General features: G+C 39.3%; 1 protein-coding gene across 4 annotated transcripts; it reads right to left on the minus strand.

The window, feature by feature from the left end:
* Nucleotides 1–518: 518 nt before the first annotated feature.
* Nucleotides 519–51,497, minus strand: FNIP2 (folliculin interacting protein 2). 4 transcript variants are annotated; one of them, XM_051790715.1, is made up of 18 exons: nucleotides 51,027–51,497; nucleotides 29,510–29,636; nucleotides 27,382–27,516; nucleotides 26,245–26,345; nucleotides 26,091–26,162; nucleotides 25,371–25,471; nucleotides 25,089–25,178; nucleotides 23,862–23,933; nucleotides 23,116–23,245; nucleotides 18,780–18,981; nucleotides 18,117–18,205; nucleotides 17,126–17,272; nucleotides 16,827–16,996; nucleotides 12,318–13,626; nucleotides 11,365–11,521; nucleotides 9,393–9,593; nucleotides 5,583–5,698; nucleotides 519–4,341 (listed from the first exon to the last, which is right to left on the minus strand). In XM_051790715.1, the coding sequence occupies exons 1-18, from the start codon at nucleotides 51,119–51,121 to the stop codon at nucleotides 4,263–4,265; spliced, it is 3,393 nt and encodes a 1,130-aa protein (XP_051646675.1). In that variant the 5' UTR covers nucleotides 51,122–51,497; the 3' UTR covers nucleotides 519–4,262. The 4 variants fall into 4 exon arrangements, with proteins under 4 accessions (XP_051646675.1, XP_051646678.1, XP_051646677.1 ...); XM_051790718.1 differs by lacking the exon at nucleotides 51,027–51,497 and adding an exon at nucleotides 49,268–49,390; XM_051790717.1 differs by lacking the exon at nucleotides 51,027–51,497 and adding an exon at nucleotides 34,591–36,515.
* Nucleotides 51,498–59,508: the final 8,011 nt, after the last annotated feature.

The raw sequence follows: 59,508 nt of genomic DNA on the forward strand, positions 1-59,508 counted from the left end.
GAATTTTCCAATAAGCTGACAATACTAAATAGAAAGTCAGGTCTTGGAGACTTTGAGAGAAATTGATGATCTCTTTATTTTAAACTAAACTTCATAATCTAGCAGACATGAGGTGTCACTCATTCCCATTTGGTTGAGCAATTTTAAAAACTGGATATATTATCTAATAGTGACACATTTTTCAGGTAGCTCTAATACATATGAAAAGAGCTAAATGCCAGCCACACAAGAGTGTGGCAATTCCACAGGACCTATTCCAACAGTCATTGTCTTAATTTTCCATTAATTTTTGCCATTATTTTTCACACTATAAGAGCTCTTGTGGAGTAAAGTTTCCAAAGATGCTAAAAGTGTTAAATCAGGTTCCAAATTTTGTGGAGTCTTCCTGTCAGACATTTCTTGCAAGTTGCATACTCTGCTACTGGGTTATTGAATGCTCATGTGCTTTTAGATCTCAGCTACAACAATAACAGCCATTTCAGAAGTTTTAAAAAGGAAGATACCAAATATCACTTAAGTTGATTTCAGAAAGTTTATTGCACCAAATGCCGCAAAGAAATAGACCAAAATGATAGCATACATGAACAACTATAAGAAAAAAAACCATGTAGTTTGACATTGGTATTCAGTCATTCCTAAAAAAGCCTATGTTCTCCAAACATGCAATAGCAACACACATTTTTTTCTACTATGAAAAACCTGCTGTGTATGTCAAATTAGCTCATTCGACCTCCAAAAAAAAAAAAAAAGGAAAATGTCTATACTATATTCAGTAGTTCAGACTTGATTTTTATTTGGATCCTTTTAATTGAAGTTAGACTTGGGGGTAAGTGATCGTTTTGCATAAAACTTATTTACAAGAATTTGGTGCATCTGAAAAGAGTTTTTTACTTGAAGAGTAAAGATGCATATAGTAGTAGGGAGTGGGGAAGATCAATCTAGAATTCTGGAGGATGCTATTAGAAAAGTGAATTACAGAATCAGTGTCTATTAGTTTTTTGGGGGCAGAAGAAAATATTATACGTTAGTTCAGAGAGTACCTACTGAAATTAAAATGTTTAATTCTTGGTATCGTCTGGGGTTAAAGAATTCATTTAGATTAAATACTACAATTTAGCAGTTCACTTCTCCCCTCTGCTTAGTCTTGCCTGAAAAAAAAGCATACATTCTTTAAATTTCACTGTGTAAACTGCAATTATGTGGGATTTTGGAAAGACTGTGCACTCCCACTTAACCAAGAAAGTATGTATTTAAGTTTACAAAAACCTACATAATACTGATAAAAACAACTTTGGAATAGTTGAAAATTAAGCTACATTATCAATTTTCAACACATCTGTACATTCATATCACTTTGCATCCTATTAAAATAAAACCAGAAACATGCCCTAAAAATGTCTAAAAACCACATCTGTAAATACTTACTGCCCTGTCATGCCACACCAATTTACATAAACATCAAGATGCTACCAAAAACAAGTTAAAAGACTTTGAGTCAAAAAAAAAAAGCCCTAGAAAGTGGAATCCTGTCAACTGAGGTAGTACGTTTGGTGGAGGGGGAAATATATAATTAGCTTTCATTAGTGTAAAGCCTTTTAAAGGTAATAAAGAGCTTTTGTTTTGAATTTTCTTTCCCCCAAAACTAAAACTGTAAGAATAAGATAGTTCAACATGTCATTTCTGAAGAGCAGCAAAATGTTAGAGAAAGCAGCAAGAACTATAAAGTTTTAGCCTGGGCTGAAGAAAATCCAAGTTTTTTTGACCATCGGCTCACATGCCCCCATAAGGTTAATTGATGTCTTGCCAAAGGGCAGATTTTTTAATTTTTCTTTTATAAATAGTTGATGTAGTAAAATCAGGTATTACTGACTATGGTATTAATATTGAAATCATTGAATGTCTGCTGATCTCTGACTTCTTTAGTACACTCTGTGATAACAAAAGCACATTTTATGTTAGCATCTATTTCTTTGAAGACTTGTCAGTGTTTGGTCAGATAAAAACCCAACTTACACTTTAAAGGAACTGGAATTGACTTTTAATGATCTCAGCTACTATTTAAGTGATATGAAATAGAGAAAATACATGAGGATTCCTATATACACTCAGGGAAGCAGTTTCATAGTCTTACACATGCACACGTTCTCCATCAATAGGGTAGTTTAGGAATATGTGACTTGCTCTATGGTTCTTACTTTGTCTTAACCTTGTGAAATAGAAAGCAGTATCTGCTAAAAGTTATATGCAGAGGTAAGTTTACTTTCCAGCAGATATCCAGAGACAAGAAAAGTTTCCTTAACTACAAGCAGGAGAAAACCTGAACCACAGAAATATTTTAACCTTTTTAGGCAAAATACTAGGGAGAAGTATGAAAATGCAATAAAAGTAACATTTGGAATGTCAGGTCAGAAAACCAGCATAGAAGGAACAGCTTTAGAAGTGTTACCAGAATATTAAGTATCCCTCCACATGGAAACAAACTCTTTTCACAGTAGGTCAGTCTACCTATTTCCCTCAAAAAGCAACACAAGGTTAATCAAGACCCCCATCACATTTAAACAATTCACAATATGCACATTTCATTATTTCAAATCATTGAAAGTTTACTGTAGAAAAGTCCAAACATCAAGGTAGTAGGAAATAAAAACACTTGCAGTAAAAGTGTGTCCCTTCAGTGTTAAAAATCTGTAATCATCAACAAGGAGAACTCACAACTGGTGACCAAGAGTTTCTTATAAGAATTCACTATTTTCAAGCAATTGTGTTGCCAGCAATCTGCTTGCAAGATGACAATTTCAGACACTGCATTTGCAGTGGCTCAAAACAAAACAGTCCAACATTGAGTTTTTTGTTTAAGAATGTTTTGATCCTTTGTTCTCTCCTCAGTCTGGTCCGTAGTTTCATATCCAGCTTAACAGTGCTTGATGCAAAAAAAGTATTTTTTTACATTCATTTTAATCAACCACATGAAAACAGTGAAATACAAAATTTTATTTTGCTTTCTAGAAACACCAGAGGCCAGTATCAACTAGTGGAGAAGTAGTTTCTGGTGTCAGAGTACTTAACCTATTAAGGAAAGGCACCTGGATGATAGTTCAAGATTTCTGCAGAATCAAAAAGAGTAATTGCAAACATTCATAGTAATATCAAATATTGGGGTTTGCCCCCTACATTTCATTTTACTTCAAACAGTGTTCCTCTTTTATTCCTACTGAGTGTGACAACTTGTAGCTGGAAAAAAGTAATACTTTTGACTAAAGGTTTGGTGGGGGGTTTTGTTGTCTTTTATTTCCCCAATAGGATTGTCTTCAGTTTGTGCCAACGGCTTGGTGTATGTGTGCACAGACACGTGCTGACAGCACTGGCATCATTCAGAAGGTTTTCAGATTCATACTCCTTGGAGATGGTAATACTTGATGACACCAAGACACAGGTTTAGTTCCCAGGACTACAGTCATACAGCAACTCAAGAGTTATTAAAGTTGCATCAGCAACAAATGTAAACTTGTAGCAGAAGTTCCATAAGGCTTTCCCACAAAATCCCTATCTCGGAAGTTCATTCCATTCCATCTCTAGCCATGGGCCCATTTGAATGCCTCCTCATTAAAACAGAAGCAGCCACAGCTCTCAACCTCTTGTCCTTAAAGGGAAAAGTAACATCAACCTCACACACACCTCCATTTCCACATAACATTTGGCTGCTGAATCCAGGTTCCTTGTTCCAAGCCCATCACTTCTACTACACAAAATCATGTGTATGCTCCGCAAGAAAATCATGTCCCACCTAATACACTTGTGTATAGGAATGCTATATACAGAGTCTACAGCTCCTCCTCCTCCCCAGCAAAGAAACATACACCACACCACACTCACAAGCATAGTATTACAAAATCCATTTTAACCCACTTGTTCTTTTGACTGGTACTTCATGGTTTTGAGCAGCGTTTTGGATGGCAGCTCCTGGTCTGCCACATAGCGTTAACTTTTGTCCTCTGAATAAAAATAAAATACAAGGATGCAGTCTCTTTCTTAAGTCAGAAGTGAGATTGTAAGAAAAACCTGAATGCCTTTGACATTATGTAAACTGAAGTCCTCCGATAAAACATCCGGTTGAGATCAGAATCGGAAGGTGGTAGAATGTACAGTCATCACCGCCTTTCCTCAGTGCTCCCCTTTACCAGTGTTTGGCACCTCTGTTCTTCATTCAACATTCCCATTTTCTTAACTTTACTTTAAGGGAATGACTATCCTGAGAGTTTAATTTATAAGAGTATTTGAGCAACATATGGGGAATGAGTACTTGCTATAGCAGCCAACAGAGGCAAGTCATTGGATTCAATCCTAGAAATTAAAAAAAAAAAAAAAAAAGAGACAGACTTTAAAATATACAGTCACCTTCACAAGAAAAACAAAAGAAGATATTTTTCATTCACTTTAAAGAAACTGGAAGTGTCTTGCTATAACTAAGTTCACTGTTTAATTATTATTTATTGCCATTACTCATAACATACCAGTAAAGGTAGGTAATAATGTTTAAAATCAAGAAGTATGCTACCATTTAAGTCAAAAGACAGTATTATATTCTGTGCTATACAATCTTTTGTAGTTTAAATAAAAAACCTTTTATTTATCTGCTAAGCTATGAGCCTTAGCTTGTAGTCTTCCCAGTCAGTAGGCACCAGTAAGCACAGTTTAAGCAAGTACTAAGTATCAGCTTATGGAAGACTATGCATTTCAGGTTTTGAATATAACTCTGTTCACTACATAGTAGCACTTTCTTACCAAAAATGACTAAAAACTGAAATTATTAACTATTACACAATAACAGTTCCAGGAATGTCTCTCAAATGCATTGGTCAGCTTCCAACCATTTCCAAATGTGAAGCTGCTCAGAGGCCAGGATGTACATGTATATTTATATATATTTAGCATATATACGCACACTGAGAAGAGTGCTTATTTCAGGTTTTCACTATTTACAGCTACATTTCTGAATATGATATCTTGAACAGTCTGGAAAAAGATGAATTAGATTTAATTTACAGTGCTAAAAAGCATCTTGAGAACATGTTTTCACTTCTTCCCCCTTTTCTGCTGTCAGCAGGCACATCACTCAAGGTTATGCCAATCAAGTACTATTATTAGGAGACAGGTGCCCAACAGGACACCTGTTTGTTTTTCTACATCTGCTTTTTAAGACCCTCTCTTCCCTCGAGATACAAATATACTACCTAATCTTCCAAAAATTCCAAAGTATTTGTTGGGATGAAGTTTTCATTAAGGAGATCACAACAGATGATCTTGTGTATGAATGCATGCTTAACTTCCTAAGGACCAAAATTCAAACTTTCTTTATTCTGAAGATTAAAGAGTAACAAGTAATTTGTTCTTGCTGTATAAATGTCTCCTCCCGATTTCCAGATAGCTCCGCAGAACCCATTTGCACACCTTATTAGGTATATGAGAGAGTGTTAAATATGAAGCAAGTCCTTGTGAGAACAAGATGTCAAAATTCAGATGAAAAGGAAAAATAACTGCCCCAGATTTTGCCAGTGGTTAAGACTGATACCTGCAATACTCACCCCAATACAATTCCTAGTTCTTTTACATGCACTCTTGTATGTCCTCGCAGATATTCTGAAAGCATTTTGCTTTTGAGATACATCTCTTGTAGTCTATCCTCAAGATGCATTATGCACTGTAAACAAAGATCAAAAACCTCAGAATGGCTTTAGCAATTGCACGCAAACATTACAGATATGTAAGCATATCACTTTACCTTCTATCTTTGCCAGAAGATAAACTAAATCTATACTCCGACATTTAGAAGAGGTAATTGGTTTTGTTACAACTGGGTTACAAACATTAAAACAGTTACAGTATCCCACAAAGAAGAAACCCCTGATAGAACTGGGACAGTCCAGCTTTCCTGGCCAGCCAGTTTACTACACTAACTCCATTCTCCACTAAAGTAAGCCACTGTGCTTCTGTTGACTTCAGTAGTTTTAACTGAGTTCAAAACCACTCTGAACATCTTATTAAGAATCAAACCAGAATCCTTAGATCAAGATGTCTTTGTTATAAGTCAATACCATTTTTCTGAAAGACAGTTCAGACAACAGTTTGGACAACAGTTCCTAAAATCATCATTCTAGCTCTAAGGCTCTAGTGCCATTCAAGAAACTAACACTCAGGAAGTAGAAGACATCAGTACCTTATTCATCAAAAAATTATAACTCTTTTGCTGACAGCTTTACCATAGCAGATAAGATACAAATCAATTTTAGGCATTTGTCTTCATTATTTCTAGGTACTTCTAGTTTAAAATTGCTTAAACATTCGATGCTGATTGCCAAAAGGTAACAGTTCAAGTTGAAACATCAGTTTAATCACACCCCTTTTCTTTCAGCAGTGGAATGCTAGAAATGCATATTATTTTTAAATACAGTCATGTGATGCATGGTATTTTCTTACATCAACTACAGGAGAGCAGATGAACTTCAGCTTCAAAGAGAAAGAGGGGTTATTTTGGTAAGACAAGGTCAGTAGTTAGCATGTCTTCACAAGGCAAGTAGGTAGGATGTCTTATCAGGTATTTTGTTCTAGGACAAAAGGCACATTCACTTTGATATATTCCTTCTTTTCATAAGGATGACCACTTCAAAAAAGTTAAATTAGTTCAGTTCTCCAAACTCCAGGAGATGAAAGCAGGAAGTGCATGCAGCACCTCACATTATCAAATGTATAATTATCCAGCAGGCATACACAGCAATTAGAAACAGTAGCAGCAAACAGCTTCGGGCCATTGTCTCATGTACTTCGAGTTGAATGAAAGCCTAAGTATTAGAAAGGAGATCTGGTAAAACCTGTTTTGTTAATTAACAAAATAATGATGAAAAAAATAGACTCAGGCTTGTAGGTAGCCTACCATGCATTTTTTCTGATTGTCTGGAGCAAGATGAAGATTTGTAATGATTTTTTAATAGGTAATACCAAGTCTTAATCATGGAAGATGAAGAGGCATTTTAAAAAATGTGCTACATGGTAGTAGAGTAAAATAATTGACACCAGTGGAGGAAAGGTAAAAGTTTTTTGGCAGTAGTTTGATCTATTTGTTTCAAGCAAATTTTCACTCAAATCATTTTAATCATACCACTTCTGATTCTGGCCAAAAGGGAAGCATTCTTATCTTTTCCATTACATGTAACTCTAATGCAAAAAGCCTATGAGCACTGCCTCAGTGGTTCAGGGGAGCATGCAGCTGATTCACAAAGCAGCAGTTCAATATATTTCAATTCCAGTATTTGTATAAAGGAATACGGATTATTTATATTTTCAAGTCATGAGGCAGCATGTAAGAAAGAATGACACATGATTTTAAAAGAGGGATTGTTTACATAATATTATCTGCTCCTCATTAATATCAGCCAAGAATCAAAAGACATTTCTCCCCACAAGCTTGGTACATGAACCTCTTTTGTTGAAAACTTCCACAAGTCTTTTGTTTTTAATGTTAGCTTCCTCTGCAGTTTTTCCTCATTGACTAAATGGAAAAAAAAAAAAAGTCAAGTTACTTTTAAAAATAGAAGAGTAGCTTAAAATGAGTTTAAAGGTGTAGGTAAAACTTTTGGCATATTGCTGAAATGCAGCAGTTGCAATCATCACTTTCCTCTCATCAGGGCATACTGCAAAGCTCTCTGCAGCACTGTCACCAGTCAGAAGTGCCAGAAGGAAGATATCACCACTTGCCTTTCTCATCTGGTCTCAAATTGTGTTTTGTTTTCTGTTGTACCAAAAAAAAACCCAAAAATACTTATTCATCTGAACATCTAAAGAATCATGCATTCCTAAAGGAAACTTCAAACATACTGCATTATGCTCATCTCTGACTGGTATTAGTACATCAGTACATATGGTTTCTGTCCAAATTAAAATCAATAGAAACACTACAATTAAAAAGTCACACTTCTCCCCCTAGAGTTTAGTAGAACACTTAACTGCCATGCACCAGTGTTCTGTTCTAGCAGAGTTGTACAAACCACCAGAAGGATCAAAGTGTCTCTAACATGGATTATAGAAAATTTATCAACTACTAGCACTGTCACTTCACTGTTCCTTTTTGTAAGAAAAAGTAAATAAAAACCTGAAAATCATTCCACCTCCAGACCCTTCCCAAACCATACAAGCCATAAAGAAATTGCATACACAAATCCCAAGGCAATTTCGTAAAGAACACTTCGGTTGCAGAATCAACTATTCAGTTTAAAAATGCCAGAATTTAAGGTGTGACTGGGATAGTGTTAGGTTATAATTTCAACCGAAGTTGCATATTTTTTGACACCCAGAAGAATCCAAAGACAACACTGAAAAACATGCCCACACATTTTGCCTAGCATTTGACTTCAAGAACTCAGTGTAATCAATACTACTAATTTTATCCAAAACAGTGCCAAGTAATACTACTTACAGCTGTTAGTATTTAGCTCTATCTTTCTCTTCCATCTGCTGGCACAGTCATTACACAGGATTCCTACAAAGTTTCTCAAGGCTATCTGCTGAAGGACAGATCAATTCTGCTAACTGCAAAAGTGGTGAGCACTGAAAAAAACCGACTCCATCTCCCCTCACCTACAGACGTGCATTAAAAACTGTATTACAATTACTGCTGTCAGACTTCTGAGTAATTTTGTTGTAATAGCAGAGCCAGCGTTACTGATGAACTCCACAACAAATGAGGACAGAAAAGGATGCTGTGGGACAGGGAGCACGCAATATGACGAAATAACATCCTCTGCTGCGACCCACCCGTTCTCCGAGGTGTCTCATCCCATTAATCCTATGGAGACATCAGCAAGTCTACCCAAGACAGCACTTGCTGACAGGGGTGGCTAAAATATGCACAAAATAGAAGGGTCAGATAAGCACACAGAGGAACAATTTTTTGGAGAGCAGAGAGAAGAGGCATCCACTGCATGGGATTGAATAGAAAGCGCAAGAATAGAAAGTTGTATGCCAGAACCAGGCTTAGGTAAATAGACACTTCAACAACTTAAAGAAGTGTGGAAATCATACAAACAAAAAAATAAGAACCAAATTTAAGAGTCCTAAACATAAACACATGAGGACCATGCTAAAATTGCCTAAAAAATTTGAGTTTTGGCACATGTATTTTCAAGTAGTTAACTTCAATTTGTTCTATTAAATGTAAATTACAGCTAAACCAGCATCCGTTATTGAACTGTAGCATGGATTCTTTTCAATATGTTGTAACGACTCTGCATTATTTCAGGCATCAGTTCATTGATATAGCAACACGGTATACAAAACTCTGCATCTGCTATCTGAGCTAAACCATTTTCATTAGCTTCAGTTTGCAGTAAGGAAATACTTACGAAGTCAGCTGGGACGTTGAGTTTGTAAAGCTGTAAAATAGACTGCAATAAACTGGATACTTGACTTGAAACCAAAACATCCTTGCCTAACTTCATACTGTCCATCATCTTTCTCTGGCTTGTAGCTACTTGTACGTTCCATTTATCTGTGTCTGCAATAATGCAGACAGCTTCTGCTATGGGCTCATCTAGCACTGGATGCTGCAACAGAAACAAAATACAATTATGTGACACTTCCATATACATTTCCACAGCTCAGTTTGAAGTTCTATTTTCATTCACACTGAAGTAGGGACTAAGAAAGTGATTCAATGTCCAATAGGGAACAAAAGGCATCTTGAAAAACAAGGAATACCAACTTCAGTGACGGGATTTATATTCAGCAACTTTGGATCAGGTCTTAACTGCCAATTTGATCGAGGCATTTAGTTTTAATTAACACTTCAAAATCACTACTCCATTTTATTTTTCTTCACATATTCCACCTACCCTGAAAACAAATTTCTTTCAAAATTAAGAGAGTAATAATTACACTAATCCAGTGATGTTGAAAGTATGTTCAATGTTTCAGAGATATGTGAGAGATTTTACTATGCAGAATCAAGGGCAGGTTATCACAGAATAGTTAGGGTTCGAAGGAACCTCTGGAGACCACCTAGGCCAACTCCCCGACCAAGGCAGGGTCACCTAGAGCAGGTGACACAGGAACATGTGGGTTTTGATTGCCTTCAGAGAGGGAGAATCCAGAACATCCCCGGGCAGCCTGTTCCAGTGCTCTGCCACCATCAATGTAAAGAAGTTCTTCCTCATGCTGAGGTGGACCTTCTTGCATTTTAGTTTATGGCCATTACTCCTTGTCCTGTCACTGGGCACCACCGAAAAGAGTCTGGCACCACTCTTGACCCACCTTTGAGATATTTACATGCATTAATGAGATTCCCTGTCTTCTCCTCTCTAGACTAAACAGACCCAGCTACTGCAGTTTCTCCTCATAAGAGAGATGTTCCAGACCCCTAATCATCTCTGAGGGCCTTCACTGGATCCTCTCCTGTAGCTCCTTGTCTTTTTTGAACTGTGGAGAACTGAACACAATACCTGAGATGTGGCCTCACTAGGACCGAGTAGAGGGGCAGGATCATCTCCCTTGACCTGCTGGCCACACTCTTTGATGCATACCAGGATACCATTGGCCCTCCTGGCTGCAAGGGCATACTGCTGGCTCATAGTCAACTTGTCATCCACCAGTGAAGAGACACAGCATCATATAAGACCAATCTGATGTTGTTTCAAGAAGTTAGTTACATACACACACATCACTGTTTTGGATATTACATGCAGTCATGCCAGCAGGATGATTCTTAATTGCTATAGAGAAGCTGCAGACTACTACTAGATAAGTATTTTAAATTGCATATTGAGGTCAGACAGTTATTTCAGTGAAAGGTTAGTTATAAATTCTATAGTTTAGGAGTATCTACAGTAGAGTAAGAACATGGCAAAGTTCTTATCCACAGACAATTACTTTCTATAGTCAGTCATTTCTATTACAGCCTAGTATCATACAAGCCTCAACAAGACTTTATCTCCCTTGCAACACATGCCACTAAAGTGGCAGAATATGATGTTTCAACTTGCGTATCATTTTTCTGAAATACAGATAATTCTGTCTGCTATTGTGATTGAAAAGAGAAGCAGCTTGAGAGTTTGTTTCTTGTCACTTCAAGTTGCAAACAATCTTCCTTGTGTTTATCTTTGAAGAGAAGCCTTAAGAGAGTATAAAGGAAAGCACACAATTCTTGTGTGAACAGGCTTTGCATATAAGAAGGAAGGCTTTCCTTCAAGAAGGAAGACGTGGCAGGTGTGGTTGTTCAGAACAGGTAAGTAAAAAAGAAACCTATTGAAATAATCTGCTTCTGTTGATCTCAGTAATATCACAACTCCTGCTATGACTCAGAACAGTACTTTAACTCACGTGCATCGCATGAAGTAGATCTGCTAGTAGACACTGCTTGAGTTTTTCATCATTATTTATTCCGTGCAGCACTAGATCAGGTATATATGTATGACAGTAACCACCCAGAAGTGATCTTCCAAAGTTTTTCACACATTGACTGCTGATGGTATTTGACCTGAAATACAGAAATGCAAAGCAGGTAAGATTCTTGCTCCACAAAGTGCATTCAGATTTTACAGGAACATGAAGTTAGGTTTATCAACCTGCTTCTACTGCAAATATTAATCAACAACTGTACTCAAAGTACATGTAAGTGTTCACACCAGTAAACATTTACTGGTGTTCTTCGAAACAAGAATTTTAAAAGTTTAAATTTAACAATGTACTGATTCCTTCAAATTCAAAAATAAGCAAATTTACATGCATTAGAGCTTGTGGTATGTATGAGCTCCCTGTTCTGCACCTAAAAAATTTGCTTAATTTGAATTTTCTCCAATTCTCATGCTTAAGGTCTAGAAACCTACCTTAAGCATCAAGTTCCACGCACACTTATAATGCTCAAAAGTTTTCAAATAGGATGTCTATATTTATTCCAAATCTGTCTTTGACTTGTCAATTATGTCAAATCTAAACAATTATCTGTTTAAGCAAAGCTTTCCTTGTCCTCAGATGTTCTCTCTACATGTCTACATTAAACGTTACAGGCAATTTTTATATAAAAAGTCTGACCACTTTTTGTTAGACATTTGAACTATACCTTTGTCACAAAACTTCTTTAAACCTGCTGTCTCTGTTTTCTTTTTGCCCAATCTGTTTACAAGATTTCTAACCACATCAGTGTCTGTTACTGATTTGTTTGCAAGGAACTTCGTCAAGACTCCAGAAGATTTCAGACTTGAAACTCTGAAAAACTCTAAAGTAACAAGAGCTTTTAACTTAATTTAGTTCTAAATGAAATCAGACTACTTTACCTTGGTAAAGGAAGTTCCACTTCCGCAAATTCTTCAAGTCGTTTGCTGACATTATCACAATGCACTTCATCAGGGATACAACAGTCACCTTCTTCATCACTGGCTCCAAGAGCACTGTCTGAACTCTCATTCCTTGGAATGTCCCCTTCAACTCTGAAGGAGGTTTTCCTTCCAGCATCCCCATAGGGGACATCTTTAGCACCTACTTTAGGGGAATCCTGTTTGACAGCAGAATCTGCTTCTACGCAGTCAGAGGAATAGTTCTGTAAGTTGCCAGAGCATAAAGTTCTATTTTCTTTTATGTTTGGCAATTTTACAGTTTCTATGTTATCCGTGGGCAAAAGCAGTTCACTTGATATGGCATTCTTTAAATTCATTTCAGTTCCTTTACTTTCCATATGTTGGCTAAGTGTACTCTCCTTCTCCTCACACGGTGGGATTTGGGCATAACAAACATTATGTTTACTGAAGGGTATAAAGGTAGCTTCACAACTGTCTTCTTGATTCTGAGAGGCATCCATAGCCAGACTTGTGGAACTTGAGGCACAATGTATCACCTCTGTATTTTTTCTTAATGCCTTCAGGTTTTCTTCCATTTCTCTTCTACAAGTTTCTAAGTCTGACTCTGGTGATGCAGAACTTCCAATCTGAAAGGTGACCTTTTCTAAGTGGGAACTCCTGTGGCCAGACCTTTCAGGACAAGGTAAGGCAGATGACCTACTAGAAAACTGATTTTCTGCTTTTCTCTCATTCTGGTTCTTGTTCTTCTTTACATCCTCTAATTTAGATAACTCTTCAGAGTGATAGGATACTATGCCTGTGTCAGCGACGGTTCTTTTCCTACCATCAGCTGCTCCTTTACAGAAACTGCTAGTTAGACAGTCCACAGATGCTTCGGAGCTCTGACTGGCCTTTCCTATTGCCTCCTTCTTTTCTTTTGAAGAGATCGGGACAGCATGAGTGCTTTCTGGGTCATGCACCCACTCTACAGTACTGTTGTTCTTACTTCCATCATTCTTTGGAGGTAGGATTGGAGGCACAAGAGCAGGTTCATTTTTAACAGTGACAACCACATAATCAGACTCCTCTACCTCTCCCTTTTCTAGAGCAGTTGTTATCTTACTTCCATTTAGCACTTGTTCTCCTTCTCCAGCCGTCTCACTCCACATCAGCTGATTTTCCTGCAGCTCAGAGCACCGAATGAAGTAAGTTAGAACATAGAGCAAGCGCTGCACCAACTCCTTGCGTTTTCCAACAATAACAGTTCGAGTTAATCTAACCGGAGAGCCTATGGCACCGTAGAGATCACCTACACAGGAGAGCAAAAATTTCATTTTAACATCACCTTCACTGCTCAAATTCAATACATTTTGAAACAGCATTTACTATGGACACAAATCAGACAATTAATTTCTTTCACAGTAAATTCATAAAAGTTTAAAAGAATAAGGAAAGACAAAAAAAGTCCCCTACTGCTTCTTACACCTGGCTTTTGTCTGGAAGTGTTTTGGTGTTTTTTGTGAGGAATTAGCTGCTATTGCTCATTTTCTTTCTGTTCAAAACCACTAAGTTTTTTATTCACACAATGCTTACAAGGTATTATCACTTAGAAACTGACACAAGAGGGGGTGAAGAGGAAAGTAGACCCAGAAAAACTCCAAAGCAAGCTGGACTATTTTCTATTTTTCTACTTATTTTCTTTCACATCAAAGTGATTTCTTTTCTGTTAAACACAGGTATTTTTACAGAGAAAATCTAAATTACATTTTACAGGACTAAGAAATCAAAAAAAGGATTAAATATTAGCTTTATAAATAAGGTTCAGGAAAAAGAGGCCTTATTGAGCAAGGCTCATGGTATGGACTTGGAGTCAACCTCACTAACATGAGCATTTATCTGTGGCAGGGGGCAGTGGAGAACTAGAAAATTTTACTACCTAAAGTACAACTGTAATATGAAAGGTAGGCACTACAATATAATCTGAGTCCCCCCCTACTCATTTACTAGATCGTTTATCCTGAAGAACTGCTTTTGTAACAGAACTAAGGTCATACATATCCTACTTTCAACATATTTGTTTGGGAGAGTGGTAGCTATCTTCCAGTTGCTTATAATCATCTATCAGCTACAGAGTTTCTACTCCAAAGTTCTGGGAAAGTAAACACAGCTAGCCAATAAGGGAATGTTCACGTGCTCTCTCAAAGATGGACTAACTCAAGAAGTGTTTATTACCAGGTTGAGTTAACCCTGTTGTCTTCACCTGACACCCATTAGAAAATACCAACTAAATTGTCTTTGCTTAACCAAACTGTGACTGATCTCACCAGCACATGGCAGACAGCCAGCAAAAGCTCAGTTTTCTTCAGCCACCTTAATTGTTGAAAGCAGACTTCTTTGCCTTGAGACTTTATCAGCTACCTGCTAATCTACTGGATTGCTTTAGGTGCTAAATCCTTACTCTGAGCAGCTCCAACTCTGTTCTGGATGGAGTTTGCCATCAGGATTTTGTATGACACCTCAAGAAGCAACATTATATTGAAGTTATAATCAGAGCTTCAGAAAAGTTTCTACCAAGGGCAAGGGGGCCTCTGGCTTCAATATGAGGACACTAACACAGCAAAAACCCTCCAAATATATTTATGCTCAGCCTCCTCCTCACTATACAGAACATAAAAGGAATAAGGCTTCTGACTCCATTCCTACAAAACAAGGATCAATGAGACAGAAATTCCATGGCTCTCACTGTCTCCCCTGCCAAGATCTGCCATTTCTCATGATTCCAGTGATGCACTGGAGAGGCTGCTGTGTAGTGGCATCAGTGGTGCCATCTTTCCTCAATTAGGAACAATCTCATAGCCTAACATGCCAGCAAATTCATTTCTCAGTAACCAAAAGCGGGTGTCAAACTGCGCAATTAACCTCGAAGCCTGGTAGGCCACAAGAACAAGCAATTTGGAAAGGAAACGGGAAGATATTGCTTTACTTTTGAGTTGAGCACAGTTGCTATGGAAATCAGATTCAGACTTCATGTTAATTTGCACAACTGCTTTTTATATAAAATCATTATTAATAAGACAGCATAAAAATGTGTGACCGTCAAAACATACTAATACTTCTTATTAACACTATTATATTGAAGATGATGCTTAAGAGACAGTATGTCTTCCTGACAATGGGATTTACAGTTTTATCAGTATGTAACTGTAATTGATACATAATATGTAATGACAATAGAGGTCTGAAGGTGGAAAGACAAGTGGAAAATCCCTTCCTTAATAAAACGGCATTTCCATTTTAAATACTAGACACATGACTTTTTGGTTTTCCTCCCTCTTCCTAAAGAAGGAGACCAGCAGAGGGCAACATCTTACTTTCGTGATCAGTTTTTGCAACCACTTAATAGTGGCTTTTTGGGCTTTATAAAAATGAAACAAAACCAGAAAGCACTTTGCGTTCAGGCACCAAGAACTTGTCAAGGCAGAAAAAGCCCAGATCCTTGACTAGTCACCAGTGCTCGCTCCCAGGAGCGACCATAAACTCAGCAGCAGCTCTTATGCTTCCAGTCTAGCTGGTTTTTATAACTCCAGGCCTGGCTCCGTCCTCAACACCATGAACACACTTCTAATTTCTCCTTCCATCTAAACTCTGCACAATGTTTAAAAGACATCCTAAGCCAGGAAACAATTCTACTACAACTATATGGCCAAGGCAGCAATTATTAGTTTCATAACAGTTGCTGAGAATAACGAGTATAATTGAAACAATTAGCAAGAAACACAACCAGTAGTACAGTGTAAAAGTCAAATTATTGCTTTAGTGTGCACATGTGTCATCTTACATAACAATACAGTGTATCAGTTAAAGTGAAGGCTGACCTGATGTCACTCACATCTCCTGCCAAGAAGGACTTTTCCAGGATTTACCACTGGCAGAATTATTCTCTCAGCTTTCACTCACCTACTCATCTAACATCAGTTGTTTAGTCCTCTGTATCGAGACAACTTATAAGCTATAAATTATTTGTCAGAGAATAGCTTGAGGCATGGGGCATAATAAAAAAATCTTGGACCAAGCCCACTCATGTAACTGTGAATGGAGGTATTGTCACTTGCCAGACTTCTGATTTGTTGTCTTGCTGTCTATCCTACTCTGTGAGAGAGAGATAAAACGAAGTAGAACCAGGGCAGCTGCAACTACAAAGGGCCTCCAAGACCAGATAACTCCCCTCAGTCCAGTCTATTCCCTCTTGTTTTTTCCCAACCTGCTCAGACTGTTCACAGCAGTTGCACCATTTTAATACTTCTACACCAAATTACTTAACCAGACAGTGTAAAAGAGGATGACAACAAAAAGTAAAGAATAAAAAGTAGGCTATGCAAACAGGCCTCCAAACACTCTGATTAACCAGGCAAAATGTGACCTGGATCACAAGTGGTTCCTATCTAAAAGGAGCAGATACAGGAAGGTGATAGTTATAGAGAAGTCAGAAGCTTTCCATTTCCTACTGACCAAGCTGTGCCCAGAGAGGGTTATATGGGTGGGATTTTGCCAGCATGTTCACAGACTGTGATGTGCGCTTCTCAGAGAAGGCCTTGATGGGAGGATGGTCAACTGGCATTACTGTTGGGACCCAAGCCAGATGATATGTCAGCACTGCGGTCAACAAAGCAGCAAAGAACCTAGGAAAAAAAGAATATGTCCAAAGTAACACCAACAAAACAATATCCCATTAAGTGCTTTAACATCCCCACATGCCCTGTGAAGAACACAAGTTTTTTTTTAAGAAAAAAGCATTGGGAGAAGCTTACTGATTTTTGTTGATCTGTTCTATCAGAAACGTAAATTCTTTAAGAAAACGCTGGCATAGCTGGTTCTTTTCCAGGGTACTGGACATCATATTAAGCCACACAGGCTCTGCAATCCTTGGAACAGAATACAGGTTCCAGATGGTAACTCTGCTCAAAGAAAATTCCCAAAAAGTAAGTGTTAACATGTACATTTCAATCTTGCAAATAATTACAAGTAGTCCCTTTCCTCTTCTATTGTCCACTGATTTTTATTTATTTTTGCAAGATTGAGGAGACTAAACAAACTGGAAGAGTTTTTACTAGTGTCCAGAACACTAGTCTGTTTAATTCAGAGTATCAGTAATCTAGTGTCTTCACATGAATTACATATTTGGCTTCCCTTTCTTGCATTACAGTGCGTACTTGATTCAGAGAAACCATACAGAAATAATTTTGAGGGGAAAAAGAACCCATTCTATTCATTGCAGGGATTTGATTCTACATCCCAGATATTACAGAAACTCCATCCCACTAAAGCCTTCTCTCTCTCTTTAGCCAACTTTCTTAGCCTCTGACCATTCCTTCCTTCCTTTCTTAGGTACAGAAAAGAGAGCCTTTGATCGCATCTTTCTTGCCAGTTACATTGTTCAGCATCTATGGCTAGGAACAGGCAACTCCTCTGTCTGAATACAACATCAATCCACCTGATTACACAGGTATCAGCAGAAGCCAACTCTTGATGAGATCTTATAGAATTTAACTGACAGTTCCAAGAACACATGATTGCAACAGAACTACTTTTACTCTCATTAGGAAAACGGCTGAGCTGGTTTTGCTAAAGTTTTTTGAAAACATTTACCCAATACCCAATGCAGAAAATTCATTCACATCTACTTCAAGACTGTCTAAAATACAAGACCTTGCATTCAGTTGCTTATAACTGCAAGTGACAAATATCTTTTGAGGGGCATGAAAAGAGTTTTCCTTGTAATTCAGAATTCCATCAACTCACCTGAATTCTCCCAGGGCATCCATGACACGGCTGATATAAACCTGCACTCTCTGGCTGGATTCTGCTATTTTTCTACATGAGATCATGGCCTTGATTAAGAGTTAAAGACACAAAACAGCTTCTTAAAGGATTCGCATTCTTCATCTTTTTAAGCTTCATTAACATGTCAAAACAACTAAGTTCTAGTCCCAGTCCTGTACAGCCACTCATGACAGCAACAGCTGCCAACCTCCCTCCACCTCGTGAGGGACCAATCCCTAATACTGGGCAAGGAGAGAGAAGAGGACATTTCTGAGAGACCAAGAGGAAGACAGCAACAAATATTTTGTGTCTCTCTTTTAGAAACTGCATGAAAGGATAGAATATCATCATTTCCACAGTCTCCAGGGAGTCAAAAACCTCATAGCGATACATGGTGAAAAAGAAAGAAAAGCCACCCATAGCATAAAACTCTCCATTCTAATTCTGTCTAGAAAAGAAACCACACCCCTTTCAGCAAATGTTGAATTCCTACACTGGGCTCAGGCTCAAGACTGCATGTGTAAGGAGGGAGGCAAGCTTGAAACCACGCACCTTCTCCCACTCTTCATCTATCAGATTCTAGAATACTTCATTCTGATTGACACTTATTTTTCCACATTATGCCAAATTAGTATTCTGTACCTTTTCTATTGCATATTTCAGCTTGTTCATGTGAGATTCAAAAAGAGGAAAGTGAGAAAAAAAGAAATCCTGGAAGTTTCTCTGTGCTTCTTCTTTTTCAGGCAGAGAAAAGATTATGCTGATTGCAATTTTTTTCCTCCGAACCATCGCAGGATTGGAGTTGCAGTTTTCATCAGCCATACTAAACATTTCTTCAGTGGACCTGTAAGGCAGATTTGTTAGGACAGTTACTTACACACTGAGAGATAATTCATCTTCTATCCATACCTCTCTATATAGTACAAGGTCTCCTCTGACTGACTATATAAGGCTTTGCTGTCACAGTCTCTGAACAGAAGATACTCAACATTTCGATGCACAAGACCCATTCTTGTTCAAATAGGAGGAAGACAATCCCCAGAGACGCCTGGTGTGAAGAGTTTTCCTCTGAAACAGAGTTACTACAAATTCCCTCCTGGATTTATCTTTGAGGGAGATAAAGAAAAGGGAATGGAGATACCTCAAACAAAATCATTACCAAAAAAGGTTAAAGGTAACTCCAGAGCTCTGAACTGCATCTACCACTCAAGCTCCTGTCTAGGTGCTCAGCAGTATGCCCATGATGTTCTTGAATCTGTACTGTTCCTCATGAGAGAAGCTGGGAGACATGCTACCTATACTGTTCTGGCATCTTAAGATGGATGTTTGCTTGCACTTAACGATGCAAAATAAAACTTTCTATTTTAACTGAAGACAGAGTGTCATCATTCAATAATTACTGTGGAAACACAAATTTAATGCCTACCAATACATATGTGCCAGCTCAAAGTTGGGTAGGCTTCACCTTAAATTATTTGTTTTCTGATTAAAATCTTAAAAAAAAAAAAAGAAAAAAACCCAGACAAACCCAACAACAACAACAACCAAACAAAAACCCAAACAAAACAAACAAATGAACAAAATGCGGTGGCTATTTTACAACCATTATTATTTCCCCAAATTCTGTTTATTTGCTTGACAGTTCTGCCACATTCCCCTCAACAACCATGTCTCTCTTCAATATTACACCTGTGTTACTACTAGGATCGATACCGCTCAATATTTTGATTATCAGCCTGGCCTGTGGATCAAAACACACCTTCAGTGAGTTTGCAGATGATGTCAGATAGAGGAAAAATGGTCAATAAACTGGAGGGCACTGTCCAGAGAGGCTGTGGAATCTCCATTCTTGGAGATTTTCAAAGACTCAAATAGACAAGATCCACTGCCACCTGATATAAATTCCAAGTACAGGCAACTGATTTTGATGATATCCACAAGTCTCAGCCCACCATAAGTTTTACTGTGATTATGCAAAACCCTGTTCTTCCATAAATACTTGCATTGCAGTGCTAGATATTGATACTCTGGGTTTACAATATTATTATTTTTTCTTGCTTGAAGCATCCTGATCAATTTCATCTATATACACAAATAAGTAAAACAGTATGGACAGAATATCTGTTGGTAGGAACTTGAACTGAAAAATGGGTTTTAATCTACTGAGAAATTATAGAGGGGGACAGGGTAAGAAAGACAAGAAAGCCACGAAGACATTCAGAGCAACAGCTCATGTGGAAATAGCTTGATTATGGAGTTTCTTCATAAGTTAAGACTGCAATACCAGTGAGTGGTAATTAAAAGCTTGAAATCTTTTCATATCAGAATTACCTTGAAATGGAGTCTGTGGTATTTATAGACCACTATGAAGCAATTAACAAAAGGAAAGACTCAGAGCTAAGCATTCATGCTACGTCCATTCTAAAAATAAGTGGTTTATAGTTTAATTGGTTTTACAAACTTAAATATATAAAAGTTTCTCATCACAGAGGTATGACTCCATGAATACAGGAAAAAACACACAATAAAACCCCAGCAAAAAACAGCTTGTGGGAAAACAGAGTTCAAGACAAAAACATAACCTCATTTGAACTTTAGGAACTTGCATGCAGAGACAGAAATTCCCAAGGAAGTCGGGAAAGGGTGGACAGTCAGCATCTATGAAACATCACAAGCTTTTGTACTGCTTCCCAGGAACAGAAATTGAAGAACTTAAGTCTGTGAGAAAAGCCTTTTCAACAAAGCTACTTAATCTAGTTTGCTTGCCAATTGACTACCAGGAGTTCCAGGAGGCATCTCATTTTCTTTGAGCTATTAGCCTAAAACATCAGTGACAGTGATTGTAGAATCTTGGCTGTGCAAAATGGAAGTGCAAACTGTGGCACTGAAGTATTCAACCAGAAGCCTACTGTTTCTTTAGCAAGTAATCAGAAAACAAGCACCTGAAGAGGCTTTTTGGCTTAGAAAAAAATCACTGTCTAGAGTTACTCCTCAATTGGGAAAATAATGTCCTGTTTCCAGTATCTTTCCCCAGCACAAGTTCTCCAGTGTGGAAGAAAAAAACCTACTCCCTACACTGAACAAGTAGCCCAAAGAGGCTACTTTCCTCTAAACAATTTGTAACTTTCAAACATTTTGAGGAATGTGATAGATTTGTGAAACTGGGTATTCCTTAAACTGGGCTCAAATTGTCCTATCTACCCTAAATGTTTTAATTTTTTTACATGGACTGCTCTCAGCAGTCTTTAGGCAAGTAGACTAAAAAGTACTTCAATTTACTGAAAGCAAAATGTTTACTAGCTTGATCTCAAATGCAAGTGTGATTTAGGAAGCATGACTGCTATATTAGCATCATGGCATGATTCTTCATGTTAAAAATGATTCACTAAGAATATCCAGGAAAAAGCTGCAAGTGTTGACACTAGGGAAAAAAGTCTTTTTTAAAAGAGTTTCATTTTAATTTTCAGTGACTACATACTTTAATTGGCAGATTTTAAGCTTCCCTTAACTGAAAACAGTGAAAAGGGAAAGAGGTCGAAGAGCAGGAATTTCTTGTGGCTCTCCACTAATTCCCTGCTGCCTCTGGATACAGGTAGATGAGCAGAGTGAGAAGATAGTCAAGAACCATTTGATATTTTGCAACTGACAAGGGAAGAATTTGCTTATTAGCTATGCAAAGTCTGCTGCATTCCATGCTTTGTTATGCCACTGAGCTACAAGAGCTAGTAAAATTCCAAAACAGAAGCCTAGCCTTTTCATTACAGCTTTTTTTTTTCTTCCTGTTTTGGCAGAAGTCACATCAGGAACATCCTGTACCAGCCAAGAGAGTCGTCACAGGCTATTACTCCAAAATTTCAGTAACTGCTCACTAGTGAGACTTCATTATAGTATAATGTAATTATGGCAGCAGTGCCGTTACAGTCCCTTTCATCTCAACAGGATGCTCTGCTCATTCAGAAACAGTTTAGTATGTTTTTCAGACTATGGCTTCAGAAACAGACTATATACTAATAAAAATAAGTATATTTCAAATTGGACTTTGAAGTTCTGTCCTAGTTAGGACAGCTGAGATCAGTTCATCATGGTGGGTGTAACCCAAAACTGTATTCTATAGCCTTCCATGTCATTTCCCAGAAACTAGACTATTGTTGTCAATAGACTATTCGCACCCTCTGCCCATAGAGCATGGTGGGTGTAACCCAAAACTGTATTCTATAGCCTTCCATGTCATTTCCCAGAAACTAGACTATTGTTGTCAATAGACTATTCGCACCTTCTGCCCATAGAGCCTGACTCCTCAGGCTATAAACTAGGTGTTAAGAGGCCTGTGAGATAGGAGGATGTTTCTGTCCTCACACCCTTTGTGAACTCCCCGCCCTGAGGGGAGTACCAAGCATTCCTGCCTGAACTGGAGGATATATAATCTTGGAGTTTTGGAACATTTTTCAACCCACTCGTGGGATCCAGAGGACGGCTGCATCTCATCGCTCTCAACCAGACTTAGACCACCACTGGACTGCGATCACCAGTTCTGGCCAGACTGCAGCAGCTCTCCCACCAGCAGGTTCTTCCCCTCTCCCTTTACTTTGGACTCAAACAGGGCCCAAGGAACACCACTTTGTTCAGGCCCCAGGGTACTGGGTTACACATTTGGGGTTTTGTGGGTTGAGACCAATTGTTTGTTTGTATTATTGTACTTACTGTATTATTTTAATAAATTGTTATTCTGACTTATAATCTCTCCTTTGAGTTGGGTTCATTCCCCCTGCTGGTTAACTTTTAAACCAGCACAAGTTCATATTCACCCAAAACTTAATCTTTCTTTAAATTGGCAATCTTATGTAACATGCAGAGGAGATAGACTAAGTCGAAAGCATTTAATAATAGGATTTGTCCTTTTAAAGAAAAGAGGTTTAAGCTCTATTTATCTTAAATTACTGCCAAACAGCTTTTGTAAAAAGAAAGGTGTGGCACTCACCACCTTGGAATAATTCCATTCTCTAAACTGGTTGTCTGACTTCGGAGCCAGCGACGTTGGTAGCTGCTAGAAGATGATGATGAAGAGCTTGGAGATGGAAAAGGAGTAACCAGAAGACTGCTCAGAGATGCTATGAAGAAAGCAGGAAACCCCACAGATAATGAATTACAAAGAGTGCTGGTTAAATATTTTTCTTCATACTCTAACTGGGAACAATTTCTCACAAATATTGCTCTTGCTTGCTGATCTTTTTCACACAACTCACTTGCAACAGGAGAGACAATTATTTTAAATAAATCTCGCTGCCTGAGAACATTCTTTTGTTATAAAGTCAGAGATCTTCTCTACTAGAACACACTAAAATTTATCTTATTGTCATTAAAAGCAATCTGTCCCAAGAGGTGTTGCCCTTCTATTATAATGGACAGGACTTCTGGTCTTCTGACACCCTTTTCTTATTCAGTGCAAGAAAAAGCTTCTCTTCACTTGCTCTAGTAAAGGCTCAAACCAGTTCTTCCTCCAAATGAGAAACTGGTTAAGGACCCAGAACATGGTAGCTGTAAACAAAGAATAGAATTACAAATATTCTTGCATTAAGGCTTGGGGCAAATGCAGAAGGAAAACCACCTAGCAGATCAAAACCATTGTGGTTTACAGGTCATAAGGTGCCTATCTTTCAGGTGAATCACTGCACTGAAGAATTGTAACATAATTACAAAAGCATGCAAACAAGAGACAGCAGATACCTGACCGAGCAATGCCGCTGTCTCTGTCCTCATTTTGTCCTCTGCTAGGCATATCGACAGGTGTGCTGTGTGCTAAAACAGACAGATCAATAGAAAATATTACATAACTCATCATACTGTTTGTCAGCATTTAAAAAAATGTTTACGTTTAAAGGTCATACAGGAAAAGAATTACATCCTTTACCCTTACTGCAAATCAGCAGTATGGTGTGAACAGAGGCGGCAGCAAACAGCATACCTATACTGAGTATCGTGTTACTAGAGGAAGGTTATTTGCCCCAATGCAAATGTAAAAACATCTCTAAGGAGCTTAAGAATACAAATACATTATTTGCATTATCAGAAATCAGATATGCTTTCAAAGTGAGGGCTCGTGGTAAGCTCACCTGTCACTCTTGACAAATTTTTTTGTGTGCAAAATTGTCATTTAACACAGGTTAACTTCATAGTGAAATAGTCAAACACAAGGTCCATTAAAAGCTTCTGTTTCGCTCCCCAAGCAGAGATTTACTGTCCTCAAAGCCTCACAGTAAGAAACATTCAGCCTATGTCATGTTACATTGAAGTGTTAGTAGTGCAGAGTCACTCAAATCGTAGAGCATGCAAGATCTGCAAAGGCTGTGAAGAAACTGCATCGGTATTTCAGTTTGTATTTTTGCAGTTAAGAGAAGTAATTGGGCCTAAGATCTACCCACCTGCATGGGTCATCATTATGCCTGTAAAAGCAGACTTTATGCAGCTTAAAGTTTTGAGAATTAAAGAAATTAACATTGTTAAAGGAGAAAACCTTAGGACCTCCTAGATTTAGCTCAAAAATTAAATTTTGAATATATGCCATCAAATTAAAAAAAAAAAGGTAGCAAGAGGCAAGAGAAGAAAAAGTTGTACACCAGCAAGACACCTGCACGCTAGCAAGAAACCAGCAATAAGCCAGGAAACATAAGTTCTCTAAGAAATATAAGGGCTAATTTATTATTAAAAACACTGCATAAAAATATCTTTAAAATTAAACATAGTACTCAGAAAATAAATATGGACCAAAACCAATCAGTTTAGCCATTTTTTTTGAAGAAAGATTTTTTAAGTATATGCCAGATACTTCTGTTGTCACTATTTTAGCCCTCTGTTTCTAGAGAGTAATTATGTATGTCCTGCAAGGATACAGAAGGAACTGGATTTGTGTGTGCAAATGGATGGATCACACTGTGGCTGGCATTCCACACAAACCTGCAAAGAAAGAAGCACTGCGGATGAGCCGGAGGGGACCTCCTTCAGACACACCCTGCAGCAGTTTGCTGCTACACAGCTGTAACACACCTAGGAAACAAAAGCAATGTAGAAAAAACACACACACACAAAAAAAAAAAAGGCAAAAAAAAAAAAGTTAAAAAAAAAGTACAAAAAAAGTAAAAAACACAAGGAGGTGATGTACTGGGGAAAAAAACCTTAAAACTTAATGAACAGATGGCCTTATGTTGTCAGAAAGACATAGAACCTGGAAATATTTACCTAAATTACTTCCACTGCGACAGGTTCCCAAACCATTCTGATTTGAGCTCAGTTTTCCCAGGCTGGGATCTTGGTTGATGTATTCAAAGCTATCTTGCAAGCTAAAACAGGGGGAAAAGCCAGTGTTCCTTAAGAATGCGATCAATAGGCATTGATATGAGCTTAAGAATAAGGTTCATTTTATAAATAAAGAAGGCTGAACACGAACTTTACAATCAAATTCAAGGACAAGTACGTTTCTGAAACTGGAATGAAACAGGCATTTATTCCTTATATACGCTTCCTCTCTAAATTATTAGAAGTTTCTTTATGTCACATTTGGGATTTAGTTTATTCACATTTGCCCATTTTGGGGACAAGGAAAAAAACAGAACAGATGAGAAACAGTGGATTTGCTGAAGGAAACAGAAGTGGAGTATAACGAAACAAAGCACTCTCAACAAATGTACCCTCCTCACATTTCTGATAGCAGGAAGATATAGAGGCTTTGATTGTTCAAAGTACCTAACCTCTCAACTTTACTGTATGCCCTGGACAAATTAAGAAGCAGAAATTTGTAGAGATTTTTCTTTATTAAAAGCTTGGGTAGCCTGACTAGGATCTATTAACAGAACCCTTCTCCACAGCTGCCACTCCTAATTCTTTTCTAGGACTACAAAAGGAGAAAGACAGACAGACAACTGCATTGGACACGGAAGAAAAAAAAAAAAATCTTCTTACTTATTGTTGCTTCCACTGAAGCTTCCTACCCTGGCTGAGAAGACTTTACTTATCATCAGCTGTGGGGGAGAGCTGAAAGGATAAACAGTCATTTCAGTGAATCATCAATTCCAAGTGCCTGACAAGAGAGTGCATCACAGAAAAGGACACTCACCGTATGTAGTGAATTTTCAAGGTGGAGCCTTTGTAACTCATTGCCACTGAGCCAAACATCATTTCTCCCAGCATATTGACATCAGAGGCTGGCCTGGTGTACTACACAGACAAGATGGGAAGAGCAAAGTCAAAAATAACTTGGCATTTCAATTTAATATAGTGTCATAGTGCTACATTTTGAATGGAAAGTAAGATCAGTGTGGTTTTAACACACCGAATGCAAGGATAAGCAAGGACAGCCAGAAGATGTATTCCATTTTGCTCACTAGATGGGCATTATTACCCTTTTTCCAGGGGGACCTCCAAAGGCAAGAAAGAGGAAAAAAGATCTACTGCATTTCCAAAGAAATAGCTGTGTCCAGCAACATTCCCATATAGCAGAGTGTTTGATGAAACCTGCAGGTGTTAACAAGACTTGGATTCTGTGGTTTGGATCCCCAAACAAACTACTTCCTTTTCCAAATTAGTATATTCTCCTTCCCTGCCCTTATAGAAAGCTTCTTGGAAACATTTTTTATTGGAAAATAGTTTGTGATTATACTTAGAAAGGCAGTCTTCAGACCAATTGCTTATTTTGTTTCAAAGACTGATCATCAATAGCAAATATGAAGAGAAGTTTGTTAATTCTGAGGGAAATCACTTACCTTCCAGTTAAATATATTTTTTCCCACCTTAATCCATACATGCTGCAAATTACTTTTTTCTAGCTAAAATGCTAATAATGCTTTTAGTGAGAAACAGTCAGAGTACCTAAAAATTAGCTCTCTTAAAAAACAGACTAAAGGGACTCTTAATTTACTCTTTCAACAGCTTCTTCAGAACTAACCTGAAGCATAGGTAGACAAGAACAGAGAATAGTATAGTGGTTCTTATGACATTGACAAAATGTTATTAGATTTTAGATTAGATTTCACAGTTCCTTCAAAAATAAGACCAAGATAGACCAAAAGGTAAAGATGCACCCACGTGTTTTTATTCTACACCACTTCAAGGATAGGACAGATATTTCAAGGTTCAGATTAACTTATAATACAACAGAAGTGTAAGTCATTCAATGTATGTAACTGAATGCTTTTATAAACTAACTTCTTCAGTAAAGTGAATAAATAAAAGCAACAAAAGTAATGAATATTACCTGATACTTCGGTATCTGTTCTTTGACATTCTGCATACAACTTATTGTGGGACTGTGGGAAGAAATATGGTTGTTCCCATTGCTTGCCTGGCAGTTCTTGGCACAAGTCTTTACAGAAGCCTCATCTGCCATTTTCTATGTCAAAACAGAACAATACGATAAAAACTATTAAAGTCAATATAAGAACTCCCATCTCTAAACGTACCATGGCATGAATTTTCTTAAAACCACAGGAAAACAAAAGAAATTAAAAAACACAAATTTATTTGGTCTTATATCAGTTTTAAAATATTTTATAAAATGCCAGCATCAGAGCAAGTGGAGAACTATCATCACATTTACAATGGCAGATAGGTTTCATAGTATCACATACAGTCTGAGTAATTAGCCAGTTTCATGGAAAGATCATTCCCGAGAGTTATGAATTACTCTTTGTAACATTTACCAAAGTTTATGTAAACAAAATCTCAGCTTATGGGTTGCTTACAAACCAATTCTTGTAATCATTTGCACAATTAATCACTCAAATTGCACATAACTTTTGCTTCCCAAATGATTAACAGATTTCTTAAAGAGAAGAACAACCAACAGAAACAAGGGGTGAATAATGCATCATTTGGTAGAATTAACAGGTTAAAGGCAAACAATGTATTTGAATATTCAATGTAAATAAGCTTTACTGTATTTCAGGAAAATGCATGAATGCACAGTATACACACACCTTCTTGATTTCAGTTTAAACAGGACTCAGTTTGAGAGTAAGTCTGCCTCAATTTTAAACGAATCAAGTTTTAGGTTTGCTGTTTGATAATATATCAAACAAACGACCAGACACTCAAAATCACTTTTAACATCTATGTGTTTGCACTGCATTCTAAGTGCTTTAGCTGTTTTAAAAGGGTACCTAGTTTAGTGTCTAGTTGAAAAAGAGATTATAGTCTGTATCACGTGTTATGAGAGCGGCTATAATCTGTTTTATGTCAGTGTTGCATGGAGTTTCTGATCGGATACATTTTAGTTAACTTTTAGTTTAAAGTATTCAAGTAAGTGGAATAGTTTGAATATTTAAATGAAGCCAGAAATATATTTCTTCTTCCCATGCTGTGTGTTTTAAACCAACTTAGAGATACAAAGTAATGACCTTGATTTTGGGGGGGGGAAGAGGGGGGAAGCAAGATTAACAGACCAGTCTGACCCATTTACCCTCTTAAGTAGATGATCAGACATCAGCTGATGATGCTCACCAGTCTTACTGATTCAGCACAATGGCATATTTACAGTGTGACTGAAACAGAGATTGTCGCTTTTTAAGCATCTTGATAAGTAATTTCTACAAGTCACGACTATTCTTATATAGCTTATACAGCTATATATATAGTTCTACAATAAACCATAGTAGTCTAATAAGATGAAGCTGTTAGTTCTAAAAAAACTTCAAAACAAACAAAAATTTGAAATAATTCAATATAAAAGAGAAACATGGAGGTAGTAAGAAAAAAAAAAAACAAGCAAAACTACAACAAAACAGGAAACACTATTGGTTTAGTTACCTTAAAATCACTTAAGTTTGCTGAAAGCATTACTCCACAATTTGTGTGCCTGGAGAGCAGCAAAAAGAACTTGCATCTTGTCAGCATTTGCTCTTGCTTCTATGTGTGTCATCAAAACTTACATGGTCATGTATCACCATGTGTCATTCTTCACAATATGGCATGGTTAGCCAGGGGAGTTGTTTTAATTCATATAAAGACAACAATTTGACTAATCCAAAACACCAAAGGAAGAAAAGCACCTTCAGACATGTGGTAGACATTACTGGAACAAGGGGACTGCACAGCCAGGGCTAACAACAAAAAGCAAACCCAGTCAACATTAAAAAGGCTCAAGAAATACTCAGTTTAAAGGAGTATAGATTTCTTTGCCAGAAAGCAAATCAGGTCTAAGTTGTTAAGTTTCAATAACGCATTTATATCATAAATACCAAATACCAGATATGTTCACAGGCTTTTTGGAATCTAACACACTCTTGTTGCAGCTATCACAGAATAGCAAAAGATAAAGCAAAGATCACAAGATTAACAAGTTGACACTGTCCTATTAGGACAACAGCAAAATTAACATTTCATACCTGAACCACAGTTTCATCAATTTTGCGGACTGCTTTGGAATCAAATAAGACCTGTCTGCCTCTCCTCTCACAGTCCTGGTAAACTATCAGGCGGATTTCATTCAAGTCAAACTCCGAAGAGGACCAGCTACGGATTAGAAACACAAGATGTTAAAATAGTGTACTTACTTTGCAGGTTCATTTAAGTAAAGAAATAGGTATTATGCAAATACAACTTTTACTCAGCATTTACAGGATCCAGGGTGCAATCATTTAACTCCAACCAAAAATGAACTCCAAAGGAGTACCTAAACCCAGTGTCACTGCTGATCCAAAAGCAGGAATAGCCACACCAATTTTCATCCAATCTTTTTTCAAAATTTTGCAGAAAGAGAACACAAAACTTTGTCTCAGCAGTCTGCCTCAAGGCTTAACTACTCCTAAATTTCTTTGTACACAGCCTGGATCATCCTTATTGTAAGGCAGGTGTACTATTTTGTCCGATGCTCTTAGTGGCAATAAAATACAATGGGTTACCCTTCTCTCTAGCACAGTGTTTCAAAAGCACAAGGTTTGCACCCTCCCACATCCTTCTCTAAACAACGGAAAGCCAATTCATTTTGGTCTATTCCTGACAATATCATTTAAGATTTTCCCTAAGTTTAAGTCTTGCAACTGAAAGACAAGGTTTATGTTGTTCCATTATTTTTCCCCTTTTTCTGAGACATTTCAGGGTTTACTGAGCAGCCACAGATTACTGAGACTTGATCTCCAACTACAATAAAATTCATTTCGTATATGAAATCAAGATACCACAGAGATTCAACCTGAAGAAAACAACTATCTCAAGCCAGAATCTGCCCATTCCCCAGAGATACAACATGGCACACAACTTGGCTCATTGCACTACGGCAAGAGGCTGAGGAGCACAACTGCAGCATGGCTGAAATGACAAGAAACCTTATTTACCAATACAAAGGGAGTCAGTCTGCACATCAGAGCATGGAGGTTTGCTTGGTCTCAGCTTCAGCCACAGAAAATGCTTTTCACGTTATGCAGCTTACAAGCTGAAATTAATGGAAAAAACCTACTACTGCATAAAGCAGTGCCACACAGCACTGATGCTCAGCCATATTGCCTCATTCCTGACCTCGATGAACTGCACTGAGGGGGTAAGAGTACAACTGTTATTAATAGTTTTTGGTTTAACAGACTTCAGTCAAGGCCACACTGATCTTCCACCCAAACGGAAGTTACATTTAGGAATTTTGCCAAACTGTGCCTACAGAAAAGGAAGGCAGAGAATTGAGAAGAGCATAAAACCCCTATACAGTTGAAACACTAGAATTTCTGAAGCTATTTCTTTTTATTACTTGCTCTGTTAACATCCATAAGCGAGGTAAACACTTTCAAATACTGCTAGAGTCAGTAAGGTAACTGTGGATAACTGTTTTAGGAGCACACACAGACTTTTAAATTTAAAATCATTTTAAGTAAAGGCAGCCTAATTTCCTCTTTGTGCTCTTTCTTGGTAGCTAAAAAGAGAAATAAGGGTAAATAGGCATCCTTTTCAAACCTGAAAGACCTCATTCTGGAAGGTTTCATCCTACTTTCAAATATCTTGAGACAGAATAAGCCAGATACCCATTGCCACTGTAAGGTACTCTGATACGAGTATGCTATATGTACATAATATGCAAGGTTCCAGTACACTTCAAAGCCAGATTATGGAATGCTGCTAAAGGCCGTTTTGCCATCCACAGCAAGGAAACTTCTTGCTATGTTTGTAACATGTTGCCTCCAAAACTGCCAGGAGTGCCAGGCAGATTTCTTTTCAAGTTTTCCCTTTCAAACAGAGTCACAGCATTAAGTTCACCTGCACGAGACCAGACCTGATACCATTGTTGATAGTTGCCCAACAAAGATCCTACACACCTCACATATACAGAGAGCTGCAACTACACCATCTGTTTTAGAAATCTGTTACTAGTTTCTCAGCCCACTGCCTCTGCAACGCTATAACAAAATCCAGTTATGCAGAATGCACGAGAAGTCAGAGCCATGAGTACACTTCATTCTAGCCTGCCACACGAATCTGATGCTCTTCAGCTATCTACTTACATGCTTTCTGCAGTAGGTGACCTCAGGTAACTATTCTGCTTTCTTAAAAAGGCTACAGGTCTCCTTTTAACTACTAAGAAAAGGTATCTCTCTATTAGCACAGCAGCATCAATACTTCAGACTACAGGACTGCAAGTCTAAAATGAGAAAGACTCATTTTAGACAGACTGAGCCAATCTGGCCCTGCATCTGCCCACCGATGCAGGGTTGCATGCAGGTTGGGTTGGGCTGCATGAATTCCGGTTTCCTTCCCTCACTGTGCACTAAAGCAAACTTCATGTTGTTTGTGCAGTGCCAACTTCTGTATAAGATTTTATGCTGAAGTAGAAGCCAATTCAACAGCCTGCTGAGGTGCCTTTTCCACACAGCATGCTAGAACTAAAGACTGCTGCAATCTGTCATAACTACAAACAGATTCTCTAGTACCAGACAGTAACAAGCTAAGTTACATAAAATCTATCGTACAGAGCTTTATCTGACTAATAGATCAAATCTAGGGAAGTAATTTCCGCTAATGCTTCTTAGAGTACTAACCAAATATCAACCTTATGTTTTAATGAAGTCTTTGCTTTCAGGCTGTAAATTACCCAGAACAGAGATGCAGTTCCTGCAGCAGTCCTACCCATTACAGAAGAGTTCCATCCTACTAAAACCTCATTTGGTAACATCAAGCATATCTATAGGCAATTCATACAGGCATATAAGTCCATGTAGTCTCATTACTTCCACGTGGAATCTAGCACCAGGCCCAAGACTAGTCAGATGACTGGGATGTTTATCCCTGTCACAAAAGCTGATGAGCAGAATGCTTACAGTACTTCCACCCTTTATTGTTTAAGCCAGCTTATATAACCTAGAGCCCCCAAAACAGGGACAGCAGGAATATTCAATCATCTCCTAAAAGCACAGCGTTGAAGAACACCGACAGAACACGGATTCTTTGGTCCGCTCTGTTTTCACATGTATAAAAACCAAAACACAACCCATTACTTTCTTATCTCTGTATCAGCTTCCTTCCTGTTTATTTAGATACACAAGGTCCTGCATATTCCTCAAAATTAGCTGAACTGATTAATTTGAGCTTGTGCAGATGTTCACGTTTCAGGTTAAATGTGGCTATTCTGACTGAACATGTTTTCTTATTTGACCACAAAAATTAAAAGCCCCATATAACCTTTTGCCCCTTTTTGTAACTATGTGACCCTTCCTGTTACTCATGTCTGCTCTGGCAATTCTTGGACCCTTCTGTAAACTGAATTCCCTGCAGCAAGAAAAGTGCGTCCAAGCATCTGAAAGTGGATCAGAAACATAGTTGGAAACAGGAAGGAAGAAGTAGAAAGCAATGGAATCGCCACCTCTTAGTGGCAGCATGTCCTACACTGACTTTGTCCATGGAACTATACACCTTTGGGAAAGGGCAGAAAGAAAACGTTCCCTATGCATTCCAAATAAGTATTGAGGCTAGTTAGAATGTTAATTGAGTTTTCTTGTTCCCAAGTCAGTTCTCTGCCGCTTATTGAGCTAACTGACACCCTAAGGGGAGCCAGTTCCAAAAGGACTGCAAAGGGGGAAAAGGACAAAACCATGATGCCAGAAATCAAAAGGAAGAAGTGGCAGTGTAATTACCTCCTTTGACATCATCGGCTTGGCTTATCTAGCTCACCTTCAGACGGTATCTTTCCTGCACGTAGAAGATGCTAGAACTAATAAACATCATTTTCAACTCAAAATAAATAAATAAAATCAAGCTGTCTGTGTTCATACAACAGGAGAACCAAGTCTACTAAAGATACTAAAATACTATGGATTTTTATTTTTCAAAAGAAAGCCACAAGTTTGGAACATCTTACAGATAGCCTGAAAAGTTTTCTCCCCAGATTCCATATTAAGCTTAAACATGCTTTACTTCCTCTTAAACTGGTATATAAACTACTTTCCTTTGGCTCGTTCAACATTTCTTCAACTATATATATATATATATATGTGAGACACGGAGGTAAGGAAATCTCTCTTAGGGGAATGTAGACTTGTTTGTTTCTGGAAAAAAGCCACAAAAATTCTGCCTCATTCTGCCCTGAATCAGTACTTTCAGTTAATATAGATCTCCAAAGCCTGATTTTTACACAGAAAGCTTTTGCTTCACCTTCATAATAATCAGCATTCATGCATGCAATAACTGAAGAGTGACCTATTAATTTATATCCAAAAACTACTTTGGCTGACCTTAAACTGTTTTTGAAAGTGACTAAGCACTCACTACTTCAGTGTAACATCTATAGGCTGGAGAAACAAACAGGCTGTAACATCTCCATATACCTATATATGTATTTATATTTTTCTGCTTCTTAGACCAGCAATCCTGAATATGTTGAATACTAATTGTAACACCCTTGGGTGCCAAGATTTAGAAAAAGCTACCCTGAACCATGTTCCCAACACAGTTACATAGCTGTAAAGACTCAGACATTAGAGACATGCTGGCACACATGAAAAAGACACCACAAAAGTTAAAGAAACTATTCACACTTCAGATTACTTTGATGTAATGCTTGATCTAGAGGTAATTTCCAAGTAAAACAGAGGATTCTCCTCTCCATTCTTCCCCCATTTCACAGCATTCCCTCCTGTCTGCTCTGCACACTGTTACTACTTGACCCACTAACACAGGGGGTGGCAAGAAAAAGAGGGCAAACTAATTAGAAAACTAGAAAGAGAAGGTAAGATTATTCAACCTTAATTGAAAAGATCACCCTCCATGCCTCAGTTTGCATATACATAAATCTCACATATCAGAGATAAGAATGTAGATTCAGTTTCAAATAGGAAAGACTTTCTTGAGTTTCAGTCAGCATCATCATCAAGAATAAGCTTCTAATAGAACTTTCCCAATTATTTACAAAATAGCCTTTCAGGAACATGATTATAAATCTAGTATTAACTAAAAACGTCTATTCTTTGTCAAGAAAAAATTACATGCATACCTGTTTTGCAGCAGTCTAGTCACTTTGCTCGCACAGCTGACACACTGGTCCCTCAAACACTTTCTACTTCTTTCATCCAGTTTGGTACAGGAGAGATTATTTCCAAGTAGTACATCGTTGTTGTTTCTTCCTCTTTCTATTTGTCCCCCAGTGCCATTTGTAGCTTTTGGTGTACCCCCACACATTTTCTTAGCTACAAATACTCTTGTAAAGCTCCCTCAAAGAAACTAAATACCTGCTGAGGAGGTACAGCCTCAAGCAGATTTCTTTACTATTGATCAACCATTAACAATGGTAATTTACCATCAGCTTTCTTCCCTATACAGGAACCCAGTCTGCTGAATTTCCCACTAGGGGAAAAAAAGGCAAAGCAACCTTCATATAGTCTATAAGCCATTAATAGAGAAAGACAGCTGTAGCTTAGGTACTCCTGCAATTATTCCAGACAGAGCAGACATGACTTTTAGGTCTCAGAAGCCATCCTAGACTTGCTCTTGCTGCTGTCAGTTTTTCCTACCAAGCCTGGCACAAGGCTGTAGCAGATACAACAGCTAATATTGACTTTAGCTATGTTTGTTTCCTGGTATGTGATTTAGGTAGCCGGCAATTATGTAGTCACAAGACTGAACCATATGGCCTCTTAAAAAAAAAAAAGCATAGTTGCTTTTGCAGTGACTCGCCCTTAGTTGCAAGGTTGTTCTAACACTGGCTACAACACCCTGTTAATGGCTCTCATGTGAGCAAGTGTCATCTGACAACCCCTAGCAACCTCATATAGCTTAGAAGCAAGTAAGAATCTGTCATCATTGCCATATGGCTATCAGTTAAAAAAAAAAAAAAAAAAACTACCAACACCAAGAAACACCCTAAATATTCTGTGCCATAATGCTTTTACTTTGAAGGACAAACGGGATTTACACTTGGCCAAGAACTTGAAACTACTACTTTGAGAAGGCTTTTTTAAAAAAAAGTAGAAAGGAAAACAAGGAGAAAAGGTTTGTCACAGACACCAAGTTGGTGGATGAGAATTTATAGTTATATGCCTATTAAAATAATTTAATGGCAGTGTTGACGACAAAAATATCTAGTAAAAATATTTCTGACCAAGTAAATTTAAGTTTTTTAACAGAATAGAGGAACTGGATGTTCTGTCAGGTTCAGGTAATTCTACTGCAGAACAAAGTCCTCTTCCCCACCCCTGATTTTAAAAAAAAGTTACCCATATATGTCTGCTCATAATTCATGTCTTACATAGCTTTTCCCCCATCAGTAAGATGACAGCTCTACTGCAATTTCCCTTCCAGGTTAAAAAGGGAAAATAACTTTGCTATTAGTCAACCAGAAATACAGCATAGAGTTAGAAAACACAGTAAGATTTCAAAACTTAGTGCTACGTGCTACCTTCTAAATAACACAGCACCCTTGCTAAAATGATTTTGTAATCTCAGTTAACCCCAACCTCTAAACACTGGACAGATGTCAAGCAAAAAACTAGAGCAAGGTTAGGTTGAACAACTCACTCTGTTACAGAGGGAAGCCTACAGCAATTAAAAAAAAAAGTTCAGTTTCATTTCCCAGAGTAGTGACAAGTACTAGATCATCATCACTCCTCCTCCCAAGTGCAGGGAAACAAGTGAAAAGTTTTGGCCTGTTCTCAAGTGATTCAAACGATCTAGGAGAGGGTAACCCCTAGTCCTCACCTCACCGAGGAGGACTACTTTAAACATCAGTGTTCCTAGTCATCTTTGAAGTGCGAATGAAATAAGCAGCTGAGGGCCAGGTTCTTACACTTCCACTAAGATCAGCAGTTAAAAGCCTTCACTTCTGTCCTATCTTTTCCCCAAACAAAGCAACACTCACCACAGTATCAAATTCACATCAAACATTAGAACTAGGAATTCCTGTAAGCTCACCAAAAAGACATGTTTCACAACACTACCTCATCTGTAGGTGCAGTCATCTGTAGAATATTATAAATCTCAAAGTACCCGGGGAATTAACTTTGAAAATCCACAGAACAGTTTCTCAACAATAAAATAATATTCAAATCCACACATTGAAAACACTCAGAGTCCACAAAGTAGATAATACATAAAATGGAAGAAAAGCATCCTGCTCTCAAGATATAACCCTCTGGAAAGCAGAGTTTAATCACACTTTTTCTAGGCTATGTGACAGCACTTCACCTGCTCTGTTTGTAGGTCATTTCCTGTCCTTCATCCCCATTGAGAGACAACTGCCCAAATGACTTCAACTCAAGGTAACACTTGAGCAAAAAAATTTGGGGTGGGGGAAAGAGGAAATATATGTGATGTAGTTGTCTAGTTAAAAATAATTTTCTGTACAAGTTACAGCTCTCCACTAAACCTTAAGCACTGTTTTCACATCTAAGAGAATATTTGCAGAGACCCCTGTATGGATTTATTTTCCCAAGAGCTTTTAGAAGCCAGTTAGAGAAGCTTAGGAAAACAAAGTTTGAATCATACCTGCTGTTTTGGTGAGCATTTGTTTTTGCAAAACATACACTTAGCAAAACTGATACACAAAAAATGCCTAGACCCAGACATTCAGGATTAGTGCCAAACACATGTTTAAAGACGAAGTGGAATCTATTTTGGATTGCTTAATGATGATTTCCCCTCCTTTAGTCCATCAAATAGCTTATGTGGAAGATATAGGTTCCCTTCCTCTCTCCAAATACGAATCATTTACCTCGCATTGTTTCTCCTCTTTTTAAAACCTCAGTTGTGGAAGAGTTGTGCTGATGCCACACCACATTCTTTTTCCACAATGACTTAAAGAAGTCCTAATATGGTAAAGCACTATTAACCTCAGATGAACTACCTTGTTCAAGCATGATACATAGTTACTAGGTCCACACGAGTTAGGCGGGATACATTGCAGATTAGTCACGCAACAAGTGAAGGAACGTATTATTTGCAGCACTGCTCTCTCTCGGGTTAGATTTTCCTATAGAAAGAGCTCAGGTAGAGAAAAATAAAATTCTCGGTATTAGATCACTATACAGAAAAGTTATCTGTTTTAGGATAATTCCATATGTTACCATATGAAATGTAAAACAACATTGGATATATTTGTTCACTGAAAAGTTAGAAATCCACAGACTCCCTGCTTAAGAAAGGAGAATACACTGGATTTTTGTGAGGTTGCAAGCATTTTTCATCATCTTGGTTGCCAGAAAGCAATATCATCATATGCATGCACAAAAAAATGACAAGACACACACACTGCTGATAGAAGCTAACAAACAGATCTACACAAGTTAGTCACCATAAATTTGCACACATCAGCCTTCCACAAACATAAAGAACAGCCCATTAAACCAGTGTTTCACAACTCAGTCAAATTCCATAAGTTGAAATTGCACAAAAAATGGCATGAATTTAATTGTGTTTTACCATTAAGAAAAGTGTGGTTTTGTTAAACTAGGTCTTTAAACAAAGGTAAGGTATGCAATACGGTTAGTGCCATAGATCCACCACTTAGTTCTTTCCTCAGTACAGAAAGCCATGTCTAGTCTTAATTAACTTTCCCCCTTCCATCCCACTTTCTGCCCTCAATCCCATAGTTACTGACAGCTGATCCAGAGTAAGTCAAATGTTTTGCAGAAGTTGTTTCATAGTCATGATCTTTATCATTTTCTGATGAATTGAAAATTTACTTATAATTTAACACTCTTCACGATTTGACTTTGTTTCTTTCCGTGTTTATTTTTTCAAGGCACCTGCAGTAACCAACTTCCAGCTTTCACTGGAGCCAAAGAGGTTGAGCCAAACAGCAGCAGCCATCTGGGAGCAAGCGGTGCTGGACACAGCATCTGCGCTGAGTGCCGGGGCGCAGGCAGCCCGGCCGGCTGGGCCACCCCACCTCCTCCAGCACAGGTCTCAGCTAATGCATCATTCCCATGTCACTTGTTCCAGTGGCGCCATGTGACTGGGCCAGCGTCCAGGAACACAGCTACTAAATACAGACACTGCCAAGGCACGTCTGAGAACTGCCTCTGCCAGAAAATGAGATTAATAGAAATCTCTTATCCTACTGGCTTTACTGCCTCTGCCTTCCCCACCTTCTCTTGAACAGAGGGAAGAACTACACATTGTACATCTGAAGGAGAATTCTGAGCAGAAATGCAAAGCAGAATCCAGTATTTATAACACTATCAGCTCTTGTTGCATTTCACTGCTGTATAAAAGTACTGACAGATCTCAGACCTCAGTGTCTCCTACATAAGTGAGCAGGTCAAGACAGACTACCACACCTTAGGGGTGGTATCCTGAGGCATGGGTTTGCTTGCCTGCTCTTTCCTGTTCCTTCTCCCTCTTCTATGAAGCCCTATTTTATTTTTTAAGAAAAGAAGTCTGTACACAGCTTTCAAGCCTCTGTTCAAAGAAGTAATTTCAGAAAATTAAAAAAAAATTACTAAGAAATAATGTTATTTATTAGATAAAAGTAAATACATATTAATACCAACAGATACAGAGATATGAAGAATGTCTGATGTTTAGCATCCCCCCCTTCCCACTTTTTTCTAGTTAACTGAAAAATATTCCTTTTGCTAAAACACACACTTTCATTCAAAGTGGCTAAAAACACATGCATATTAACAGCAACCATTTCTTTACAAATTTCCTCCACTTCTACTATGAAAAGCCTACTTTCACAAGAGGGCTTTGTAAACTCCAGAGAACATGGCACTCTCTCTCAAATTTTACAGCCAAATAAGTTTAGGGTAATCCCTCCAAGGGCGCAGAAAGCATTGCAAATGCCCTCCTCGTCTTCGTTCTGAACACACACTCTCACTGCACAAGAGAATGCTCTTCAGGAAGGTAGAGACAAGTGCTATCCAGGGACCTCACATTTTTCTTCCAAAGGACACTGCTTCAGAAGGGGTCAATATCAACTAACTCAAAAACACAAACTCAGCAGTATCATTTCACTTTAAAAAAAAAATTACTAAAATTTACCTGGTTCTAGCTGCACCCTCCTAAATTCCTAACATATGAAAAGGTATCAGATGTGGCTCTCTAACAGTCCTGAGAGCTGAGGCCACACAGTTTTTTTGACCAGCTAACATAATATTGGTGAGACTTCTGTAAATGGTTATGTTAAAATGTTGTAAGCGCAAGATGTTTTTTGATTCTTTTAAAACAGTTGCTTCAGATTGCAACTGAAAAGTTAGTCTGTAATAATCAAGAAGGGAAGGAAGAAAAACCTAAGTCAAGTATTTATGAGAATGTACTGATTTACCCAACTAGCAAGAATATGGGAAAAGACACACACAAGAAGCCATGTTTGATCACCCAAAAGTTGCTATAGCATGAACAGCAAAGTCCATTGCCTCTGTCTAGATGAATGCCAGGAAATCCTGACTTAGATTGAATGAAGTGATAACACAGACGGATATAGCGTCAGCTCCGGCATTTTTCACTAGTTATAGCCAAAAATATGTTTTGCTGCTCTTGTTGTTGTTATGATAACTTGTCTATTCCATCCAAAACACTTTCCTTAACCCTCACTTGTAGACAGCATGGAAAGTAGCTTGCTAGTAATTAGCACTGAATCTTGTAGTCTTGGACACATTTACTTTCAAGTTTCACGGGAAAGGGAAGGAAGAACCATATCTTGGGACCATGTACAGAAGATCAGGGTAATTAAATCACTCACACCATATACCTTCTCAATGAAAAAGACTACACACAAAACCAACCAAATAAACCACAGTCCTGCAGCTGACTGGTATGGGCAAAACTAACCTTGCTGCAAGCCACTATACCAGAGACTCATGTTCTGTTTACCACCAATTGCGTAGGACTTTGAATGTATAAATAGTCATTAAGTTATGAAACAGTTTCCCCTCCTTAAACCGTTCAACCACTCTTAACTACTCACATAGAACCCCAAACATTTTCTTAAAAACACTGGTATTATAGGAGACTTAAAAGTTTATCCAGTCAGGTTTGTACATAATTACAGTTGACCACACCCAGTAACATGCCAAGATTTGGCTGCCAAGTATCTGTCCAAAAATCCCGAAATATCTGGACAAAAAAATAAAAATCACACACAACGATCCAGTTGCAACCTTGTCCTGCAACAGGAAACTGCTTTGCACATTGATAGAAACAAATTTCAGTCAGCAAGCTTATGTAGCAATTATCTTTTTAGACAAATTACAAGCTTATCTCCTCATAAGAAGGTAAGAATTGGTCAAGTTCCTTTGGTGTTCCCCAGAAAAACACTGTACAAGAAAATAGTTTATAACAGACCTGACTTACTCCTGAGATGAAGTCTACCAGAGCAGACTTACTAGAAGCCTTCTTAGCAGTTACAGATTCAGGATAATTTCATTTAAATATAAACAAAATTCACTTTCTTTTGAATCAAAACAGGGCCCAAGGATACAACTCTAAGACTATAGTCAACTTTTAGTACTATAGTCAACTTTCAGTACTTCAGTAATGCAAACAAAAAGCCAAATTTAAATCAAGTTTCAATCAAAATTCTAGTTCACCTGCCAACACCACATTTCAATACAAATAGAGAATTATTTCTTTAAGCATTAAACAAAGTTTAATTCAGAGGTTCAAGGCATCTTTGACATTCCACACAGATGTGTTTTTCTTAAAAACAAAGGAATTGAGCAGATATATTATCAATGTGCATGTGAGTTCATTGAGCTGACTGTTTCAAAAAACCCATGTCCACTACAAAGTACATTGTTCTGATTGCATTTTCCTCTCCTTTGTATACCTATTCCTGCATCCATTATCCAGTTCAGCTACACATATGCATTTTACAGTTACCAAGTATCACCATAAAGTGACAAACAGAAAAAGCTATTTTCAGATCAACATAATTTCTCTAGTTTCATTCAAAAGCACTCTTAAACATATCCCTGTCTGTAAGACTACATATAGGAACTTCATAACACAAGATGCTTAGCACCTGAATTGTTTTTGAACTCAACTGTACTCTGATCTAGTCCACAGTGGGTGACTGACATATATCCCCGCGTCTCCCAAATACTGAATTCACCAGATTTTACTCACCCACACCAAAACTGGGAATTATATCTGAAATCATTTTAGCACTTAGTAAGCATGATGTATATCCACAGCCAAATCTCATAAATAACTTGTAATAAGAGAGGGTTACTTTTTCCAACTCTTTAACTTGATGTAACTCTTTTAGCAGTTGGAAGGCAGAGGTGGCACTCTTGAAGCTGTTTCAACCAGCTAACATAGGAGAACAACCTTCCTCCAGGCTAAAAGCCAAGACCAAGTAGGAGCTCAGATGCATGTCACTATGGTTGTCCGCTAAATTAACTGATTACCAATTCCCTGCTCTTTATTCCAGCCTTCTCAACCCAACTGAGGATTAGAACATATTAGCCCTCCATAAGCATTCCTGCATTGTGTGACAGCTTAACACAGACTGGTGTAAGAAGAGCTGGGTTCTATCACTGACCATTACACAGAGATGACTGAGAAGAGCTTCAACGCCCTCTATTCCCTCAGTGCTGCTGTGGAAGTGACAAATGTCCAGCCAATAATTGATTTCAGCAGAGCATGGGAGAATGCAGTAACATCTTGTACCACTGCAGCCATTCACCAAGACCAGAGTCTTAACACACGTGGACTAACTCTGCTGCTGTACAGCTGAGCAGAGTGGTCTCTGCACCAAACTCGCTTCTTCCTTGTGCCTACACCAGAGATCACCAACCTTCCTTTGCAGCAGCCTCACAGGTCTCTGCCCAGTTTGTTTAAACCAGTCCTGTTAAACAAGCCAGAATTTCAGAAACAAAAGGCCCGTGACCTTTCCTATAGTAGGATTTGCCTTAAAAAGCACAACCTGTTTTAAAGGGCAACTTAGAGAGCAGAGCATTAAATGTGAAGATTTTAAAAGGTCATTTTGGGGGAATGTGAAAGGAAGAGCAAGGGAATATGACAGAAACAAGTAACTGATCAGCAGCATTAGTTGGACAGGCTCAGGTGCCCACATGGAAAAACAGAAGACACAACAAAAATTTGTCTGAATATAAACTAATTTCTGTGACTTGCAGATTAAAAAAAAATTCCATAACTGTCTCTTCCAGCCCACAGAGGGCTTTAACATTACAACATTAAAATTCTGTAAAGTGAAATAATAATAATTAAAGAATAACTCGTTCAGAACTATATATTCAACAGTTTGTAGATTCTCCCTCTTTGGGGTTTCCTTCCAAAACTTTATCTAATATTCTCTGCTCAGATTTTCTGTACTCCTGGAGTTGTGCATTAACAAACCCAACCCCAAGAGTTGAGCAATTTCAGGTGCTGGATAATATCCAGATTCAGAATTCAGTGCAAATACTCTGCACAGAAACCCAGAGCACTGAGTTCATTCAAGTAACTGTTTTCTTTCATAGAAGTCAGTAAACTCAATTAAAACAAAAGCTAAGAGATGTTATTTTAAGAAACTTCCCGTACATTATAAAAAATAAATACTAATGTGTTCAGATTTCTAATTTGAAAGTGCTAATACCAAATTCAGACTGCTAGAACTTCTATTAGAAAAGTAAATAAATATTGTCAGATTGTTTACTTAATACAGCTGATTTCATTAGCATGTGTGAAACTCCACTGAGCGCCTCAGAGGAGAAAAGCTGAACTGTATTAAACTGAGGTGAGGACATCCTGCAGAGAAAGCTCCATACTGATTCAGTAATTACATCACACAGAGCTCAAGTTTCACTTCAGCAGTCTATGGAAGGAAAATCATGAGTCAGTTTTAACAGCAGCAAGTGTGATGTAAAGCCCTCATGCCCATTTATCTAAGAATCTAACCAATATCCAAGAAGTGTGCTGACTGACCAAAAATATTTCAGCTGTTGGTCATGTAAACGCATCCACACTTGTCCTATTTGACGTGGGAAAGGCACAGGCTGTTACCAAAACTCCTAGGCTAGTCCACTCACTGCCTCAAAAGAACACTTTGCCTTGTAACCTGGAAGGGAGCTTGTCCTATGACCTCAGTCTTGCATATTAAAATATGACACTGTTATGGTATTTGAGTGACAAACCCATACAAACAGGGCAAATGGAGCAACTTGAGAAAGGCACTGTTAAGGTGAGGAGAAAGCAGAATAGAGAAAAACCCGAGCCTGAAGATTAAAAAGTAGCATAGGCAGAGCACACATAGAGGAGCTGATTCATGACAGGCAAAGGTGAACCACCATGTCCATGCCTGTTAGTCAGATCAGCAGTAATCTGACACTATCACAAGAAGCACAAGAAGAAGAGCAGACAGACATATTTGCTGTCTTCACACAACAAGTATCCAATTCAAACTCCTCCTTTTCTTGCTTATTCTCTCTAGCAAGCCTGTTAACCACCACCCTACAGAACTGCATTCCTCTTCTTTTGCCTAACAAGTGTACCCATGGAAACCTTCACATAGCAAATACTGATAAATAGGACAGCATAAGAACATTCCTCTTACACCACTTCGTCTAAAGCAGCATGCAAGACAACAGTGTGCTCTTAATCAAGAGTGCACCTGGTAGAAATAACTGTTGAGAAACATAAAACACAACACATGGCTTAAAAACTGAATCTACTCTTCAGAAGCTATCCCTGAACATCACTAAGGTGTAAAGTACATTACAGATGAAAGTACATGATTGTTAGCACCAGAAGGAATACTTAAAGGAACAGGTACATCATCAATGTTTGTAGCACATGTAGTCATTATTAATCCAAAGAATTTTCTTTGCAAAAGAAGTCCTTAGCAGCTTCAATAGTACTGAAATGTCAGAACAAGAAATTACTTTTACGAGAACAATTACTCCATCTTCTGTCCACTCTGACACCAGCTATTTTGTCACATCTCTGGGCTTTCAGTCTGCTGTTACTCACTGTTCAGACCAAAGCAACAGCTAAAGGCCACTACCATGCACTGAAAACACCTACATCTCACAATGTCAAAGTGGGATGACACGATGACTAATGATTAAACATTTTTGTCAAACTTCTTCCATCTTCCTTTCCCCTAAATATTTAATAAAGCTATTTTGCAACTTTAACTTAGTCTACATAAGAAAAGTTACAAAGTTTATGTAATTTTCATGAAGCCAGCCTCTCCTGGCAACAAAGCTCCGTATCAGTTTTTTAAGTGTTTCTCTACAAATTCAGCTTTTATGAATGATAGTCTACATTTTTTCAGCCCCAAGCAGCTTTATTTTCTTATTCACATCAAACCATTTACGTCAACTGATAAGTATTCCCCTACAGCATTAGCATCACTGTATTAGATTGTAGTGCATCCTGCTTTAAACTCTGCTACCGGCAAGGAAAGGTAGCTCCAAAGCTTTCTGTCACTACTGTTCCCCAAATCACTTTCCACTGAGCACAGTATGTGGCAGAGTACTCACTCACCCAGTTTTAGGTATGTCAACAGTAAAAGTGCCCTAAGAATAAGGAATCACGAGCCTACTATCCAATTACACATCAATTTAAGAATCAATGCATGGAACTCTGTGCATAAGTTACTTGTAAATCAGAAATAACCTACAGGCAAACCTCATGTGATTAGTAAGGCAATAATGCATCTTTTCATGGAATTAAATTAAAGAACTAAGGTATACCCATCCCCCTTGGAATACCAGTAGCTTGTGCATTTCTACCTATTTTGCAGTCTTCTGTGGCAAAAAAAAGGAAAAAGAAGAGGCTGTCTTGCAACTTTAGGAGTTAGTCTCAGAGCAAATCTAGAGGAAACCAAGAGGTTGTTTTGCGACAGAAGTATGTAGGGGAAGGAAAATCCAAACAACTGAAGAAGGCCTTAGTTCCTGCAAAGCTGAAAACCAGAGGACTTGGGGGTTTGTTTGTTTTCCTTCTAAACAGCCCCAGGCTGGAAGTGTAGTTTCCATGCCAAAGGACCATACTTTCAACCACTTCCACTCTAAGCTGTTTTCTTGAGTGAGGACTAGTAAATCTATTTCTGCAGAACTTACACCTTAGCTCTCATTACTGAGCAAAGACTAAGGACAGCACAGAGGTATAATACTGCAACTAAGGCTCACCTTCAGCTGTCAGTGAAGCGGTATATGGCTTAGACTTGCTCTTTGACCTTTCCTGCCCCCATGATTAGATCTGGCCCTGAGCTGATTCCCATTCCTACAGCAAATAAAATAGTAATTTTATTTCAAATGCTTTTTGAAGGGTTTACAGCCAGATGTTTAATGATATTTCCAAGTATGAAGATGTATATGTGTGCTCAGCAGTGTTATTGCTCTGTGGCTATCTACAAAGCTTCAAGAAGCTCAAGAAAAACCCAATTAGGCCACAAGAGGTTACGGAGGAGCATTTCATTTGAACAAAGAAGTAACAAACTGACATGCAAGCAGACTCCGAGCTCACTACTGTTTTTTTTTCCTTTTTCAGAAGGTGGAGCACTGCCAGGCTGGTAATAAATGCCATGAAATAATGCTCAGCAAGTAGGATCTCACCAAGCATTTCAGCGCTATGACCAAAGAAATTACTAGTACCAGCTGCTGAACAAATGATCTCATATACCAAAGCTAACAAACTGTTACCAGATAGATATCCTGCAGCTACAACACAACATCCACTCCAATATAGACACAAGAAGGAGCAGCTGATACTTAAAGCTGAAGAAACAGACCATATGCAAGTTTCAGACACAGCTGAAATAATACAACTTTTTTTTCCTAAATGCACATAAAATGGTCCTTCACTAAATATACCAATATTAAAGAAATTTCAGAAGTTACAATACAGAAGTTATACATTCAGCATGAAAGTAGTCTTCCAAAGACTCCAAGGCAACTATTTGCATTTTAAAAAAAAAACAACCCAAAAACTATTAAAGACTGAAATTAAGGTGAAACCTTAGCCCTCAAGCTTAAGGATAACATCAGACTTCATGTTGAATACAGAACAGCACTGACATGAAATCTCTTCTATAATCAGGTAAACACAATCACAGAAAAACAGCTATAAATTTAAGTAAAATCAAACTATCTGCAACCCATACGAATTTCCTTAAAGCCATTTCCCAATACCTTACTCAAACACATGCTTAGCACTTGAGACATTCTAGTCTTGAGATACTATGTGCTTATACTCTACATTACCCCTAAAACTTAATGGACTGTTCAGTGTGTAAGGAATTGGTTGGATGGTTGCATCCGGAGGGTAGTGGTCAACAGCTCAGAGTCCCAATGGACATCCATGACAAGTGCTGCCCCTCAGGAGCAGCAGAAAATGGGGTCAGGTGCACCCTCAGCAAATTTGCAGATGACACCAAGCTGAGTGCTGCGGATAACACACCTGAAGGCTGGGATGCCATCCACAGGGACCTGGACAAGCTCAAGAGGTAGGCCCATGGGAATCTCATGAGGTTTAATAAGACCAAGTGCAAGGTGCTGCACCTGGATCAGAACAACCCCCAGTATCAACAGAGCCTGGGGGATGAACAGATCAAGAGCAGCCTTGACAAGAAGGACTTGGGGGTGCTGGTGGAGGAGAGGCTGGACATGAGCTGGCAGGTCAAGGGAGGGGATTCTGTTCCTCTGCTCCGCTCTGGTGAGACCCCACCAGGAGTGCTGCATCCAGCTCTGGGGTCCCCAGCACAGGAAGGACATAGACCTGTTGGAGCGAGCCCAGAGGAGGGACACTGAGATGATTAGAAGGATGTAGCATTTCTCCTATGAGGAAAGGCTCAGAGAATTGGGATTGTTCAGCCTGGAAAAAGAAGGCTTTGGGGTGACCTAATTGTGGCCTTCCAGTACATGAAGGGAACCTACAAGAAAGATGAAGAGAGACTATTTACAAGGTCATGAAGTGACAGGACAAGGGGGAATGGATTCAAACTGACAGAAAGTAGGTTTAGATTAGAAGTTAGGAAGAAATTCTTTACTGTGAGAGTGGTGAGGCACTGCAACGGGTTGCCCAGAGAAGCTGTGGAAGCCCCATCCTTGGAAGTGTTCAAGGCCAGGTTGGATGGGGCTCTGGGCAACCTGATCTAGAGGAAGGTGTCCCCATCCAAGGCAGGGGAGTTGGAACTAGATGATACTAAAGGTCCCTACCAACCCAAACCATTCCATGATTCTGCTGAGCACATGACCCTAATGGCATTCCAAAAAAGTGTACAAACTACTTTAAACCAATCTTGTAAGGGAAGTAACATTTGATATGGAAATAAGAAATATTAGGGGAATTTAGCCACATAAATACACATTTCTTGTAAACAAAGTAATTAGGATTTCCTCAGAGCCTCAGAAGCTAAAAGGAAATATACTGAACTACAGCCACTCAAATGTCTCTGTTGAAAGGGGGTGTGCGTGCACATATACATACATCTTTATGTATGCATTACACATACAAATATATATTTTTAGTTAAGGGAAGCAAAAATCAGTAGTAACAAAAACCAGAAGCTCAAGTGTGTACAAAACTGCTTAGAACAAATGTAATATGTCACTAATACACATCTGTTCTCCAGATTTATAATTACTCTTTTTAAAATAAGTAAGATATTCTATAATTTTAACTACTACCCTTCTACCACTTTGTAGTTCCATTATTTTAAGGGAGGCCTGGGCCAATAGAAAGTCACATTGTCCTAACAGCTCTATATTAACATTTACATCTCATGTTCACATTCTCCTCACCCAGCAAGTAAGGGTTGTGCTTACACAAAGATACAGTGTGGCCCAACCAAATTAGATCCACAGAGTGAATTAATTGGTGCTAAGGACCTGACACCCACACTATACACGTTCTGGAGTTTAACTTTTGATCAGCTGTAGTCTGGTCCCAGGGACTGAATGCCCATTAGTGGTAGGAGCACACTTTCTAATCTCATTCATTCCAACTGGAATCCAGTTTATGCACTGAATCCACCTGGCTATGCAAGCCAAAGTGCAGTCAGTAGAGACAATTGAGAAGCTTTCTTTAAAAGAGCACTCCTGGTCCGAATTAATATGTTAATGGTCATGCACCCAAAAAACCATTTCCTGTAGCTCCACATTCAGCTATAGGCACCATGTCTCCTGCTCTTTGAGGCTGTGCCAGCTCATCCTGGTAAGCAGTATGGACCTTGAAGCTTGCTATTTCCTTCAGAGCTAAAGAATGCAAGCAGCACAGATGTCTGGTCAAGATTTAGCTCCCCTTATAGAAGAGGGGGCAACAGAACTTGCAGTATTTGTTACAGGCAAACCTCAAGCTTAACTGATGGACCTCTGCAACAGAATTTCTCCTGGTGTTCCTAAGAAGACTAGAAAACACTAAGCTTCCTAACAATGTAGTTGAAAAAAGTTGTCAAACTACATTAATTTGAGGATTTTTGGTGATTCTGCTGTTGTTCAGGGTGTGTGAATACACTTAGGCTTTCAAGGATTTCATAACAACTGAAAGTCCAAGGATACAGACTGTGGTCTTACAGGGCTGCTTAAGAGAGCTAAACACAGCAAGACACACTGAATGTGGAGGGACCTCGCTAACCAAAACACAAAGTAGGAATAAAACCTTAAAACTAAAATCCTTAAAAATACAGGCCTGCCATTAGAGCAAAAAATGATTCTGCCACTTTGCTTCTAACTGTAAGCAGCAGTATATGCTTAATACAGAAGCTACCAAAGGATTAAGTCTCGCACTTTACTTAGGTCCAATCGTGTCTCTCCATTCAAACAGAGATTACTGCTCAACAGAAAGTCTATTAAAAGGGTTGTAGCAGAGCTTCTAAGACCCAGTAAGTATGCTCCTGCAGGTCATCAGCAGATCACTAGAAAGAAAGAAAAAGCATTATAGTATATTTAGAAGTCATAAATAGGAAGCTCAATGTAATATTAACAAGCACAAAAAACATCCACATGTAAAAAAAAGAGACAGCAAGGGAATGAGGGAAAAATCAGGGATATAAAGAGTGAAGGGTACCTCCAGTAGTATTTTAAATATAACAGTTTTTCTTTGAAGTGTCAAATCACTTCAATGTTATTCAAACTGAAAACTGAGTGCGGAATATCTTACCTAAGAAATGGAAAGACAAAGAAAAAAATATAATCCCTAATTTCACAAAATACTCCAGATGGAACAATCTTACTCATTCTAATGGGGAACACACTGTGCAAGCAATCTGCCTTCATGAAGATCCTTGATAGTCCAATACCCTAGAACTAACAGCCCTGGTCTCTGATACACAGTACTTGGTATGATTTTAAGTACAAGGCAAAATAATAGTTCGTCTGGAATTGTCCCTCAGTTTAAATGTGGAAAATTGTTTTCTTTCAAATTAAAGATGATATTTAACTCATAAGGTGAATAACTACCACAAGAAGTAACTAGCAAATACAGTGTATAGACTTTACAGCTTCCCAAAATTCACCAGTCCTGCTCTGCAGCTCCAATACTATGTCCAATGACATACAAAGGAATCACCTTATAACTCAAACATACTGACATTACTTTGATCTTATACAATTTTTCACCGTGATCTTGCAACTTTGGCCATGCACACGGCCATGACCCACACAGACCATCTTTGAACACATAATGACTCCACAATTGTCATCTTTCATAATTGGCACTAGGGCACTTTGTGGATCAGAGTATTGTCTCTCTTAGTATTCTTGATAGTTTCAGCAGTGAAAGCCCAGATTCCAACTCAATCCTGTATACCATCTGATCACAAGACCAGTCAACTCATGCCGCACAGAAAAACAGGCACAGAGGTTACGGGCACGCATGTGATTGTCACTGCGCTCACCGGGCGCTCGGTCTTGTGAGCAGCACAGATGTGACAGGAACAAAGCTCCAAAGCATCAGCCTGAGCCAGATGCTGTCCCCGAGGTTCAGAAAGCAGTAATAATTCAATATTATATAAAGATCACACATTTAAACCCTGAAGCAGCAATTGCTACTGACTCTCACCTTTAAGCATTTGCAGCATCAAGAACAGAGGGCAGTGAAATGGTTAGCGGGTCACCAGACTGCGCACGTGTATTTAGGTCACGACAATCAAGCCATGTTTTAATTTTCCAGTGCTGATGAGACCCGACCACGAGCTATCGCAGCAATCACACACGATCGCCGGACAGAGGGCCCGGCGCCTCTCCCCCGCCGCTGCCCCAGGGGCGAGCGCCTCGCGGCTCCCGGGTGTGCCACTGCCAACAGTGGCCAGAAAATGGCTGAGAGATCCAACGCGAGGGAAGGGTGGGAGAAGAGCCTCCCGCTGCACCCCCGCCCGCCCGGCTGTGCCCCGTCCCCGCCGGCCGCTCCCCCCGGGCACTGGGCGGCGGGGCGCTCCGGGGGGATGCGGCACACCTGCCACCCACGCAGCCCCCCGCCCCACCGGCCTCTCCGCCGCCTCCCCTGCTGCCCACCCGGGGCAGCCCCCGCCCCGCCGCCGTCGCTCACCTGAAGGCGGGCCCCTCCCCCGGGGCCCGGCCGTGGGGGGCCGCGGCGCCACCGCCCCTTTTGTTGAAGAGCTTCTGGAGCAGGGTGGGGGCCATGCCACCGCCCCACGCGGCGGCGCTCCCGCCGCGCCCCTCGCAGCGGCTCAGCGCGCGGCTAGCGGCGGCGGCCGCGGCAGCATCCCCGGAGCTGCCGCGGAGCCGCCCAGCATTGCGCGGAGGCGAGGAGAGGGGAGGCGAGGGGAGCGCCGGCCCTCTCAGCCGCGCCGCTCCCGGCAGCCGCCCGTCACCTGACCGAGGGGCCGAGCGTGCCCGCCCGGCGGCGCTGACAGCCGGCGGTGCGCCCTCCCGGACGGGGCTCTGCCGGGCCGGGCTGGGCCGGGCTCGGTTGGGCTGGGCTGAGCTGAGCTGGGCTGGGCTCGGCAGCGCTCCCCGCGCCGCCACCAGCCGGCAGACGAGGACGGACCCGCCGTGGCGCCGCGCCCCTCGGGCGCTCCCCATTGGCTGCGCGGCACCCCCGCCCCGCCCCCAGCACGTGGTAGGGCGCGGAAGCGGCCCTTAAAGGAACACGGGCCCGCCGCCGGCCCCGCGGCGTGGGGAGGGCGGGCGCGGGGCGTGCCCGAGTTACAGCTGTTTTACACACCCACGGTGGGAAGCATGCCCATGTACATAGAGCTGTGGGACCACAGAACGGCTTGGGTTGAAAGGCATTTTAAAGATCATCTAGTCCCAACCCCGCCGTCATCGACAGGGACACCTCCCACTAGAGCAGGTTGCTCAAGGCCTCATCCAACCTGGCCTAGAACGCTGCCAGGGTTGGGGCATCCACAGCCTCCCTGAACTGTTCCAGCGTCTCACCACCCTCACAATAAAAAATTTCTTCCTAAAGTGTAACCTAAATTTCCCCTCTTTCAATTTGTACCCATTGCTCCTTGTCCTGTCACTACAGTTCCTGAAAAAGAGTCCATTTCCAACTTCCCTGTAGGCCCTTTTCAAACACTGGAAGGTTGCTATGAGGTCTCCAAACATCCATCTCCAGACTGAACAGCCCCAACTTTCTCAGCCTGTCTTGGTAGAGGAGGTGCTCCAGTCCTCTCATCAACCTTGTGGCCCTTCTCTGGACTTGCTCCAACAGTCCCATGTCCTTCTCATGCTGGGGACACCATAGCTGGTGGGGTCTCACAAGAGCAGAGTAGAGGAACAGAATCACTTCCTTTGACCTGCTGGCCACACTGTTTTTCATGCAGCCCAGGACATGGTTGGTTTTCTGGGCTGTGAGCTCACGCTGCTGACTCATGTTGAGTTTTTCATCCACATCTGCACACTGATAGTGTATATTTTACAATACACTTCTCTCTCTATAGATCTGTGTTTGCAAATGTACACATGGACATATACGTCCCCTGTATATGTACACACATGTAAAACAGGTAGTTGTGGTTTACAGCAACATGTTTGTGCACTGAAGCAAGGGTGAACAAAGCACTGCCTGCATCAGAGGGGGCTGTTCGCCTGTTTGGGCTGACAGCAGAATGCAGTGCCTCAGTGGCCTCCCATTCTCCTCATGCCAGACAAGCCCACAGCCCAAAAAATATCCATTCGGTTTTCGGAAGCTCACATCCCTCATTTTGCTCCGTGCACCCATCTGTCACCAGTGCAGGAAAGTCTTCATCTGATTTTTTTCTAGTCCTTATGTCTGTAATTGAGAGATCCCTGGCATATAATTGTAGAAGTACTGGGATTCCCTCAGAGAACCTGAACTTTAGTCTTTGACCAGGCAAGTGAGAACATTAGAAGAAGGGCATCTGCTGGGATGGTGCTCATTTTCACTCATTTCTGTGAAATGACTGATCTATTTCATTCACAAATAATTAGATAATGCTACAGTATTTGGGTGTCATTTGGAACTTTATGTTTGTTTGTTTGATTAATTTGGGGGAAAGGGTTGTGTGGTTTTGCCCAGAAGCAGCATGACTCCATGATGCACCCACTGAGAGAAAACGACTTCAAATGCTCCTTTTTAACCAAGTCACTGCACAATGTGGTGCAACAAAAACCAACCAACCAAGCCAAAAAAACCTCAAACAAACAAACAAACAAAACACCCCACAACCAAACCAAACCAAACACAAAAAAAATCACCATGAACAAAAAAAACAACCAACCAAAAAAACTGCAAGAAAAGCAGAATCACAATAGCTTCCTGCTCTTTTCAGGCAACTGGGAGATGAGACATGGAGAATGGTTTAAATACCATAGTTTTAATGGATCTTTACAATAGACTGCAAACTCAACATCCAGTAGTGACAGAAGAGGTGGTGGAGTCAGCCTTTCAGTGTCTGGAGAAGCTGATTTCTCTTAAAAATCAAGAGATTACATCTACTGGCCTGAGAATATGATCCCCTGTGCCCTCGATAACACCAGATTGAATCACATAATGCTCAACTGATCCTGTCTGGAGGTTCATTCTCAGAAGGGCTCTTAACCACTCCATCTGTGAGACTGAATACCCAATGTAAATCTTTCAGCTTGGATCTTATTACTTCCTTTGACTCTTTACTTCCACCATTATCACCAAATGTCCCCAGTCATCAGGGCCAACTCACTCAACCAAAGCCGAAGGACAGAAAAGTAAGGGTATGGCAATGACACCACAAGGAAAGGGTCCTTGTGAATAGCAGAGTGTGGCTGGACAAGATGAAAGACATCACAGCTGACACAGTAATCATTGCAAATGAGATTCTAGGTATCCAGCTCCAGAAATAATCACTGGATTGCATTTCTCAAATGACAGTCCTGAGAATCTTAAAAGTTGCAAACACTGTGGCTGCCACTCTACGGTCCATCTGCATTAGCAAGGAGTGCTGACCAACAGTGGCAGAACCCTTGACTAAACCAGTTGTCTTAGAGAGCCCAATGTCCACACTGCAAACATTTTACAGGGTTTTATTTTGGACTGGTTGCAATCTAGTCCTGTGAGCACAATGAATGTCAGTGATTGGAGCACACTGAATGCGTTTCTGAAAACAGCTGGTATAGTTTCTTCTGAAAATGATGCACTTTGTATGCCCATATGCTACTCCAAAATGTGAAGCATGACAAAGTCAGTGAGAACAACTGGGATAGTGACTTAAAAAATGGCAGCGTAAATGCTCTGCACACATTGGCTGATGCTCAGTGCAAAATTAATTCTCGATGTTTTCTCTTAATGTGTGTAACAGTCCCTGTGGTCTGAAATTGACAATATAACATTAGGATACTAGTCTTCTGAAGGTTATTTCTGAAAAAAAAATTAAAAAATGGGGAAAACACAGCAAAATCAGCAAAGGTCTAAAAAATAACTTCACAGTCAGTATGCACTGTCCCACCAAAACCAGAGTTTGGCTATATAGAACACCTGGCAAAGCAAATGCAGTGATTTTGCACTAACCCAAGAGTACAAAATATGTGCAGATATAAAGAAAAAAGTGATACCACCTGCCAAGCAAAGACCATTTACAGCAATATGGTATGTCTCCAGGCCTCACTCTTCTAGGAAATACAGGAAATAAAAATGGCATATAAAAATCAAAAACTTATTGGTAATTTTCTGCCTAAGGGTCAGACTCTTTGTGTGCAGAAAAAGACAATTTAATTGTTCAAACTTCAGTCAGAAAATGAGCCAGATTCCCAATGCAGAAACAGATGAGGCTTTGTTAGGAAATTGCCAGTACATAAAAAGGATCATTCAAATCCTGGAATAGCTGAATGCTTGGAAAAGCATTTCTGTGTTTCACAGGGCAAAAATCTCTCTAAAGATTCTCTCCTGAGAATGTAGGAACTAGGTTTTACAGCCAGGATAGGCAGGGTTAAAAGCCAAGTCTCTTAAGTCACATTTTGCTTCTCTGTCACTTAGACCTGGATGAAATGATGAGTTCCTCTACAGCTACTTCTCTTCTACCCTGTTCAGTCCTGAATGCACAAGTCCAAAATGCTCCTAAACCTTTGTTGTCAGAACTAGGCTTTGGAGGTACCAGAAGAAGAAATCAGAGACCAATGCAGGTAAACTCCAAAGATTTAACAAAAAGTTTGTTAATCCAAGGTGTTTGTTAATGATTTACTGTTTAGTGTGGTGGTGCATGCTGTTTAAATTATGTGAACACAGATGAGTCTTGCTACACTCTGTAATGCATCAGCAACAGTTTGGATTCTGTAAAATAAATAAAATCCAGTTTCTAATGTCAATTCAAAAATGCCAAGTAAAATGTGGTATCAAGAAACGTCTAGAGTTATTCTCTCTCCATATTAGTGGAGTACAGTAAGTCTACAGTATTCTCCACAGAGAATTTTAAAACCTATTGTAAAATGTATCCCACTTCACAAGCAGAAACAGAAACTGACAGAAAAGGAAAGCTTGGGATTGCAGCCCCCTACAAACCAGCCTTACTCATCCTTCATTGAAACGTTACATAATTTGCACTGTTGCTGCAGCAACTTTCCTCAGCCCCTGAACAGTACCACAAAGGTGCTGCTGTAACACAGATAAGCAGTTTAACTGTCTTTTTACATAGATATACAGTCAGTTGAAAACAAAAGACAGTTTGAAGGGAATATATTAATGTAATTGTTTCAAAGTTACTGGGAATTATTGATATATGTAATGAAACATGTAATTTTCAATAGTCTTTGGTGTTAAAAAAAGGAGAAAGGCCAGATAAAGAATGTCTTCTTTCAATCAACACAATATAAATATCAAGTAATATGGCAAGAATTGGATTGTGTGAAGGTAATAGGTATTTACAGTCCTCTGAAATCACTGCTGTACTTATGCAGCTTGCCAGATTTCCTAAAGCAAAAGTACTTCTTCCTCCAAAAGAGCTTAAAGGTGTACACACCTGTGAATGTTCAAATACTTGTTTAGAACCTGGTTTGGTTCCTTTTCTCAACAAAGTCATTAGCATTGATAGATTGCTTTTCTAAGTCTCCTGCCTAGGACTCCACCCAAAGTCTAGCTGGAAAACCTCAAGTCCCAGATTTTCAATGGTGAAATCTGCCATGGGCCTTACTAGTTGCTGGTTGCACTCTTGTCTTTAAATCCATGCACACGTAGTTCACCTTGGACTCCATCCTACCTACATTAGATGCAGACCAAAAATGCTTTCTACATAATAAAGAATGCAGTCATCGTAATTGGTATTTCAATACCTTTTGGTGGTAACTATGATAAACAGCATTATACATTTACATGAAATTGCAGTAATATCAGGACATACCTTTGTATCAAAACTGGGGGCGGGAATTTAGCAACAAAACCAACATCCTGCATCAGCACTGTGGCAGCAATGAGCAGCTGTTAGCTAACACTTTGGGCGTCTTCTTGCAAGGCATGGCTTCTACTGTTATCAGAAATCACAGGCACTCTCTACCATCCCTCCTCACATCCTGAGGTCCTAATGCTACTCTGGATATTTGCCTCTAAAACATGTTCTAAGCAGAGCTAAAATATAGAGCCAAAAAGTCTGCTTATTCTTGCTTGGTTCTTAACCATTTCTTTAGGGATCAGCATATCTGAAAGTTAGTGACTTTCCTTTTGATTTCTGTCATATTATGTCAGCCTCTGTGTGGGTAATTTTCTTTTTAAAACATTCTGATAGAGGAACATATGGTTCTTTCATTGTCCAACATTGTGGTTTAATTCAGCTTACAGGAATCAGCACAGAGTCAATAACTGCTCAGTATGGGTTTAATCTGGGGCCTCTTTATTCAGTTTTATGCAGAAAAAGACTTGGTGAAGATGGGGAACAATAAACCTGACGATGAGAAAATAGATTTATTTTTCCTGTCTTGTGTGTCTCTCATGAAGGTAACATGCTTGACGTGCCAGGTCACATGGGAATAGCACATGATGCACCCTGTGTGTCACACGGTACCCTGTGTGTCACACAGCAACAGAGTGGCTGCTCTATTTCACAGAAAGCAGTGAAAGAATTCTTACCAAGAATGTAACCAAGAAATTGCACGTTGGAAGCTTCTTGATAGCTGTTCTGAAAAGCTGATGACGTATGTGTTTCAGTCGCTTGTCAGATGGATCCCATCAGTACTCCACTGCACCATATTCTGAAGCTGCAATTCAGTCCACTGAAAACCCCATAAACATATGATTTCTCCTGTACAAACCAAAATGGCTTGTAATATCCTTAGACAAGGCAGTGCTGAACTGAGCCAAAGCGCTCACTTTCTGGTGGAATTAACATCTTTAAGTCTGTATTTTCTTCATGGTGTCAAATACAGATTTAAAGGTGAAAAAAAAGTGCAAGAAAATTAAACAAAAAGAAAAAATTCTAGCCTGAATGTGTATACATTTGCCCATCTAATACAATCTGCAACAACTATAAACAACTATAAATATTTTGCAGTTTATTCTTTTGCGAATGCTATTTGCCTGGCTAGAATGATTATGAAATAAATTTGCTTACTGTATATTCCATCAGAGTAACAGTTTTAGAATGATATATGCATTTTTATGCATCTAACAACGATAGCTTCTTTAGTCAGGGAGGAAAGGAGAGGTGAAAACAAAGATTTGATAACAGGTTGATCTTTGAGTTTCATTAGGCTGGAATGTCATACTGCATCAAGTAGGAAGGACTTGGTGGAGGGGAGACCTGTATTTGAACCCGTTTCCTTCAAGATTTTAGCACTCCCAGCACGTTTATCTGTTGATAATACTCATATTACTTTTGCTGGGTAGCCAAAGCTGTATGTGCAGAAAAATAAATATCTGAATTGAAAATTTAACAGACAATTCAGTTATAGTGTGTATTTTCAATGTACTGTTTTACAGATATTTACTATATAAACTACTGGACGTGACAAAAAATAAGAGATATTTTGGTGATAGGAAATATTCCTAAATTATAAGATCATAAAGCATTAGAGGATCACAGGGGTGATTTTAGTGCTTGAAAACACTTTTTAGAGGACCTTATAAAGTAAGTCTGACTTTGAAATAGATTATTTGTATATCAATTCAGTGTATAACTTAATATATAAATCTGAACATGAAATCACAGTAAATTCTTGACAGAAGTCACACTATGCTTGTTTGTTACAATCTGTCAATGACTATAAATTAATATGAAACTAATTATGCTACTGCAGTGTTTGGGAGATATTAATTCAGCTCACATATTTTCTAGAATCTCCTACTGACAGAGAGAAAACAGTTTAATTTCTCTCTTGTTCAGCTCACATCTCCAAATTAGCACAGAGACGGCCTCTTTCTTTGTACCTCTAAAGTACCTTGCACATAGGGACTTCTGAGTGACTAGTGTAAGAATCACTCATCTAGAATCTAGACTATTCCAACTTGGCCAGTGAAAAAAACTGCAGAGACTGCGTAAGTCTGCTCCTGGAAGAATGAATCACTGCTTCTTCCTGAGAGGAAGCTGCCAACAGCTCTTGCGGGGGACACACAACACCACACACTTTACTCTGATGTCTGTTAAAGAAATCTCTTCTAGACTGTACTCATTTGGCTAGCAACTGACTCACTGAGATCATAGAATATATTGGTTGGAATGGGCTTTTAAAGGTCTTCTAATCCAACCCCCCTGCAATAAGTAAGGACATCTTCAACTAGATCAGGTAGTGCAGACCCCAGTCCAACCTGGCCTGGGATGGTTCCAGGGATGAGGCATCTGCCACCTCTCTCGGCAATCTGTTCCAGTGTTTCACTATCCTCATTGTAATAACCTTCTTCATTTCATCTAACCTAAACTGACCTCCATCAGTTTAAAACCATTACCTCTTGTCCTATCAGAACAGACCCTGCTAAAAAGTTTGTCCCTGTCTTTCTTATATGCCCTTTTCAAGTGCTCAAAGGCAGCAGTAAGTTCTCCCTCAAAGCCTTCTCTTCTCCAGGCTGAACAACCCCAGCTCTCTCAGCTATTCCTCAGAGAAGAAGTTGTGTAATCATCCCTCCATCCACCTAATCATCTTGGTGTCTCTCCTCGGGGCTTGCTCCAACAGGTCAATGTCCTTCCTGTGCTGGGGACCCCAGAGCTGAATGCAGTACTCCTGGTGAGATCTCATGATGGCAGAATCTCTCAACCTGCTGGCCATGCTGCTTTTAACATAGTCCAGGATATGGTTGGCTTTCTTGGCTGCAAGCGCACATTGCCGGTGTGAGATCCCTTCTCCTACAGCATCGCTCCTATGCTAAGCGTAACGATAAAAATATCTCAGCCAGTGACTGTGGCCAAAAGCCTAGTAAATTACAGATGACTTAAAGCTTTGGTGGCCTTTGACATTGCGGAGCATGCGAAATCCCTGACACAGCTGCATGACCTGGCTCAGAGAGAGAAATGCCTTAGTGTGGTTTCACTGATTTCTCACTAAATGTTCCCAGATGGTAGCAGACGGCTTTTCCTTCTGTTAAGGGTTCCCAGATGCAACATGCAACAAGCAACTGGTGCTGATCACCTCTCCTGTCCAACATCTGTAGC

The sequence above is a fragment of the Manacus candei genome, unplaced genomic scaffold, assembly GCF_025592945.1.
Source record: "Manacus candei isolate 608988 ecotype Guabito, Panama unplaced genomic scaffold, ASM2559294v1 h1tg000028l, whole genome shotgun sequence".
Classification (NCBI taxonomy): domain Eukaryota; kingdom Metazoa; phylum Chordata; class Aves; order Passeriformes; family Pipridae; genus Manacus; species Manacus candei.

Excerpts from the sequence above, each read along its gene's own strand:
- FNIP2 (XM_051790717.1), bottom strand. The coding sequence starts at position 34,775 with ATGTGTGGGGGTACACCAAAAGCTACAAATGGCACTGGGGGACAAATA. Across the intron at positions 23,246-23,861 it reads CAGCGGCATTGCTCGGTCAG|CATCTCTGAGCAGTCTTCTG; the intron begins GTATCTGCTGTC and ends CTTTCTTCATAG. Across the intron at positions 17,273-18,116 it reads GATGCCCTGGGAGAATTCAG|AGTTACCATCTGGAACCTGT; the intron begins GTGAGTTGATGG and ends TTCTTTGAGCAG.